This window comes from Thalia democratica, chromosome 2, assembly GCF_965202585.1.
Source record: "Thalia democratica chromosome 2, ktThaDemo2.hap1.1, whole genome shotgun sequence".
Taxonomy (NCBI): Eukaryota; Metazoa; Chordata; class Thaliacea; order Salpida; family Salpidae; genus Thalia; species Thalia democratica.
In genome coordinates, this window is record NC_139166.1 from 52,278,419 (window position 1) to 52,350,507 (window position 72,089).

Sequence of the window (72,089 nt, forward strand, 5' to 3'; positions counted from 1 at the left end):
ACTCTATATTTATATTTTATTTTTTTCTAAATAAATTTAAGCACATACTAAGAAAGTTTAAAGATATTTCTTAAGTATAGTATGATTTACAGTTATTGTTTTATACTCGTGTTTATTCTTACTTTTATATTTAAAGACGAGATATATGTTTTTTATTCACTGTATTTCTACGACTTCTCCCTTTTTATGTTATTATGAAACATTATATTGCATTTTTCGTTCTTGTAAAAAGAGCAACAAGAAAAATGTGAACGTACATGATCGTAAAAATTGAGGTCTAAGGGGAGGAGACGGTGTGATGTCCATGGTAGACTATGGTTTCCATAGTCAATATTGGCAGAGATCGGTACAAAAAAGAGTGCACAACAATTTTTCTTTTAAAAATAATTATGTTTTGAGTTAATTTAAATAATGATACTTTGAAAAAAAAACAACTAATGTTGATTTTTTGTTGAATTTAAGTTTTTTTTTTTTTGTTGTTTTAATTAAAACTGCTCGAAAAAGTTATAAAGTGTATGGTGTGACGCTCGATAACTGAAAGGTCTTTCTCCACACCAATCCATTGGCCATAGTTGTGAGCGATCACATTTTTCTTTCGTTCACACATTAAATGATGGAATTAATTATAATGAACTAAAAAAGTATTTAAAAATAGTTAAAACTTAATCTTGAAAGAAAGAAAAACTAACAATAAGTTTTTAAAAAAACTTTATAAAATATATACAAGACACTTAATTACGCAGCATAAATTTACATGAGTAAAATAGTACTAACTAGAAAACTTATTGAAAAAACAAAAGATGAGTCATGTTATTTTTTGATAGTTTTTAAAAAATTTGAAAAGATAGATTACAACAGTTTAAAAATTACACATTTAATAAAAATAGATATCAAGTTTAAATAAAATAAAATTAAACAACTTTTAACTGCAAATTTAACAATTGTTAACAAGTATCTAGAAACCAACAATTAATTATCAAAAAAAGCACTAATTGTAGACATAACATATTAAAAGTATTAACAAAATACTATGTTATTAAAAATAATAATAAAATAGATTAGAATATTTTTAACAACAATTTAAATCATCAATAACTTAATTTTTTTTCTATTATAAATCTAGCTGCCATGTATTTAAATGTTTTGTTAACAAAAATATTTAACATAACTTCAGAAAGCTACTAAGTTTCACTACTGCGTGGCGGAAATAATTTTCTACACTAAACAAATTGACTATTATATAGTATTTAAAGATTATACAACTATTTCTTATATTTATCGATATAACTACGTTTTTATAAGTTTTCGCATAGTTTATTTGTTAAATAGCTTAATAACTACAAAATCGCAACTTGATATAACGTTCAGCGGTGAAACTTACTAACTGTCTAAAATTGTAATAACTATTTTTCAATATAAAAAGTAAAAACTCTTCACTTGAATTTATGTCTTTGTTAAATCTGTTTTAACAAGATCTTTTATTTTTATATAATTATTAAGAGTCTACAAAGTTAAAGTCTTTAACAATATGCAACATTAGACATTTTAAAACCTTTACTTTTTTTTTTACTTAAGTTTTTATTTATAAAAAAAATATTTAAAGCATTGTGTATTTTAGTTAGTATACTTCTTCCAAAATGTAAACTAGTTATTACAGGTAATATTAAAGTAATGAAATTATTGGCTTAATAATTGACTTTATTAGTTTAAAGTCGTGTTGCTAACTATTAAAAAAAAAAAAATTTTTTGTTAGAATAGGGGTGTGTCTAAACTTTTTTAAATGAAATGCAAAATTTTTTGGTGAATAATAGAGTATTTCGTGTAAAAGCTTTTAATAATACGCATTAGAATATAATATAGACAACTGTCTAAAACTTCTCAGGTATATAAAAAAGTTTAAAATTTAATTTATTAAAAAATATCACTAAAACTGAATGCAAATCTTTATGTAATCCAGTTCTTCAACTTTTATTAAACAAAAACTTAAATATAAACCTAATTCCTGTTTTTGAAAATGTGAAAAATTTGCCTTACATTTAGAAGCTAACTCGAATAAGAAAATATTTTATACATGAAAAAACTTAAAACAAAGTACAGATAAAAATTAATAATTAACTTGTCAAAATAATAGAAAAACATGTTCAATGGTATGTAAAAAAATACTTAATTAAACAGTTCCAGTTAAAATAATTTAGCTACTAACTAAATTTAAATCAAAAACAAATTATACTTTTGAAAACAAATTAACAACAGACGTGAACCATTATTTTACAACTTGATGAAAAAGAAAACAAATTTAAAAACTACGGTTTTTTCATGATCTAAAAATGAAAACAACATGTTGATTTCTTCAAAAGTTTCTAAAGTTGAAAATAAAAGTCTTTGAGTTGTATAATCATAAATAAATAATTTTTTAAACACTTTTGATTGGCCTATTTTAAATAAAAAGTTTCATTTTTTAAATTGTGCAACTTTTGTAGTTATAAAATTTTTGTTAAAAAATATGAATAAATTTTTACTTATTATCAAAAATCAACTATAATGATATGAACTTTTAGTAAACTATTTTAAAAGAAAACCATATTTAATCACTTTCTTATAACACTTTTTTTCAAATACTATAGGGGTTCCACAGGAAACAAGTCAAAACACGCTCCTGGTTCAGAACAAAACATTTATCAAAAAAATAATTTTTATTTTATATAGAATGCGTCCCAGTGAGTTAATTCTTAAAATTTATTTATAAAAGTTTTTAAATTGTATCAAAAATTTTACTTCTGTAGTTTAAAATTTTTTAATCATTTGAATTTTTTTAACCAACAAAATAAATTCATTGGAAAGTATATTCAAAGGTTAAACTGAGCTGACCGAGTCAGCAATTATTTTAAAGACTTTAATTAAATTTATTTTCTTTATACCCTTATTTTATCCCTAACCAACCTTACCCATTTATATTAAAATCTAATTAAAAAGTAAAGTTTTGAATATTTGAATAAAAGAAGTTATGATTTTTTTGCTGACTCATCATTTTTTCAGCTCAGACTGACCTCTAAGTATAGTAGCCAAATTCATTTAACATATTTCGAATGAAATTAATTTTATCTTCATAGTTTTTTTTTAAACTTTTCTATCGGAATACTCAACTTTAAAGTATCAAGTTTATTATATTTAAAAAAGATTAAATGCACCATAACACAGAGCTTAAGTTAATATTTACATAGGATTTAAAAAAAAGTGTTTCTTACAAAAAAATTTTTATTGGAATCTTTTGAAACAGTGCTGTGCAAACTGAAGTTATTAAAAAAACTTTTATTAATAACGTACTTTATGAAGGTTTTCCAGTTAAAAAAAGCACCTTATTATCAAATCAATTTCTAGCTGTATATGAAAAATTTAAGATTGTCGCGTATTGTTATGTTAATATAAATTTTTGGGTCGTTTTAATTAATGTATTTCAACACTAGTGCAGTTAAAAATTATTTAAACAACTTACAGATATTTTCAAATCTAATAAAAGGAATCAGTAAACCAGAGTTTAAAATAGTTTAAAGTTGGATCCAACCCTTTTTTTTTGTAGAAAAGTATTTTTCATACACACAACTTTTATTACTAGGTATAAACGTGTTCAGTATTATGTGGCAGTCTAAGTAGCAAAAATACGTTTAGTACTAAAATTTATAAAAAATATACTACAGAAACTTTGTGTGGCTTTAAATTTAATTTGTGGTATAACGATTACAACAGTAAAAATTTTCCTTTAAGTGTTTCAAGTTTTAGTAGGCTAACATTTTTTATAATAAAACTTATCTTCTAGAAAAAAAACTGTTTCAAATGGATTGTTTACACATAGTTATTCAAACATTTATTTGTTGATTAAAACATATTTTTCAAAAATAAAACGAAAACTAAAGCAGGCAACTATTTTAATCCAGTAAACAAAGTATAAGAAAATTACAATTTTAAAATGCTAAATTTATATCTTTTGTATCTTTCTTAATTACCTGTAAAATTTTCTATAACAATTGAAATGATAAAATAAATTGTACATCTGATAGGTAAAAGTTTATTTAATAAACTATTTTTTAAATTAGCTGTAAAGTAATGTGAAGTTATTAGTATTTCTTTATAAGCATTTAAATTCATTTTTACATTACCTAGATAGTCTCTAGTTAACATGTTCTTTCGTTTCTATCAGTAAATCGTAAAATTAAGAAATAAACACAACAAACTATTTTTGCACATGTTTTGGTGACTTTAGGATGAATCTATTTCAATAATGAGGAAGTAAATCTACTTTTAACTAATTCATAAAGTTAACAATATTTCTAAAAATTATACTTAATTTTAAAATCCATGTAAAAACTTTCATTATTTAAGTAAATCTAAAAATAATAATATACTATAAACTTGAAATTTTACAGTAATTTGTATAAAATACTCTTTTAAAAAAATAAAATCTTAGTTTTCATAAAAAAAAAAGTGAAACTTTTCGTGAGTTAATTAAATACTAGTTTATTTTCTTTGCTAGAAGTTTGTGGACTTAATAATTAGATTTAAAGAGCAGGTTTACCAGTTATAAAGTAATATTAACGGGTAGGTGTCAAATGTTAGTAAATTTTACATAAGTTATTGTAAACAGGAAAGAGCTCAACTAAAAAGAGCAAATAAATATCAATAAGATAATTTTAAATTCCAAGTTTAATATTTAATTCAATAATAAACTCGGAATTTGAAATAGACACATCTGTTTAGGTGTCAAATAAGCACGTGTTTTATTTTACCATCACTCTTACCCCTAACCCGTGGTCGACATTTTTGTTTTGTATTTAATTTTTTTTACTATCACTGTCACCTCTAACTCTTACCCTTAGTCGGTTTTTATTTAAATCAATTTTTAATATAATAGTAATAATTATTAATTATAACATTTGCTTCAACCTCGAGCAAATTGACTCTTTGTGCAAAAGTCCTCTGATAAAAGTGTGTTCGTACAAAAGTTTCCCTTCGTGCAAAAGTTTTTTTATGCATACTTGACCTGTCCCCATTATTAAAACCTTAATTTATCTTTCAGCTCTAGCTTAATTTTTATTACCCCCTATAAATAGTTAATTGTGTTTATTAATATCTAATTGAAGAACAATGGTTTAAAATTTTTTCAAAAAGTAAGAAAATACTTAAAATAAAATTCTATTTATACTAGTTAATTTAGTACATATATTTCAACTACTTAAAATTAGTTTGTCGCATAATAAAAATCATAACATCGGCAAAAATCATTAGAATCAAAACTTAGATTTCATGTGTCGTGAGACAAGCTCCATATTTATTAAAAAATTGTTTCGATCGTTACACTTTGATCACATAGTATCAGTACTTTTGATAGACGTATAATTAGGTTTTTATAATAAAAAAGACAAACCAAACGTCACTTAAAAAATAGTTTTTACTTTGCTAAACGTTCCGAGCACGGTAAAAAAATAATGCACACTATTGTACACAGGTACGCACAGTGTCGACCACTGTATCACACTACAACAGTTTCAGTTTAAAAAAACGGTTGTAGTGTTAATCTAGCGTCACTATAAACCTGCTGTGATTAGAATGCATATATATCAAATTAAGTCATAAAATTTTGTTCTTGATTAATGTTAACGGTTACATGAAAATTCGAATTCCGACAACTCAAATTCTTAAAAAGTATTTTTATTGGTCACAACTTGAAAAATAATATATAATTGATAAAAACAAAAGCTTGGACAATTAAATTCTAACAATTCCAGTTTTGACAACTCAAACCCCGAAAATTTAATTTTGGGCAACTCAAATTCCGACAATCCAAGTTTTGAAAACTCAAATTTTTTACGACAAATCAAACTACGGCAGTTCAAATTTGGACAATTCAAACTCGACAACTCTAATGCGTCAATTCAAATTTATGAAACCCGATTATTCAATTTTAGAAAATATAAACTTTGCCATTTCGAATTCCGACAATTAATATTTTAAAAATTACAGTTTTAGTCATAAAATATTTTTTAAATTTGTGATATTAAAGTTTTGACCGAACTTTTTTTAATTATCTTGAAGAAACAAATTTTGCTTTAAAAATGTTTGTTAGAAGTAAAATCATGTTTTTAAATTAAGCTATTATTTAGATATTAACAATAAATTTTCTTTGTAATTTTAAAATAAAAAAATGAAGTTGTCACATCAGTTTATACTTCAAGAAAAAAAAAACCTTTGAGGATTTCCAGTATAATTTTTGTATAACTCATCTTGATTTGACTTGAACATGTACGTACACAACATATTAAGCGCAGGTACTTATTTGATAGTTTTTGTGGCATACTTACAAATATAGAATAAAAATGTATCTTGTTTTTTAATTTACATTTTTTTTACCAATTTTTTTTATTTTATTGACTTAATTTGTAAAGTGTACTTTTGAAAGTTAACTTATTTAGATTAACTGTGACAAACAAAGCAATTAATAAAAACTGTATATAATAACCTTTTAGGAATTATTTTACTTAGTTAATTTTTATTTAATATTTTTCTCTTACTTTTATCGTATGTTTTATTTTTTGAGGTTTAAAACGTTTAATTAGAAAAATCAACTATTTTTAGCTCGTAATAGATTGTAAAAGCATGTGGTGTACGGCTCAAAAAACGTTATCAAAACCGTACACCAGGTCCTGAGAACAAAATTTTTAAGCGCTTTTTATTTTATCGTTCAATAAACGATATATACTAATTTTGATTCTAAATATCTTTCATTTATTTAAACACTTTATTAGATTTATTTAACAACTTAAAATCTTTAATAGTGTACTATTGGAGTGCAACATTTTATTGTTTTTAATAAAATGCAAAGTAAAATATAAAACGTTAGAATTAAATGACTAATAAATACTTTACAATACTGCGACTACACATTAATTTGTGCTTTGAGGTTTAAACAATAGTAAAAAAAAATTTTTATTATCTTTAAAGGGTTTTTATCAAACTCTGTAAAGCGTTCATTCTAACGCTAAAGTATTTAAAAGCACAACAAAATTAATTGAACAAATATGCAGTAATCAAATAAGCATGTTGTATTTTAAAACTTTAATAAGTTTAAACGCATATAAGCTTAAAAACAACAATTATAAAGATGCCTTACAAAAAAAAATATCAATTATCTATCATTTTGCTCCTAACAATTTTTGTATTTATTTTTGATTTCAAATTTATTTTTTGGAATTATAAAAAAATAAATAAAGCTGTCAAAACTTTATTAGAAAGAACCGAAAAGGCGATGTTTTGATATAAAAAAAATCTTAAATTTTTTTTCAAATTCCTCGATTTTAATTATCGGAATTTAAATTGTTAAAGTTTGGGTTGTCTAAATTTGAATTGTCCGAAATTGAATCGTCAGAATTTAGGTTATCGGAACTTGAATTGTTGTAGTTTGGAGTGTCAGAGTTTGAATTGTAAGAAATTCTAGTTCTATGAATTTGAGTTTTTGGAGTTTAAGTTGTCGGAAATTAAGTTTTTGGAATTTATTGTCGTAATTTGAATTGTCGTAATTTTAATTGACTTTTTCCCTAACTCATATTCATAATCTCTCCCTTGGAAAAGAACAAATCCTCATTAAGAGAATCTCAGAATATCTAGTATAAGTTTTGCGGTTCCCAATTAAAAGTAGAGAAAAAAAGGACTGAGGGGTAAATGATGAGATATTTCAAACTTATACTAGATATTCTGAGATTCTCTTAATGAGGATTTGCTTTTTTCCAAGGGAGAGATTATGAATATGAGTTAGGGAAACCTAAAAGGCCTAAAAAATTGTGAAAAACCGATAATCTTTAAATTTGTGTTATAATTTTCAAAACTAATGCAACTTATTCAGTCCAACTCTGGATTGAAAACAGTAAAACCAGCTAACACATTTGTTAGGATTTTAAGGTTTATTGCCAAAGGTGTTTTGAGCTTTTTTTTTCAGGTTTTCTAATTTTTTTTTCAAGTTTTTAACAAACAAGTTTTTTGGTCTTGTAAAATTAAATTTTAGATAAAAAATACTTTAAATATGTTTTTTAATTTTGATAATTCTACAGATTTTTTTTCTATATGAGAGATTTTTTGTATATCTGATTGAGATTTCATTACTTTAAATCTAAAGATTCCAGGTTTTAGCAATTTTCGTTGAAAACTTCAGATTCAAAAAAAATTCTCAAATTTCAGGTTTTTTGGTAGCCCTGTTTAAACTATTTATTCCGGAATCTTTTTGTTATTGCACTCCGCAAGGTTTAGTAATATAGAGTCTGTAAGTTAAGTTAGAGGTTTTTATGTTGTACACTAAAACTATTTTTTACATTGCTTATTATATTCTTAATTTGTGAAATGGTAATGTGGTCTGTCTCTTTAATTTGATAAATTTTTATGTTAAAATGAACAGATTCAAGGTTTCATCAGGAGTTCTTTGTATAAAGTTTCTAAATTTTTATCAAGAGTATCTTTAATTAGCTTAATGTATATAGGATATCAGTCCTTTAGTTGCTTTATTTCGTTAATTACATTAACTTTTATCTTTTTAAGCTTTCTGACATACAAAATTTTAACTCAATATATTCTAGATAAAGGATATTTGACTTCAGTAGATGCGTTTTAGTAGTATCATCTTTAGATTGCGTTAACTATAAGGGTTAAAAGATTTTAATTGCGTTTTATCAAGTTACTTCAATCAAGCTAAGTTTAAATTCAAGAAATAAATGTAAAGTTTATATAGTTTTTAAGAATAAGGTACGATTTTACTAATAAAATATTTTATGAAGTAGGATAAAATCTTTTAAAGTAACATTACAAGGTTAACTAGACTTTTCTTAAAATCATTACAAGGTTAACTAGACTTTTCTTAAAATCATAACAAGTAATTCCCTGGACAAGACATTAAACTTTATCCGTGGCGAACGACTCGATAACCGAAAGCTTTTTTGTACACCAGGTCTTTGAACCAAAATGTTTGAACGCTTGTTTTTTTTTTGTCGTTAAATAAACAATTCAATTAGTTTATTTATGTATTTACAAGTTTAATTGTTACATACTTATTTTAATACTGTGTAATTGTGTTCAATGTAACAGTTAAAACATTAAAGCAACGTCAATGAACTAATTCAAACATAAATCAGATTTGTGCCACAGGTAACTCAGTAATAGCTCTGTGATATTTATTTTCGTCGGAAGATTAAATACGTGCATTAATAAGTCATGGAACTTAAAAACTATTTAAAATGTCAAGAGTCTAGCTATTTCATTAAATAAATACAATCATAAACTAACAATTCTACAAATATACATACTAGGTTGAAAAACATTTATTTTATGGCTAGTAGTTTTCAAAGAGCTTTATTATGAATATATACAAAAGCCCCTAATATAACTATTAAAATTAAGCTATCTGATCAGGGACAAAAGCTTCAAATGTAGATATTTAATAAGATTTGCGATACTTTGTCAAATTATCGTCAAACAATGAAAAAGTAGTACTAAAAAATTAATTTGCAACAAATCAACAATAACTATTAAAAAAAATGAAGCAAATATTTTTTTCAAATAGTTAGCAAAAAAAAAAAATTAAAAGACGAAATTGATTGTTTATTATATAAACTTAAGAAAATCTTGTATTATATACAATTTCTTTTCATTTTAGTAATCATTCCAATTTGAATTTTAGTCTATAATAAGATAATTTAAACTTACTAGTTATATTAGGAGCTTTTTTTATATTTATAACAGAATCCGTTTTCAAAGTGTCATTTGAAAAAGATTTGCTTTTTAGCATGTTGTTTTAAATTTCAGCTTATATTTATTTTTTGCTACTTATGTTCCATCATGATCAATTTATATACTTAGTAAGAAAACTTTCAAACAAAATTAAAAACTTCGTCACCTTAAATAAATTACGGCGATTCATTATAGAAATTTTTTAATTTAAAAATTTTTAGATAAAGAAGTCATCAACTAGAAAGTATAAGTATTAAAAATTATTATCTAAAACAAATAAATAAAACAAATAGTTTTTTTATAAAAATAAAACTTTATTTTTGTTAAGTAATTTCCCATTAACAACCAAGTGTGACTACAACTTGATCTCATTTAACATTAAAACTGAAAATCAAAAAATACCTAATTCTAAAGTAATTTCATATTATTTTAAAAAGGCTGATTTAAAAAATGTTAACAAATACTTGTCAAACATTGATTGGACTTCATTATATAATAAATCAAAAAATCTCCAAGACTTTTATGACCAATTTATCGACTTAATTCAAATTTCAGTTAAACTCTTTATTCCACCTTATCCTAAAAATAACAAATTCAAAAAATATCCATCTAACATTAAAAAACTATCAAAAAAAAAAATTATTCTTTACAAAAAAAGTAAGAAAAATAAATAATTTTCCAAAGATTATAAAACTAAATCAAAAGAATATAAATTAGCTGTTAAAAAATACAATTTAGAGTATGAAAAATACTTCTGCACTAATCCAAATTTAAAAAAGTTTTATAGCTACGTTAAATCTAAAGTTATATTAAATACTTCTTCATTGCCTCTTTTATTTGATCACCATAAAGACAAAACAGTAAGTTCAGAATTTAAAACAGCCGTACTTTTTAATAAAAAATTTCAAAATGTATTTAAACAAGATCACAATCATCAAAGTTTTAAACAACTCCAAAAAAATGCAGTAAAATGAAAAGTTTTTTCATAAGTTATAAAGACATAAACACATCGACTAAGCACCTTAAAGATAAAATCATCAGAACGCCAGAAAGATTCCACCTTATTTTATTAAGCATGCTATTTCATCACTAGTTTTTCCTTATTATTATTTTTTAATTGCTCCCTAGCATTATTAGAAGTACCAAAACAATGGAAAACATCTTATGTAATTCAAGTACGTCAAAAAGTTCAAAAAGGTAACAAACATGATCTTTTAAATTATAAGCCAATATCCCTAACCAGTACGTTTTCCCTTAATTTTTAACACATTATTTCTCAAGAAAAAAAACCATCTTTCAGACTTTAATTTATTAAACCAAAAAAATTTAGCTTTGTTCCTCACCGATCATCAGGAATTCAACGGTTTTAGCCAGTATTTATTTCGGCAATCATCAACAAAGTTGAGATGTTTTATGCCATCGATAATAAACAATGAACTTCACCGTACGACCAACAACAACAGCATCTCAACATGTCTCGGATGCTGTTGTTGTTGGTCGTACGGTGAAGTTCATTGTGAATTCAACTATTGAAATGTTTACATACTTGGTTAATAATTTACTTGAACAATGAATCAGTCACAGTGGTCTATACTGACATCAAAAAAGCTTTTGACTCTGTGCAATAGGTTATTAAAATTTTCGACTCAATATGGTTTTGATGAATTGGTTAAACGAATTGTTAAATAATAGGTCACAAACAGTAGTCATTAACAACACATTATCAGATCCTCTGAAAAATCACAGTGGAGTATTGCAAGGTGGAGTCATTGGTCCTCTTCTTTTTTAAATTGACATCAACAAAATTACTTTAAATACTCACATTCAAAGCGAAATAAGTCTATTTGCAGATGACACAAAAGTATTTCGCAAATCAGAAACTTTTTTACAATTAACATTAGATAATGTTCACGAATGGCTAAAAACAAGAAAACTTGATTTAAATCCAAAAAAATGCCAAGTTCTAACCATCAATAAAAATAAACCCTTCCCTAACAATCTTTTAATTAATAAAACTAAAATACCAGCAGTAATTTTTTTTAAAGACTTAGGAATATATCTGAAAATCTAAAATGAAACGAACATGTAAATTATTTATATAAAATTTCTCAAAATTCATCTTATCAAGTACTTAAAAGTTTTAAGACCAGTTCTGCTAGTATTCTTACTAAATTATTTAAAATCTACGTTCGCCCTAAACTCGAATACAATATCCCAAAATGGTTCCCCTATTTAAAAAAAGACATGATTAAAATTGAGTCTGTGCAGAGAAATTTTACCCTTTTTGTTTGTAATAGATGCAACATTTCAAATACTTCATACAAAGATAGATTGGTAAAGCTCGGATTGGAGTCTCTAGAATAGGGGTGGGCAACGTAAATAATTGACAATCCAAAAAAAATAAGTTCTTAGCGGGCCGAAGGATTTCGAGTAAGTGATCTACCGGATTCAGTTGGATCCTTTTTTAGATCCCGATCTTTATACAAAAATGATATCCGGATCCGGCTAAATACTAATTTTAGACAAGGTTTCGTGTCTGGTTAGAACTAATTTCAAAAGACTTGGATCCAGCTGGATGCTAATTGATTTGGTTTTTAAAATTTTGAATAAATTTATTAATTACCAAGGTTCTCAAGTATAAAATTTTAAGTTAATTTTTATTAAGTACTCTTAATTCTGTATTTATTACAACTCTGGACCGAATTAGTAACAGTTAGTTTTATAAAAACAATAATTTACTTACTAAAAGTTACTCGAGCCTAAGATTTCAAACTAAAACATTAAAATTTTTTAACTATTCGAAATTATCTAATTTTGGTAATCGTTGGCTCGAGGCTTCATAAATAATATTATTCAGAAATTAACTAATATTACAATATTAAACTCCTATCGTTTTATCTAAAAAAAACTTATAAAGATTCATTCAAAATTTTGTTAGATTGTAAACTGTTATTACAAACATACACAAATAAATTTCCTAAAAAAATCCTAAAGTTTATGAGATATTGTTTTGAAATATTGTCATCAGTTGGTCATCATTAAACTAAACCATTTAATTAATCAAAAATTCCTTAATTAAAATATCAATACCAGAAAAGAGTGCAAACAGTAGTCTCAACTTGGAATATTCTACTAAAATGTAAATTTGAGCAGTTTTACTTAAAGTAGGTGTCAATTTTATCAAAAAATAGTTTTCTTTTCATAAGAACAACTCACTACACATCTGGAAAGAAATCAATTTTTTACATGTCATTTTTTATGAAAATCATTATGATAGGTAAGATCATCAAAGTTAGTTCAGCAAACAATCTTTTTGGATAATTTGAGAAAGAATTAATTCAACTGACTTGAAACAGAACAAGGTACTATAACAAAAGAGTGTTTTTATTACTACAAAAATTAAAAGCCTTTCTTAAAAACGTTTTCAGGTTAAAGTCTTACAGTTTATTTTGTGAAAATAATTTAAAAAAGGTTTTGTACAAATTTTGTAATATTTACATTGGCTTGTAGGATTTCATATAATTTTGAAAATGCCTAGCGGGCCGGATTCCATTTAAATTTATAAAAGGTTTTGGGGCCGGTCATTTTGTCTCCGGACCCCTACTCGAGAATATAGCAGTTTGATTTGATAACACTTTTAAAAACTTTTAATGGCAAATACAAAAAATTTTTAATCAGTTTTTTCTCAGACCTATTATAACTTGAGAGGAAATGAGAAAAAAATAAAATGTAAATATATTTTTAATAACAGTCAGTGTCAAAATTATTTTATCTGCAGAACAATAAATATGTGGAATAAGTTACTGCAGGATGTGGTTTCGTGTGGGAGGGTGGAACATTTTCGACTAAAAGTAAAAAAAAAAAGATTTAAATAATATAAACACCAGTTAAAAACAGTGATTATCGATTAAAAATTTATGATAATGATGGTTAGAAGTAATTTTTAATTACTTATTTCAAAGTATTAGTATCACTGAGAATAATTCCCTACGCCTTCCCCCTACAGATTATAAACTGTTATATATAATTTTTGTAAATGTGTAATCTTTTATAGTCAATACATATGTTTATATATGGAAACTTATTTTTTTTGTGCATACTAAGTTATATTTGATCTCACAGGACCATTTGTTTGTGTTTTTTTTTTGTGTATTGTTCAAGCGGCTCAGGTTTTAATGCCCGAGTCCATCTTCGCACAATAAACTCCAATAATAATAATAATTTATACGAAAACATCCCTGATGCTTTGATCTAAACAAGTACTTACAATGCTCAATGTAGTAAACTTCCATAAAACTCATGGCATAAATGTTCTTTATAGTTATATACTTTGATTTTACTGCAAAAACTTCAACCAAACTAAAAAATATTTTCTATAAAAAATGTAACAAATAAACGAAAGCAATAAGTGAATTGAATTTATTCAAATGCATAAGATTTTCAACTATATTGACGACTAGGCATGCTCTAAAAGTCATATAAACATACTTTTCAAGAAAAAATTCAACAAAAAGTCATGACAGGTTTATTTACATAAAAAAATATGAGTAAATAAAAATGAAGAGCGTTGCTATTATTATTATTTTTGAATAATACAAAAACTTTGACAGTAACCAAACTTAAAATTGTTTTATACTAACTTTATTTTAAATTTATCTGATCAAAACAAAATTTTGCCTTTTAAAGTGAAGAACAATCTTTTATAACAAAGCAGCATAAAAAGAAACAAAATTTATTTTTGTTGCTTCTTGGGCTCAAAAAAAAGAGGAAAAAAGAAACCAACAAACACTAAAAACTATTAGTTGCTAAACTAAAAAACAACAATTTTCAGTGAATGATTTGCTGTATGGCTTAAAAGTCTTACTTTTGCCAAATAGAACTGTTCAACTTATTATAGAAGATTAATTTGTCAAAGATATTTAAATAAATTTATACATAAAAGTTTGAAACATATTTCAAGTTCATAACAAAGTATATACATTTAAAACTAACAAAAACTTTTTAAGTGTTTAACTGCATAAAGTGCGAAAACAAAAAACTAGAGATCAGCACAGTTAAAGTTGTCAGAGGACTAGGAAAAAATATTTGGTAACAAATTTTATTAAAAACTTACTTGAATTTGAATAGCTTGAACGTTTAAAATAAAAATAGAACTAATATCCAAAGGCTTCTCGTTAAAAATTTGCAAAATCATGCCGATCAGAAGCCCGCCAAATTTTCGCGCGCCTTTTTGGAGAAGATTGCACAGAACAAGAGTTGAATGAAAAATAAAAATTCTCTCTGATTGGTTGCCGGATGTCGAACGGAGAGCTCTCATTGGCTGCTTGATGTTACCACGTGATCGCTTATAAAGTCCATGAACCGTTTGGCGTACTGTGAAGGGCCGATGCTGGATATTTCTGCTCCGTGCTAAAGTTGTTTGTGTAAAAAAATAGTTAAAATAATGAATACTAAACTGATCTTAAATTTAATTTTGGGAAACTAAAATACGAAAATATTTAAAAACTTCATTCCTGTATGAACTTGGTGATCGAACAATAATGTTACAATTGTTAATGAGCTATAAAAAAAAAAGGCTTAATCTATATATTTTATACAAAATCATAATGTTACTACTTACTGATAATATAAAAAAACCTATGGTCCCTTCCAATTAGATTTCTCAAAAAACTAATCTTAAATAAGAGCTTTTTTGCTCTTCATAACTTCTAGAATATCTAAATAAGTTTTGAACTATGGTCTTATTACCCCTCTGCAGCTTATGGTCCCTTTTTTTTCTAAAACGGCCTATTTCGGGAAGCTTTTGTTTAATGTAAGTTTAAAAATTTCCCGTAATATCTAGTGTAAGTTTAAAATTATGGTTGTAACCCTGCTTTATAGCATCAAAAATAAAGCGTGAGTAATTAAAAAATAAGCTAAGTTTAATTTTTGTTATAATTGTATTTACGTTAATTATAATTTATCTTGCTTAATATTACTAAAATTTAATTAATTAACCAATCACCTAATCAACTAATTACTTATCTAAAACTATATAAAATGTTTGTCCGTTGTAACTTGTTAGTTTGTTTACTTTTTTACTTGTGATCATCGCACTAGCGTGAAACAATTGTTAAGTAATAAACTTTTTAACAATTTAACTTTTGTCATAATTGTAAGCTTAATTAAACAGTAAAAAAAACGCTTAGTATAAGCAAAGTATATGACCAAATACTTAGGTTAGCTTTGTAATAAACATTTAGGTGGTAACAGCTATAATTTATCATGAAAAAAAAGTCATAGCAAAAATTAGCTGGACATCTAAAAGAAATCAAACTAGCCTGAAACTTTTACAGCTTGTCTAATAGTCAGCATAAAAACTGAAAACTAACAAAAAACACACCTTGAGTATCGTCGAACTTAAAAGTAAACAAGAACTATTCTAACCACACTTGAAAAAAAAATCTGTAAGTTAAGCAAAGTGTCTCGTGCTCAACTTAAACAAATACTCCTCAAGAATACAAAACTCACGTTCACAGCGCGCTCTTCGACCTCTTGTTCTTCTTATCAGAGGAGAACTTCCTGTTCGCCTTCTGGTTTACCGGGGTTCCCACCACGCGATGGCGGTACAGCTCATCGTTGCTGTAGCAGTGCCTGAGCACCTTGAGGTCGGGACGGAATTTGGCCAGGTTGCCGCAAGACAAGGAGTGGCAGTCCCCCGTCGCCTGGTCGTCGTTAGAGGTGGCTTGTTCGAGTCGTTGGATCAACCGGTGCGCGTACACCCTGGGAGACTTGACTGAAAAATCCGCTCCCAGCTGAACGGTATGTTGGTAAAATAAAAATCTGACTTTCAACAAACTCAAACAAAATTACTTTATTTTATCTCTCAACTAACAGACGACTGAAACAAAACTATGTTTTAACTGAAAACTTTATGTTAAAACTAAAACTGTTACTCCATGCTTAGCGGTTTTCAAAAAATAAAATGTTACAAAAAATGACTATTTCAACTAACAAATTGATGTTTACATAAAACTATAAATTAACAAACAGCTGAATGAAACAAAACAATTATTTCAACTTAAAATTTGACGCTAGAAATATAAATGATGAAAAAAACATTTCAGCAAACTAAAAGCTCAAACAAAATTACTTTATTTTTATTTTATTTCTCAACTAACAACTGACTGAAACAAAACTACTTTTTCAACCACCAACTTGAGGCTATTAACCAAATTTTTTCAAAATAATATTATGTTACAAATTACCCCGTGCTTGGCGGTTTTCATGGCGTGTGCGGCCTTTTTTTTGGTGTCGTAGTGGGTCAGTATGTCTATGAGGCCCATGTAGTACACCTCCCGTTTCGTTGAATCTGTACGAAATATTCAAGCATTAAAAGTTTATACAGTACTGTTAGAAACTAAGTTATTAGTATCACATTAAACACTATCAAAAATAAGCATTAATTTCATATTTAGTTTTATTTAAAATTAAGTATTAATATTTTGTTCGATATTAATTTCCAGCTAATATGTGTCAAATATACTTGCAAACTGACTTGCAGCGGAGTTGATCGCGTAGAACTGCCCGTAATCAGCTTCGATTTCGTTTTCACAAATTTGCGGCGACATGGGTCCGCCCGCGAACTCCGTGGGACTTTCCGGCGGGGACGAGGAACCTTGGAAGTTGAAAAATTACAGTTGATTGGCATGGATATGTGTAAAACAAGAGCAAGAACTTTTTTTCCACGAAAAAAAAGTAATTGTCAAGTTCATTATTACATAGATTAAAAGTTGTTTGAAACAGAATTTGATAGCAATGAAGAATCTAAACCTTGTTTGATTTGAATTTTTTTTCTATTCAAGTTTCTACATATTAAACCAACTAAACTTAACTTTATAGATATATTTACGTCAGAAAAAATATAAAATTTCTTATAAAAAATAACAGTTTTATCATAAAGTTTAAACATTTTTTTTGGAATTTGCTTGTATTTTAACGTTTACATGTTTTTAAATACAACATGAATTGGAATTATTTTAAAAATTAAGCTATAATAATCTTGACTTTAAATTTTCTAAAATTAAATGTAATTAGTTTAAATGTTACCGTTAAAAAATTGAGTTGTTTAAAATTTGTAGGTTTAATTTATGTTTACCTATACGAGATTTTGCTTAACTATTTTAAGTGAGAAATGACGTTTTGAAACATTTGTATGTATACATCTATAATGTAAATAATTAAGTCTACATAGATAAACAACTGTTTTTTTTTTATAAACTTAAAGAGTTTTTCCAGTAAAAAAGAGAGTGAAAATAACTGCCTTTTACATAAAACTAATACACAAACTTATGATTTTAAGTTTAAAACCTACTTAATATTTTACAAAGTTTAAATAAAATTAAAATTTATACGCTTATCTATATGTATTTTTAAGCTTTTTACAAGTAAATCATTAAATAAAAGTTTAGCTTTTAATAACTTGTAGGTATAGACATACAATTGTATAATTTCTACAGAATATACTTAAAAGTGATCTAGAACCTGTCGGACAATAAGACAGTTGAGTTTACTAAAACAAGAGCTTACAAAAGCTTTCATACAGTCAAAAACATTCTAATCATTCAGTAATACCTGCACAGTTGTCATCGGTGGAGCTGTCAGTGTTTTCACTTGAAACGTCGCTGTTGTGTATTCCCACCAGCAAGCTGTAGTCCATCAGCTTCAGCTTGGCCAGAAACTGTTTCAATCAGGTTTAATGTAAAAAAAATATCCAAGATTTATTATGTTTTAGAAAGTTTTTTCTAGGTTTTATAGTGTCAAAAAGTAGTGGTTTTGATAGAAAAAACTAATTTACAGTTTTTTTTTAATAACAACTTTTTTGTTTATCTATTCTGTTTATTAATAATTAGAATTTAATAAGTTTTGTGTGATAGACATGTATAGTATCAACAAATTATTAACCAAAACTAACTACTACTACTTATACTAATATATCATACAATCGAAATTTCTGATAATTTATTAACAAAATGAACTAAATCGATAGTATTAAACGATTAGTGTTAAGCGAGCACTTAGTTTGGAGAAGAAAACTTATCACGGATCTAAATATTCTTTAAACGTTTTATAAATAAGCTTTTCTTACGCATACTGAATACTTAAGCAAGCATAATTAATTAAAATCTAGTTAGAAAAAAAGCTTAAAATATTAGATATATTTTACTTGCTTTTGAAGTAAAACAATCATACAACGATAAACTTGTATTATGAAAATATAAACCTACCTGTTTCAACGTTTTATTTATAAACCCTTTAAATACTCTGAAGCTTTTTAAATTAATCCGCAAAGTGAACTAAATAAGTTTGTAGACATTTCAACATCAATCATCTTTAAAGTTATGTAATGCTAATGGGAATTGATGAGACAAAGCATGAAAAGTACAGGGTAATTAAAAAAAAGAGAAACTTATAATTTTCCATAAGTATAATGGTGAAAATTAAAATTGCTAAAAATATAACTAATAAAAAAATGTAAGAAGACGCAAGTAAAAACATCGAGAAAACTTAGAAAAAAAAAACATCATAAAACATAATCTTTAACGGTGGTAGAAAAACGTTTAAATATTTTTAAAAATAACATAATTAAAAAAACGCAACCACATGTAAGTAACAACTTTTCTTACCTCGGCATCGTTTTTGAGCTTGGTGAGAAATTCCTCTCTGACGCTTTGATCCAGGTGCAGCTTGATATTCGCTTTGACGAAGTCGTTGTCCTTGAACGTGGGCAGGTCCTTCTTCTTTTCCTTGTCGCTCGCATCCCTCTGCACCGTCGAGCCCTGCAGACAATTTAATTTGCATAAAACATGAGTTCTTTTGAAAAACTAAAAAAACTTAATATTAATTTTGCTGTTTAATCTCTTACCATCAAATATTTTTTGTTCGTGTAAATAGTTTTTGGTGATTTTTAATTTTGTTCGAACATGTGACACCGATATAAATGATTAAGTTTGGTATAATTATAAATGGTAAAAGTACAAACGTTTTGCAATAACTAAATATCGCAATGTTATGGTCCAATAGACATTTTAAACTTTTTATTACACTTCTATAAAACAAACAGCAAATTATTAATTGTAATTTTCAAGTTTAGTACTTTATAAATAGTGCTACAAAAACATATAAACTTTGAATACTGAAGAAAAAAAAAAAAAAAGGAAATTTTTATCTATACATAATACCTTAAAAAAAAAACCTATTTAAAATTTACGATGTCAACTAAAATACGTCAAACAAGTTATTTTTACTAAAATTTGATTCAACACGGAATTTTAACAAGAACTTAAATTATTCTTAAAACAACGGAATAAACTTTATTCTAAAAATAATTTAAATATTCAAGTTTATTCTTTACAAATAAACAAGGTTAAATAAGTGATTCATTCAGCTTCTAGTATATTCTAAACTGTGTAAAAATGTAAAATTAAAAAAACGTATTAAATTTTTTTGATGTCAATCTAAAGACGTCAAACAGTTATTTTTATTAAAATTTGATTCAACACGGACTGTTTAAAAAAATTTTTTATTTTGAAATCGAACAAACAAACTTCATTTCAAAAAAAAAAGTTTGTTAAGTGATTCATTTCTGGTAAATTTTAAACAGCGTGAAAATCTTATCTTCACAATGACGTGCGCTTTTGTTGAAAACAAGTGTTTAAAGTCTAAAAATAACTCACCCATACTCGAATAAACTTCCCGTTATTTAAAAACACAATAAACAATGCAGCGAAAGATATTTTCCCAATAATTTAATTGTAATACAAGATTTTATGCTCAATTTGATTAAAATATCTAAGTATTGTGTTCAGGTTTCGTTTAAAGTTTTTTTAAGTCAACAGAGAGAAATATGAAATTAAACTGTAAAAAGAAAAATATTTTTACACTGGTAAAATTTTAGTCGAAAAAACTTTGAGTTTAGTAAGAAAAGTATTTAACTAATAGATAAAATTTTACTAAAGCTATAATACATATATTCTACTATTTTATCTTATATTGATTTTCATTGATACTCATAACTTAATTTATTTAATGAGTATTTTAGAGCGTAATAAAAAATCATTGATAGTTTCTAATGTAAACATATGATTTAGTCATAATTATGGGTTGCATTAAGAAAATATCATGTACTGTAGTCCTTTTAAAGCTGTTTAAAATACTTTTGTACAAACTATCTCGTTGCTTACTCATTGTAATACATGCAGCAGTTTTCGCACACAATTAATACTTTACAGCATCTAAAAACACGCAAAAACTTCAGTAAACAACACAAAATTTTCTGATAAAAATGTTGAAAAAACAGCCAAAAAAAGCAAATCAACAAAGGCTGGAAAAAAAAGAAACAAGGTGAACAGTTTGTTTGTGATGTAAAAGTTTTTCTACTTTTCAGATGCTGAACACCTGCACAGTGAAAAAAGCTCAGTTGATTAAATAGAAGATAGACGAAAACTTTCACTGCTGGCGAGCTGCGTTGCGACTTTATTAAATTTTAATGAAGCTTTCCGCAAAGCGAAGTTGAGCTCTTCCAACTTTTTCAGAATCAAGCGGTTTTGCATGAGAATGTTTTTGTGAAACTGAGCTGGAAGTTTCGGAACGATTCAAAGTTTTCAAACAACTACTGGCGCAACTGTGAGAAAATGTTTGCTTTTGTGAAGCAATTAATAAACAAATATTTAACCTCTTTAGAGAAAATGTAGCGCCTGCAAAACAAGTTCCCTATAAAGAATAAACAAAATGCTTACTTGCTGGTTTTTAAAGTTAAAAAAACTTGCGTCTAATCACAATGGCTAAAAAACAATAGTTTTTTGTGATAATTATTGAAAAAGTAAAATAATGTAAAACCCGTAAATTATAAATGAACTTGTATGTTAATTTATCAATTAACCTGCTGTTGTTATGAAAACTTAGCAAAACAAAACAGTATGTTACATATCATATAAAACATTCACTATATACAGTTTTCAATGAATTTAATTGTTAATAAATTGTTATATGATATACTTTGAGTTTAAAACATTATAAAAAGTTACTGATTTAAACAACCATAAAAAAAAACATGTTTGAGGATAAAACATGAACTTCAACAACTTTTACAAGAAAGTTTATATTGTGCAATAAATTATTGATTTTAAAAGTAGCAGAAGTGATTTGTTTTTTATAATTGAGCTGAAGGCGGAAGTAACGTTTAGAAAATTTACGTTGGTCAATTCTTAATCACACACTTTTCTTTTTACTATACAAAACAATAGTAGTCGTGCAAACAACTTAATGCGTCTTATTATAATTGAATGACTGAAAAAATTTCAAGTTTCTTTAAAATTTTCTTAAAAAATCCTGCTTTTTGAAATACTTTTTTTTAAATAAGTTAAAATTTTATTGCAAAGTTGTACAATTTATTTGTTGCACAGTGGTTAAAGCAGTTTTACCAGCTATACTTATACAACATACATGTTTATAAACACTTATGACTTACAAAAATACTAAACGTTGTTATACTTAAAATTAAGTGATAGGAAAAAAAGTTACTAAATAAAGAAAAACTAAAATTGAGTTGATAAGTATACTACTTTTCCTATAATTTAAGTTGAAAAAAAATGCTAATAACAAAAACTTACTTGAACATTACTTAATATACTGAAACTAGAAAAATAGCAGCTACTTAAGTTACATAACAATGTCAAAAAGTACTATTATTTTATCTTTTAAATATTTATATCATGTTTGCTTAATGCTATTTTGAATGTCTTATTTTACTGTGATAAAGGTGTAAAAAAGGTTTTACATAAAAAGTTTATCTAACAGATTCTAATTACATTACAAACTTTCTCCCAGTAGGGCTCTTCAGTTGTAAGTCAAATCTAAAAAGTAGAATAATTAACTAGTTGGAAGATATTACAACTACACATCAAAAACAAAACACAACAGACTATTGTTTTAGATTTAATTTACAACTAAAAAGCCTTACACGGCGTAACATTGTTTTTAATTAGAATCTGTCAAATAAAAACTCAAAAATTTGTTTACAAAACTTGTACTTATATGAGTTGAGAAATAAAGGTACAATGAAAAAAAATCACTGCATACTGATTTAATTCACACTGTTCAAGTATGCACAAATTCTGTTATAAAAAAAAAAAAAAAAATTAAAATATAATTTTATTAAAAAATGCTTAACTACAACAGTACTTGCAAAACTTAAAAAAATATTATAAAGAACATACTAATTAACAATATACTATTTTAAGTAGATTTTCAGTACTTTTGCTGTTTAATTGAGAATTTTTTTTATATATCTAAAAACCAAGTAGAAAAAATACTTTTTACCATTATATAATTTACTGGTTAGAATATTTTCCTAAACATTGTTAGAAAAAGTTTTAAAAGTTGATTTTGAAACAAAATTTATTAGTAAAAACATTTATTTATACTATGTTAAAATAAATTGACTAGTACTATAAAATAATTCAATACACCAAATATAAAATTTAAAAAAGCCAAAATAATTATTAATAATTATGGCTTTTAAAATACTAATTAAAAACCTTAACTCAACTTTTCTTCAACCACTTAATATTTTTTCATTCAACTTTTTTTTTACTAAACAATTTAACACAAAAACTACCTTGAGGTCGTATTTGGTCTGAACGCGGTGCTTGGGACTGAACACGTTCTTCATCACTATCATGTAGTGCTCGCTGTTATTGAGAGTCAGCCTGTACATTCCCATGTACTGCGGCAATAACGTCTTGCAACTGTGCTCCACTACGTACTGAAAGTTATCATATTGGGTGTTTGTATGCATTTAATAACTTTTTTCATAACTTTCACCATGTTCTGTATGTTTAATACTAATAAGCTGAATAAGCACATATAGCACGTAAGTTTTGGTTACTTTCTTAATATACATGCAGCTGTGCTCAACTACATACTGTATGTTTTGTTTGGAAATTACTATTTATTTTTTAAAGTTTTATAAATAGTGTACTTGCTAGTTTAGTATTTTACTTGTGATCGTTTCAGGTGAGAAAAAATTTGACCTTCACAAATAATTAACAAAATAGTGCACTGTTTGATAACTATGCTGATCTGCAAATAGTTTTAAATTTTTCATAATAAATACTTTCATTATTTTCTTAAAGAGCACTCTTAAGACAGGTCACTATTAGCACATCATATTTGCAATTCTAACCTATATATTACAGGAACTGTTAAAAAGAAAAAGGTTTTTTAAATGGAAATAATTTTAAGATGAAGAAAAGTTAAATTTTTGGACGTAGTCTGCATAGAAGTTGACCAAAAAAACATAAATACTATAAGAAAATAATAATTTTTTATAAATAAAAACTTATTTACAGCTGTTGCAACTAAAATAATTTATACCAAGTTAAGCAAACTTAGTAAAAAAAAAGACTTTATAAATTTAATAGTTGGCATGGTAGTTTAAAAGAAAACAAACTAAAAATTGAAACTAGTATATTTCACAGTTGATACTTTAAACATATAATTTTAAATCAACCTAATGATGTTTTAAAACTTTTAAGATTGTTTAAATAAAATAATATTCATGGTAGGTAAAAAAACATAAGATAAAACTTTATAGATCTTATCTTAGTAATTCAAGCAAGTAAACAACATATAATCTTTAACTTAATGCTTTGGTAGTTTGTAGTACAACTTGTGCAACATACTTATTTTATTTCAAACAAACAAACCTGATGATACTTTGGAAGAAGTTCGTGCATCTCGGCTATGTCCTCGCTCGACAGCGTCTTGATGACGAACCTCTCGTCGAATGACAAGAGGAACCTCGCTCCCGACCTGCCCGAATTGTCCGTTCTGATTGGCTGGCTGAAGCACAGCGAGTTCTGTGATTGGTTTAGAAATGAGCTTGATTAATTAATATGAAGTTATATGGGGTGCACGACAACCAAATTCTGGCAATTAAAATTTTAATAATTCTGAGTTATTGTTTTTATTAATAGTTTTTTTCAGATTTTTTATCATCATAATCTTATTATTTAGACGTTTAAGCGCATTTTTAAATATATACTACTTTTTGAGGTATGGCCACCTAAACATTTTTAAAATAATTTGAACTATTATGTAACAAGTTATATGCATGTTCACCGAAAAAAGTGCGCATTAAATATACTTTATTTAGCAACTAATATTTATTTATTTATGTGCATACATCGTATAATGAACAGTTTAACTTCAAGTCTGGTAATTTTAAAGCAAAAGTGCACAAAATAAATATAATAAAGACTATTAAATTATAATTAGTGTTAAACATAAATGTTAGTATATAGCTTTCTGGGCACATATTTTCATATCAGTAACAATTTCTGCATATTCTTTAAGTGTCATTTTTATCAGAAAAAAAAACTTGTTATTCTCATATAATTAAGTTTCAGTACAAAAAGCTGAAGTAAATTAAGTTCATTAAAAAATTCTTAGATTATTTATGTTATTTGTTTACGTACGTAAGAAGAACGAAGCACATGATGTATTTATTGAGAAAATTTAGTAAACATTTTAAGTGCCTATTATGATGATATAAATTATAAAGTTTAAAGACACTTATTAAAGTTCATAACTTAAAAAAAAGCAAAATGGTAATCAATTATTAAAGAAGACAGTCTTATAAATAATTAAATATACATGATAAAAAATTCCAACTTTTAAAATCTAAAAAATTGAATAAATTAAAAATTAAAACTTAATGTTATGTAAACAAAAAACATTAATCTAAACTAAAAGACAAAAATAAAAAATAAGAATGAAGGAACACATAGTAAGAATGAAAAGTATAAATTTATTAGTTTAAAAAAAACTTATAAACTGTTTATATATAAAAAAATAGTCTTCACTTAAAAATATTTTATACTTACTAAAATAGGCTTTAAACAAAAATCAAAAACTAATATTCGAAGATATCACAATAATCAACACCATATAGCCAATATCTCACCACATAATCTTTTTCAGTTATGCCAAAAATTTCACGCAGTCTGCGAAACACAACTGGACAATACTCTTTCACTTTGAAGTGGCTCGGAAGATTCTCCCTGATAATAAACAGTACTTGTTACATGTAGAACAACACTGAACTAATTAAGAAGGATACAAATATAATGTTAATATATTTAGAAAAAGGTACAGTAACTAAGAAAAGTTAATAAAAAGTATAAAAAACGTAGTTAAAAAGTATAGTTATTATTATAAGTTGCAGATTTAATTATTTTATACATTAAATTATAAAAAAAGTCTACAACATTATATATCAGTTATAATTAAATATTTAAGTTATTTAAATTTGTAATTTTGTTCTAAACGAAGAATCAGAAAATTTTAGGAGAACAAATCATGAACATTTTTGTGTGTTTAAACGTTGCATAAACCTTATATACGTTCTTACTGTATAGCTAGTCTTTTACTAAAAGAAGACTAGTAAGCATAAATAAGACTTAGTAGCCTTTGTGACTCTGACGTTATAGGTAATGCATACTGTTTGCAAAGGTAGTAATGATAATATATAATTGCTCACTATACCTGGTTTCTCAATAGCATTGAATGTTTAAATTACAAAACAGCAAAACTAAAACATAGTCTTTATTTGCAGCTGTAATGTGTGAGAGTAAGCATCTTTATTTGTTTATATTATACAACATCACTGTCTGTGGGCTGTAAAATAAAGGAGCTTCTGATTGGCTAAAAATACATTTCTGTTTATTTTAAGTTTTATTTAATAAAACATTTGTTTGTTATATGTCTGACTAAGGTAGGTTAGGGGTAATGTCTTAGGTTTAATATTTAGTGTGAAATTGGTTAGGAATAAGATTTAGATGTTATTAATGTACTGCTGTATTAATACCTTATCTCATTTGCACAATAGTATAAAAACCTTTCTAATGCAGCAGACCTCATCATATCTACAGATTCAACACAAACTTATGATAAGTTTCCTTTAAAGCTGTAACTAAGATATTTTTACTGACAAGTTTTACTAGCTGCACTGCCTTATTATATAATTGAAAACTTAATCATATTAGTTATTTTCTTTGTCAAATGGAAAGCGAAAAGTTTCAGTTTATATAAGAACAATCAATAATAAGAACAATCAATAATAAACTAAAACAAACTAAGCAGAAAGCTACAACACAAATAAAAAACATGGCGTATATAAAAGATATCCTCATTATTACTTAAATTAAGAAGATAGTTTACGCTAAACTGAGTTAATTTTAAATATTTTTACGTATTAAAAGGAGCTTTTTGAAAACAGCAAAGTTAGTCTGACCAACCAGAAAGATTGTTAATCATGTTGTTCAGTTTAAAAATAGTTATCAGGAAGACCTTAAATAGCCATAAATCTACTTTTGTATTTCAAAAGAATTAAATAAGTCAAGGCCATAGGGGGGTCCAAGACTTTTTTTACAAAAAATAACTTTAGCTTTTATTTGAAGGCTTTAAGTACAAACTACAAGCCAGTTTCTATAGAATTCAAAAATATCATATAACTTTTGAGATATTTTATATTTTGTAAAAATTTTCCGATACTAACGTACAGACCGCAAATTTTTCAAAGTCAATTTTCTTGGAAATTTTAAAATTCACTAAAAATATACCTCCTCCTTCATTTTCCAAGCAATTTTCTTCAAATTTTCAGGAAATGTTCCTAATTTTATAAAAAAAAAACTTTATTTATTAATTTGTTTGAATAAGTTTGAAGATTACTTGAAAATGTAGGAGGAGATAGGTTTTAAATAAAATAGTCTTTTATTGCTGTTTTAGTTTTCCCTTCCCATAAGGAACCTATTATGCGGCCCGACTTTGACCGGTCATATCTCAAAAAATAATTCGAATTTTTTTAAACGGTAAAAAGCAATTTGAAGCTTATTAAAAACTCTACAAATTAAGATCAACTTGCAAAAAACATGGCCTTAATAAATAAAAAATATACAACTGTTCAGTTTGGATCTAAGAAATATATAACAAATACAAAATTAACAAAAATATTTTAGAATACTCATGAAAAACTCTTTGATACGAATATAATAGTGTAAATGTATGAAATTATAATAATTATAAACTATATAGTTTACAGAAATCTTATTTCGATTTATATGGTTCTTTACAGTTTTTATTTTGTCATTATTTAAAATAATAATCAACTAAGCAGTTAAAGATGTAAAAATTAAGAATGTTCACTTATAAAATATAGTTAGAAAATTTCTATATTTAACTTTTAGAGTGTTTAACTCGTAAAAATTCAGTTACTTAGCAATACTATTGTAAATATTCTACCACAAAAAGAAAAACTAACTTGTTGAAAATGTGGTTGTCAATTTTAACTTTTGAGTAAGCTTTGAAATCGTCAGGCATCAACATCAACGGAATCCGAACACAAGCAAGTTCCTTTATCTTAAGGTTACAAAGTAGTAAATAGTATTTAAAAATATTAAATATAATTTTTTTTCACGAAGCAAAGAAAACTACATTAGTAATTAGTTTATTTGATAATATTAAATCAAAACTTACCGAATGGTTTACACCCCACATAAAAACGCTAATAAAAGGTTCATTTGCACGAAACACTTTTTGTTTCTGCTTTTGAAATCTTTTTACTCCTTTCTTGGGAATTTTAATTTTTTTCTTATCACCTACTGCAGATGACATGCTTTTTTACTTATCTGAAAGAAAAAAAAATAAACATTTAATTTTAATGTACAAGGGTTTCATAAAATTTACCTAACAAAAGAATTTGAAAACAAAACAAGCAGTATGTATGGCGAGTATAAAGTACTATCTAAGGGTTTTTATAGTATAAATTTATAATATTTGAAAATACGTGGAAAACAGAAAAAGTTTAGTACTAATAAATTTTTCCTTTATTTAAAAATATCAATTTCAAACAAATACTGTCCTATTTTACTTTAAACTAAAAAAACAGTTTTCAAATATAGCTTTTTAACTGTAATTTTTATTGTAAAATAAAAGAAAGCTTGTTATGTAATTGAATAACCATCAAACAGATTCTTATTACATGTTGTTATTACAAAATGGAGTTATCTAATTACACAAGCCAATTACTACATTTAAACTAATTAAACATTTACTAAAAAGTAATAAAACAATGTGTACTACAGTAATAACTACAAATGAAATTTATAAAAAAGTAAAACATGTTACTATTGTTTTGTAATTATGAAACTTGATATTAAGCATAACTATAAATTATTAATTAATTAAGAAAAAGCTGAAAAAATAATGAAAAAATAGTAATTCATTCTTTAGCCTTTTTGATAAAAAACTTTTCGATAGTAGCTGCTGATTTTCGTTTTTTTGGTGTAACATTATGTGATAAAGGAGATTTAACTGTTTTAGAAGATAGCCAACTCATCATACTGTTTGCTGAAGCTGATAGTTTTTTCTGTTGGTTCTTTTCAATTTGATCAAGACTGATTTGCTCTCGACACTGAGCACCTTGATTGCGGGAATTACTCACATACCTGTCAACAGGATACCAGGTCAAACAGGGCTTGGACTTGATCAGCTTCACTGCTTCATCAAGCGGAACATTTCTGTAGTCCAACCACGAGTCAATTTCTTTGTCACTTTCTAAAATTGCAGGCATGCGGTGGTGAATGCAAGAAAAGTTCTCGTGAGAATCAACAGTGATGACTGAAAACGAGTACAAGTCTTCATCATCCACCCTAGCCTTTTCAAAAATTCCTGCCATTGCAAGAAGCGGTGCTTCAGATTTTTCTTTTTCATCTTTGGGCAAGTGAATGAAGTAAGGCTGCTTTTTACCACTTTTAACTGCTTTCCATTCGTAAAAACCTTCTGCAAGAACAACACAACGCTGGCCTTTCTTGAGCGGGTTCTTGTAAGACTTTTTTTCAAGCATGGTGTCACTTCTGGCGTTGTTCATGCTGAACTGGCCATTGTGTGAATTTCCCATCCAATTTGGAACTAGCCCCCATCTCATGCAAGCCAGAGACCTTTCAGCGTGGTTTTCCTTTGATTCTAGGTGATTGCTGCTGATCAACACTGGGCAGTAGGAAGTTGGAGCAACGTTGTGCGCAGCTTTGTACCTGTCAGTGTTGAGCTTCCACTCTGGCTTTTCTTCTTTTCCCTGCTTGTTTTCGTACTTGCACTTCTGTTGTATTTCGGCAGGCTCAAGCGCACAAGCTGTCCTTCCACACATTTTACAAACAATTTAACTTTATTTTTGTATCAAGTAATATTCTGAAAATTATGTTCGATTTTAGTCAGTATTTTTCCTTTGAAGCTAAAGCTTGCTTTAAATGGTTATTACATACAGGAAATTTAAAATAAATAAGTTTAAATAATAAAGTTTCTGATAAACTTGAACGATACTATTTTTAAACTTAAGTAATTTTAAGAGGGTTTTGTGTAAATATTGACCAAGATTATATATAAAGTATAAAGTTATGTTTAGTTTAAGTACATTTTAACTATTCTAAAGTTAAAGTATAACTGAAACCGAAATTGCTTAGATTTGTTTAAGGCTTTAAATATATTAGTCTTAAAACAATTGCACTACTTCTGATTAATGCTAAAACTATATAAATAACTTTGTTTTAATTTTGTAAATAATCAAATTCAATTGAAAAACTTTAGAAATTTAAAAAAAAATAAAAGTCTAAAATTTAACTTATATTTTTAACTATTTATTTTTATTATATCTTCAATATCAATAAAATAAGGCTTATTATAATTGAAAGCAAATTAAAAAAAAAGTTTATGCTTTAATCATATTTTAAAATCATAAAATTGATAACATGCATATATACAAGCAGAAGAAATATAAAAAAAAAGTTAAAATGAACTAATATTCAATTAATTTAGCTGATATTTACACAAGTACCATCACAAAGAGTATAATAAGATTTATCTTTAAAAAAACTATCTTATATATAACAATAAAAAATTCAAACAGTACTCTTTCTTTATTACACTAACACATGTTTCTGAGTATTAACAAGTTAACACACTTTAACAGAGCTCTGTAAAAAATAAATACTTAAGGAAAGAATAGAAGCTAAATAAGGTATATATATATGTGTTTATTAAAAATAAGAATAAATACTATAGGTTATCGTAAATTAACAGTTAATAATAGATACAACATATAATTTAAACTGTTATAAACTATATAATACTAGTAATTGTTAAGTCTAAATTATGATAAAGTAAAGTTAAATACAAAATAAAATAATAAATCATAATATAAAGCACTCACATGAAAGTTCAAGAAATACTGATTCATAAGATTAAATGGTTGTCAAATATTCAAAACTTTATTTAATAACTACATCACAATATTACACTCTAATACATTAACATTAAAAAAAAAATCATTTTGTTGCAAACTAGATAATTTATTCTTTATGTTTGGAAGAAAGCAGCAAAGCACTTTAATTTATTTTTTTTTAAATACAGAATAAGTAATCTATTGTAAACAAAAAGAAGAAAAACAACAAATATCAACTTATTAATAAATCAATTAATAGTTTAAGGTAATTAAAGGCATAGCAACTTGGGGTAATAAATATTTATAAATTGTTTATGCTGGTTAAATCTGAATTACAACAAAGTAAAGTTATATAAAACTTAAAATAACAAACACATTTTTTTTTCTATTAACATTTACTTGCAGACCCAAAAAACACCTAAGCAAAAAACTACCTACCCCTTTAAGAATTACATTGTACAAACAAAAAAATAAAAACTACTGATGTTAACCAAAAAAACCTCTTGGTTACATGCTATTTATACTTAGGTTAAAACCTCAACACTAAAAACCATAAAGTGTGGGAAAATCATGAAGCTTAAATCTCAAAGAAAGTATTTGCAATGATGTTAACTGCACAAATAAAATACATCAATGACCCAATCATGTGATCACTGCCACCAAAGTTAACTCACAATCAGCTGTTGCAAATTAAAGTAAACCAATAACTAACTAAAAGTATAAAGTTCTTTAAATATATTTTGAAAAAACAAACAAAGTACTAGGAAAAAAAGGTAGTTAAAAAATTTAAGTAACAACTTGTATAAAACCTAAAATGAAAATTTTTATTAAACTTTTACTTTTCCGGTAAATTGTAATTCAAAAAATAAATATATATATAATAAATTCAATCTCTTATAAGGCCATAAGGGGGGGGGTATCCCACATTTTTTACAAGTTGATCTTATTTTATAGAGTTTTTAATAAGCTTCAAATTGCTTTTTATGGTTTAAAAAAATTCAAATAATTTTTTGAGATATGACCAGTCAAAGTCGGGCTGAATAATAAGTTCCCTAAGAGAAGGGAAAAATAAGATAGCAAAAAAAAAGAATATTATATTTAAAATCTATCTCCTACTACATTTTTCAAGCAATATTCTTCAAACTTAAAGTCTAATCTTTATACAATAACAAAAAAAACGTTACTTTGGAATAAAAAAAAACTTTAATTTTTGGGATAAAACTTTTATTTTTTTAAATTATTCAAAATTATAAGTAACGTTTTTCTTTTTAATATAAGGAACATTTCTTGAAAATTTAAAGAAGATTGCTTGAAAAATGAAGGAGGAGATGGACTTTTAGTTAATTTAAAAATTTGCAGTTCATACGTTTGTAGTATCGGAAACTTTTTACAAAATATAAAATATCTCAAAAGTTAAATGGTATTTTTTTATTCTATAAAAACTGGCTTGTAGCTTGTACTTAAAACTTTAATATAAAAGCTCAAGTTATTTTTTGTAAAAAAAAGTGTTTTACCCCCTTATGGTCTACAAAATAAGAGAGACCCAACTCAATCTGGTGTACATAACATCTTATAAATTTTTGATACATATGAACCATTCATTCAAAAGCATTCTAAGTTTACTTCTTGTATTGTTTGAACAAAAAACTCTTATAAACATATTTGAAATTATCTTTTTGTAATTTTTAAAAAACTTCTGGAAACATAGACAAAACCTTTGGACACATTTACCTAAAATGGTTTAGGTCAAGTCTTGACCTAAGTCTTTCAGTTATTAATTTTTATTTATTTGAAAACCTTGAATTGTGTGAATGAACAGGTAAATGAGAACTAGCAAGTGCAAATATAAGCACTAGTTTTAAATTAACTTTTAATACTGTGGTCCACACCAGCAGCTGTCAATTATTTGCTTAGAAACTTCAATTTTTACATACCATTTAGTAAAATATTAAACATTTCACTTTTGAAGGCTAAAAAATGTTTTAGCTTAATTTAAATTAAGTTAAAAATGTCATGTTTTACAAAAACAAGACATTGAAATGTAAATATATTTATATATCTAAAGAATTAATACTTAATAAATCAAAATCGCATAGTAATGTTTGCTTTGTGAATTTAGGAAAAGTAAACATACAGGTAAGTATTTAGTGTTCAAATAAATTATTTTTTGCTCATAATATATAGGAAATAACTTTTAAGGCTTCAACCAAAATAGTTAACTAACTTTAGTTAAAATTTTTAAGTACCATTCTTGATGAAATTCTTATTATATGTAGAAGAAGTATTACAGTAGAGTTATTCCACTTTTTTTTTTTAGTATAGAAGTATTTTGACGAGCATAAAGTTATTGTTATAGGAAAATTTATTAATTTTTCAAAAAACATAAAACTTTAATGTCAATTATTTTCCTTATCTTAAAAGCTATCTAAAATTTTTTATTTTATTTTAGAGAACGCACCTTTGCCTTTAATTTAAAAAAAAAATTATTTAATTTGGGGTTGGAATTATTTCATGGGGTCCCTCCAAAAATAAAGGTTTTTTTTTCGTTTTTTTTCATCAAATGGTATTAGAACCAAAAATAAATATTTTTTTTTAATTTTTTTTTTTGATTTCCCTTAGTTTGCATGTTATAAAAACTCTTAAATAGTTATTTTATAAATAATGTTAATATCTTTTACGATTTGGCCCAAAATCAAAATGTAGTATATTACACTATCATTTGCCTTGGCCATTTCCTAGATAAAAAATTGATAAAAGGAAAAAAAAGTTAATAAGAATGTGAATATACAACAAATTTAATTAAATTATTTTATTTTAATTTAGTTTGATGTAATTCACATTCTTATTAACTTTTTTTTTCCTTTTATCAATTTTTTATCTAGGAAATGGCCAAGGCAAATGATAGTGTAATATACTACATTTTGATTTTGGGCCGAATCGTAAAAGATATTAACATTATTTATAAAATAACTATTTAAGAGTTTTTATAACATGCAAACTAAGGGAAATCAAAAAAAAATTAAAAAAAAATATTTATTTTTGGTTCTAATACCATTTGATGAAAAAAAACGAAAAAAAACCTTTATTTTTGGAGGGACCCCATGAAATAATTCCAACCCCAAATTAAATAATTTTTTTTTAAATTAAAGGCAAAGGTGCGTTCTCTAAAATAAAAAAAAAAATTTTAGATAGCTTTTAAGATAAGGAAAATAATTGACATTAAAGTTTTATGTTTTTTGAAAAATTAATAAATTTTCCTATAACAATAACTTTATGCTCGTAGTATTTTGATGATGATAAACCAAATACTACTATTGCTTGCATTTTAACAAAAAGGTTTCTTTAAGCTTCGCCTGATAAAAACTGACACTGGTAAAACATCGGCATTACTCAAGTTTCTGTATAAATGATATTAATGTAAACATAATATTTAAAACATTCATTAAAACTTTGAAAAGTTCTTACTTTGGTAATTCTACATGTTTGATAAAATTTTCTACAAAACATCTAAAACCTATTTAAAATTAGAGTAATGTAGAAACAGAAGTTTAATTAAGATTATTGTAATGATTCTGTCACAGTAATTAAATTAACAAAATAATATTAAAAAAGCGGATCAAATACACTAATTGTCTGTAGAATATTTTAGTTTAATCTTTATAAAATTTAGAATTATATAAATTCTACTTAATCCGAAATAAATATTTCTCTTAATTACTAATAATTTCTATAGTGTAACGTTAGAAAAAATATTTATAAATTTACACAAAACTTGGTTTTAATAATCTATAAAACGTAAAACTTTTATATGAAAATGCACCCGTAACCAGTTTTATCAATCAAAACAGCATACGGTACCTTTTTTTAAAACTTAATCATTATCCGTATTCCGTACATATTTTGATGTGAAATGGTTCTTGAGCAGTCAATTAAGAAAAATATGTTTAAAAACATAGTTTAAAAATGGCGATGAGTATACCGTACCGCTACACAATTATTAATAATCAAGGCAGAGCCGTTATAAACAATATTTTATTAACTCTAACCGCTGTAAAAGTTTAATTTTTTTGCACGTTATTTGTTAAAAGTAAATACACGACGGTACAAAAATAAAGTATCTACAACTTCAAGATAAACAAAAACTTTAACCTTGGAAAGTCACAACAATATGCTAATATAATAGTTCTTTAACTATTTGCTTTTGTTTTTAGTAAAATAGAGTAAGACAAAATTTAAAAGTTGAGATTGTATGACCATAACATGTTGTTCAGAAAAATAGGACTAAAAAAAGTAAGCTTGCTTTATGAGCCTTTTAAAATTAATAAGTTAAAATTATAAACCACTTCAGAGTCTAGTCCAGACTCCAGACTCCATATCATGTTTGTCAAATATAAATTGCAACTATTCTATCAAGCGTGTTTTTTTTTCTAATTCAGAAACTTAGCAATTTTCTTTTTAAAGTTACGACAAAAATTCTTATAAATCAAAATTAGTATAGACTAGGACAGAGTTGCCAATAACAGCTATTTTTAACTTGTTTTTTCATTTTTATGAGAAAACTGAGATTCAAGTTTTTTAATAATAACAAACCAAACAAAAATACTTGATTGGCAGCTACAATTCATCCATCTTTATTTTTCTATTTAAAGTATAGTTCACATACTTTAGCTGTACAATTAAAAAGCGGATATGATTAGCTTAAGCAGTTTATCAGACTTTATATTCTACTATGAAAAATGAGAGTTCATATTTAAGTAAAACGTTGTGCGAGTGGAAATCAAATAAATACTTTGGATCTTTAGAAGATTTTAAATACGAAATAACTAAAAAAGTCATTATTGAATATATGAAATCTTAATATACTAACTTGAATTGTTTTGTAATTTAGAATGGTCCTTAGTCCGTACACTAGGTCCTTAGACAAAATTTTTTGAGCGTTTTGTTTAAAAAACAATATAATAACTAAAATTGTAACACCATAAAAACAAAAACCTCAATCAGCATTGTACTTTACTTGTATATTGATTAATGATCAAAAAACAAGTTTTAATATTTAACTTGCTTCTATCAGCTATTATATTATTAGAGTGCTAGTTTGAAAAAGTTATTAAGTTAGCATAAAGGTCTGATTATACCACTTCAATCACCAGACCACAAGCTTTTGTTAACTTTTAATGTTAACTTGAGTTTTTCTCACGGCACATGTTCAGGCTTAGGCTTTATTAGACGTTCACCGATATTATCTTTGACTGAAATACTTAAGGCAGAACTTTAAAGTCTAAGTATAATTGTATGTAGAATATCTCTAAAAAATAGTCATAAAATTCAACGAATTAATATGTTATAAAGAACTTTTTATGGCTGTGCAAAGCAGATCAAAAAAAAAAAGATATTCCTTGCACGCTAGGTAGATAAGTTAAAATTTTAATCAGCAAAAATACTACATTAAAGTTGTTTTGTGTTTTTTAATAGAAAAATTATTAAACCCTACAAACAACTATCAAAAAGCAGTTTTAAAAAATACTAGAATAAAAAACACTAGTCTATTGAAAACAAAATAATATACGAAAGTTTCTGTCCCTAGGTTAACACTTAGAATTATAATGATTTAAAGGTCAGAAGAGAAATTTAAAGTAAACTTTTTACATTGAAAAAGTCCAAACAAGCCTTACTTTTAACCTAATCAATATTTTAGGTTTTTAATATTTTGTGTAGAGTTTTCCTTGATTCAAAGTTTAATGAATTTAGTTAAATGAGGTAATACTTAGTATCAATAAAGACCAAAATATATTCTAAGGCATATAAAATTTTGCCAAATTTGGTGATCAAGTATAAATTTGTTTTCAAAGCAGATCTGTTATAAATGATCTAACGAATATAAAACTTTTGCTACTTTGTACTTAGTTCGTCTAGACTAGACATATGTCGTTTAAAGCGTAAAAATGCATAGCGTCTAGAACATCTAGGTTTACAAAACTTAAGTTAAGGCAACTATGATGTTAGTCTCTAAGTTCCGAAAAGTGTTTGTTAAAATCAATGTGTATGACAACAACTTAAACTTACAATGCTATAACTGTTAAAAAGAGCCAACTAGGCTTACGTAAGACTTAACTCGTAGAAAAAAACTTTTTAAAGTCTATTTTAGAACAGATTTTTGTGCTAAATTTTTAGTTCCATATGAACATTCAACATACATACAAAAAAATTTAAACTGTCTAAAATTTTAAATATTTATGTCACATTACTTAATGAATATTCTTAGCTATTAAAATTAAATAAACTTAAGCTTAAAAAAATTGTAAACGTAAGATGAAATAATATTTAAGCTTAATGTGTTTTGTATTTACTACTATATAAAATATTCTATACATAATGTACAAATGTAAAAACATTTCACCTACTTTTGAAAACAAAATCTAACACTTTACATTAGAGGAAGGTAAATTTACTAGTCGATTAGCTTGAGTTTTCAAAAATTTTATTTGTGAATCAAAATTTTTCTCAATTTAGATAAGTATGTTAAAAACGAAGAATTTTTTTTGAATCAAGATTCTCGTTAAATGGTCATTTAATAAATTATAATTTTTACGGAGAGTAAAGTTTATACCACATTTCAAAAAATAAGTCTGAAGGCTGTACGTTAACCACTCCTACATTATATGATGTATTTGTTAATTATATCAGTTTTATACAGAAATGTGTTAAAAGGCATAATAGATTAGAATAACTTCTTAGATTAGTATTTGTAAATTTATTTTTTAAGAAAATATTTACTACAGACTTTTAAGTAGAATCGGTTATATAGTAAAAACTAATTGCTACTAACCTAATTTTACTTAAGAAAAAAGTATTTAAATTTTACCAGCTATTTATAACCATATATATGTTTTTCATAAAAATGGAGAAAGTAAATTTTATACCAGTTTTTATAACACTTTTTTCTACTTTTTTTTCTTATACTACGTTACATAGTTCAGCTGAGTATTTTACAAACTAAAATATCTTTTTATACTTAATTTTATCCACAACTTAAACAAAAGAGACACACAATTAAAAATTTTTTTATTCAATCCTAACATTGACGAACTAAAAAAGAAACTAGCACACGTCAGTTACTAGCTCGCAAAGAGCGTAGTTACTGTCGGTGCAACGTTGGTCGATGAGCTTTTTACCATTATAAGTAGCAACACAATCTAGGATGCCGTCTAAATTGTACGTGGGCTAGGCTGCCCTGCACTATCGTAGTCTCGCCCGACGACCAGTATTTAAACTGTCCGTCCAAGTACAAATCGGTCAGACCGACCCAGATGTCACCCAGTCCACTGTAGTAGGCTGTCATATCAGTTTGCTGCATTTGACTGTGAAAATATTTGTATCTGTAACTTATTTTGTTAGCTAATTACAATTTAAGTTATTTTTAACGTTTAGTTTTAAAACCACGAAAAGCTTATGTAATTTTAAACATTAAAATATATCCCTTTCTTACTAATTTTGAATTACGCTCGTCTTAAAACATTTTTGTTAAATACATTAAACTTAATTGAGATGCTTAGCTAAAACTATTTTGTAGACATATATAAACTTAAAGCTTTTTGAAAAAGTTCTGAACTTATCTGAAGTTAACTACAGAGTGTTGATTAAAGGTCTAGTACTACAGTAGTATAGTTTATTATAAATGTTTTATTGAACTAGCTAGAGAGTCAAGTTATGATGTATGTAATAATAATTTTTTAGATACAAAATCATAGAAAATACCCATTTTTATAATCAAGACCAAACTCTAAACAATTTAATTTAAACACTGCATACCAAAAGCTTTGATAAATTTTATAAAAAAATCAAACAGAATATTGTAACAATAAGAAATTTGTACAGAAAACTTAAAGTTTGTTATTGAAACAACTGAAAATTGGTACTAAATTTTATTATATTACATACCGGGTTTTATTTTTAGACAAACAAATAAAGCTTGTTTTATGCTTTAAAATATTACTTTTAAAATATGTTCAAAAACAAATGCTGTTCTTTGTAATATTTGGTCAATCATTCAAAACATATATTTATTTCACTTTAGTTTTAACTACAGCAAGTTCAAATTTCAAACTTTAGAGCTGTGTACTAAAAGTATCAATAATACAAATTTACCTGTGAAATTTCACCCCATTTTTCCCGATCACCTCTTGCACGACATCGCCCCCTAGTGCCAAACACATTCCGCGCGCTTTTTCGAATGGGCCTTCGCCGGCGTCAGGATGAACATTTTTCCGAAGCAGTTTTCTTTAATTAAAAAAATCTACCTTCTTAAGTATTTAAAATTAAAATATTTTTTGAAGCTTGTAAACATTAAATTTCGTTTTGTTTTATTCATAACAATATAAAAATATAACAAAACAACAATTACTTTGTACCAGGGACGTAGCTAGCTCAAAAAAGTTACAAATCTGCAAAAATCAAAACATCTGAAATGACGCGTGATAACGTCCTAGCGGGATCACAGCAATTTAAACTACCTCTAATGTTATTGAATTTATTAAGAAAAAATGCAGTTATGTTAATACTTCAAAAATGGAATGTTGAAGTATGGGTGATAACTGCATGCAAGGCAATTTATTTTGCTCCACACCCCCTATGACTCTAACAACATTAAACATAAAATTGTATGATTTTGAAATAAAAGCTATAGCTTCCATTAGAATCAATTTTGCAATGCAGCTTTATGACAATTTATTAAATGTTTAACGCGTTATATGTATACAATTTAGATGTATTTAATTCGTTTTACGACACTAAAAATGCTAAAGAGTACATACATGTCAAAATTATTTTTCAGCAGTGCATAACTAAGCTGAGAAAGCAGAGTCAAGTTTTTTCGCACATAGTATACGTTTCAGCATATTTGCAGAAACCTACGTGCCTGCATTGTACACAGGAGTTGGTGCAAACATTTAAACCAGGTAAAATTGAAATAAATGCAGTTAGTGAAAGTTGACATTATATAGCTCAAGTATTAATATCTGCAACATAATTTTTTATAGCTGACAAACATCTACAACTATTAAGTACAAACTAAATTAAATTTAAAACTTTGAATTTGTCTCCATGAGAGTTTTTCAAGTTTGGCTTCAGTTGAAACTTGCTTGCAAAATAAAAAAAAATATATCATTACATATTTAAATTTTTAAACTATGTGAAGTTAATTGAAAGTTACATATGTTGTTTTCAATTGAAATAAATGAAATTTTTAGCTACAATTATTGCGAAAAGATGAAGTTTTGAAATAAAATTTATGTTGAGTTAATTTTAGATAAAACAAAAGCATATCATTAGCGAATTATTTTTCAAAGCCCAATGTTTTGTTTGTTTTACGCGCGATACATTTTTTATTATTCTCAATTAGAATAAGCTTACTAGCTTTAAGTTAAAACCACTAAGAAACTTTAACCCAGGATTTCCAAAACTTTTTTCATAAGGCCCTCTTTAAAGAAATAAAAAAAGCTATGACCCCCTCCGACAAGATTCTAAAAATTCTTCCCCAAAATACACATAAGAGCTTTATTTTTTGCTCTTTACCATCAGTTCTAGAATATCTAGTGTAAGTTTCAAATTATGGCCTAATAGTTCTCCCTTTTATAGCTTATGGTCCCCTACACTTCCTCATAATATCTGGTATAAGCTCCAAAATTACCTTTAAATACTTTTGAGACCTTTTTTACTTTTCTATATTAACTCCAGAATATCTAGTGTAAGTTCCAAATTATGGCTCTCCTGTGGCACCTTTACTACCCATGGCCCACCTTTGTTGCTTATGACCCCCTAAATTTCTGTAATGGCGGCCATATGGCTCATTTTGAGAAACCCTGGTTTAAAGCAAAATATAAAGTCATATTATTTTTAAACCTTACTAGTGTTAAATGTAGTTATTTCACGACAAAAAGAAACAAATATTTCAATTAAAATAGTAAGTTAATTGACCATCGTCTCACCATAATAGTATTTTGAAATAAAGTTGTTATTTAAAATATTAAGTAAGCAGCACTTGATAAATTTTTGTTCGAAGAAATGTTTTACTAAGTTAGTGCTGAGAAAATTTTTTGTCGGTGGACTAGACTTATCAGAAAAATCTTAGCGGGTCGAATTTGTCAAAAAAAAGTGAAATTGAATGAAGTAATTATTTCCTTTTGCTAAAAATTTAATTATCAGTACATTTCGATTCATTTGTTATCAAAACTCCAAGTTTTATTTGCTTGAGATGTTTCCAATTTAAAAAAGTACGTCGCGGGCTGCTGCCCATTCCTATACCAAGTGGTTCTACTATTTTTTTAGATTAGTTCAAAAAAAAAACTATTTAAGACTAATAAACTGTTCAAACAGAAATTTTATTCAAAAGTTTTTTAATTAAATGTGTTTTAAGTATCTTTCTATAATTTTGTTTAGCTGTTTTTCTATTGCTAATTTGTTATACAGCACAAAATGTGATAATGTTTAATAATTACTATTATAAATTTTTTGTGAGAAGTATAATATTAAAGCACCTTATCGAAGTAGACCAAGTATGGAGTATGAAAGGAATATACACAGTATGTTAAAAACTTAAGGTTGTTTTCACAACTGAAATAGTCAACAACTACTTTTATAAGAGATATATAATGTATTAAAAAAAAATTAATTAACTTAATATTTTGTTAGGTTTTTTTTAATCAAATTTTTTTTTTAAATTTATTTATCATTAAACTGTCTATAAATGTGCGAAGCAAATAAAGTAATTAATTTGATGTTCAAAGTTTAGCTTTTAAGTACAGATGTATATCTCTGAGAAATTAACTTGAAACAAGTTTGTTTAAAAAAGTTTGTACCGTTTTCAATGTTTTTTATTTACAAATGTTAGCTATTATGAATATATATATACTGACTAAAAGTAAAAAAAAAAATTTAAAACTTTCATAAGCAAAAATTTTCAAACTTATTTTTTAATGTTTAACAAAAAACAAAGATATATTACTAAAAACAAAAGGTGATAGTTGACATTTAGAAATTAAAATGTACAGAAAACACAAAATACTCACCAATAAAATTTATTTTAATCAAATAAACTCAAACAATTTTTTTCAATGCAATACTTTTGGATCATAAATGTTTATTTTTGAGTAATCTATGGGCACAGCTTTTTCTAGTTTAACATCGACTAAATAGTCAATGAAATACAGATACCTAATAAATTATATCTATAAAAAGCTATAAAAACTTTAATTCTGAAGGCAGTTTGAAACCTTTATATAAATATACTCAAAAATATATAAATTAAATTAATATTTACATGTTTAAAAATGAAGTCTAAATAACTGAAACAGTTTAAAACGCTAAAAATTACTGTCTCTTAATAAATAACTTATTTCAAAAACTGGATGAGTTAATAAAAACTGCACGAAATACACAATTATAAAAACCTAGAAAACAATTTCCTTAAAATTAAACTTTAAGACAACAGAATATAATATTCCAAAAAAAATATTTTAGTAGAGTTTTATTTCGATAAAATCTTAAAACAGGCAATTTCAGCCGGGCTAATTTCTTAACTCACTTAAAAAATAGACTTATGACTGTTGGGTATTTTTTGCAACAAATATTTATATTTAAAAAACACAAAAAATTGAACTTGTAAAATCTGACGCTCGCTTGCCAAACCACCTCTTTTCGATTCAAAACGTCACACGCAACAGTGACGTAACAATCACCCGATGACGTCACGATCACTTTTTGAAGGCTCCGTGCTGCGCCGAGTTGGTGATGAACTCGAGCATGACCTGCTTCTCCAGCAACTTGAAGTTTTCCGTCTGCACCACCTGCGTCATGTGGTTCTGGCAGAACTGGAAGCAGAACCTCTGCAGCTCCTGCGAAGTTTAGTTTGTTGATTTTTTTACAAAATAAAATTTTTTAAAACTACTGATTAGAAACAACAGTTTTCGTTTTTTCTTTGGAAATTACTTTCAGTTAAATAAAAAAATGTCTACCACTTTTACACTTGTTGTAAAAATTTCAAAACAACTGTACTAGCAATTAGTTTAAATCGTTAAGAATCCAGAATAACAGGTTTAAACCAATATATTAAAAAAAATCAATAATTTAAAATAACAAAACAAGTTAAAATCATGAAAAACAATTTTAACAAGTAGCTAATAAAACTGACTGCAGCATTGTACATGATGGATGCGCTGTACAACAATGCCGCGTTTTCAATATTGATGCTTTCTTTTATCAGCCGCTGACAGTGCCACTTCAAACCGTCCTCACAGTAACTCGTTGCAAGATCCAGCAGCCCTGTCCGTTAAATCGGTGTTACCACTATTTTGCTTTACAGTTATTTTTAATTTAGTGTGGTTGAAATCGCTATCACTGTAAAAAATAAATTCAAAAGGACTGACTACGAGTCCTAAATTACTCGAAAGAATTTTTATTTCTATAATTAGCTCAGCTAAATATTTTCAATAATCAAGTTTTGATGTTTATTAAGACTAACAACTTTTAACCAAGACAAATTAAAACGATATCGTGTATTTTCATAACAAATCATGTTTTCAAATTTAAAAAGAACTTGACTATTTCAAAGTATTAATGTAAAAATAACATATAATTATCATTACTTACTAAAACTATTTCATAAAACAATTAACCAATCGCGTCTTGGGGTTCCAGTTCAACGTGATCGGTGTAAAGGTATCTGAGAAAGGAAAACACCACGTTGTAGGAATACTCGTTTATTTGTATCACTTTCTGTTCGTTCTCGTCCCAGTGAGATTGGAACATTCGGCTGAAATAATCACACCTGTTTGAATGTAGAAAATAAGGTTATCACTAAAAAAGTATGAAAACTAACAGATATAAAAGCAAAGCTTATTTTATTACAGACCTATATATAATAGCAGTGAAACGTCAAACGACAAGTGAACGTATCATGATTGAAACGTAGACTTATTAGAAACAATTCTAGCAAAAGTTTCATTCACAAGCGCGCGAAAATTAAAAAAAAAAACTTAGATAAAATGTAGTCTAAAAACTAAAAAGAAACATTTATTTTAAAAATACAAGTTTGTTAGTCTATTTTTAGTACAAAATTAAATTTAAGGCAAAATTTCAAAACTTGAGTTTTTCCAGGTTTTTGGAAACCCCGTAACAAACCTTATCTTCAGCACGGCCTTGTGCACGTAGATCATCTTTCCCTCCACCAGAATCTTCAAATCCGAACTGCTCTCGTCGTTGAACGCCGCCGACAAGCTCTGCTTCACCGTCGGCTTCGAATCGCCGCCCATCTGCATCGGCTGCCACGAGACTGGCGGGGAGGAGAAGGAGGCGAACACCGCGTTCAAGTTGCTGAAGTGGGTAAGCACCGGGGTCAATACCGCTTGAGACCTCAGGTGGCCCCACATGAACACCTGCGATCAAAATTTGTGTTGAGGTGTTAGGTTGGTACAATCTACTGATGAGTTCACAGGATACTTAATGTAAGTTAAAAATCAATAACATGTAGGCTAAAATACTTTGCGACTATAGAATCATAAATGTTTACTCTACGACTCCAAGCGAACAGTAAACACCTGGTAAAAACTTGAGTCAATGTTTTGGACTGAACTAAAGAGTTCACAGGATGCTTAGTGTGAAAAAAAAACATTAATACGGTAGGCTAAAATCCTTTTTTGACTTTTTAAGTAGTTCAGTTGCTTGTTTATTTAAACTCTGTAAAAAGTGCGAAAGTATTAATTCTTTATGTTAGAACTGTTACTGTATAGTACAAAAGCATGAGCTTTTAAGTTTAACATATAACATGTAGTAAATTTTATAAATTGTTAGTTTGTTTTTTGAATTAGGAGCACAAAATAGATATAAAGGTAATATTAAAAAATGGATGTAATTATTGAACAATCTTAAATTATGAAAATTTCTTGTTTAAAATTTTGTAAAACTATGAAGTTTTTAAAATAGTTAATGGTTTTTAATTAAGTTTATAAAACCTAATTGATTTTAAGATAACTATTACTAAATAAGAAAAAAAATCTTTTGAGTTTTATATATAAAAAAGATACTGCTTTTATTTTAAGATAGATGTTTACTAACAAATAAGTTATACGTTCTTTTTAACTTTCTACAGTATTAAAACTAAAAAAACTTTAAAAAAATATTTCGACGAATTATTAGTTTTAGTAAAACTGCATGTGTATAATTTCACTAAATAGTTTCGAACTTATAAGTTCACAAACTTTGTATTTTCAAGTTAATCTCCCCAAAGTTAAGACAACTGTAATAAATTTAAACCAGTCAGTAAATATACAGATTGACTTATGTGCACCATTGTGTTATTTGTTATATAACTTAAAACATACTTGTCCCTGAAGGTTTTGCGCGGCTGAAGAATTGCTGTAGTGAGTTGCAGCTACACTAACTATGTGGCCGACTTCAACTGCCACCTGAAAACAATAAAACTAATCAAAAACTTGTGGAAGTAGACTATTATTAGGTCAAGTATGTAAATTGAAAAAATAGCTTGAATACCATGTTGTTTAAAATTTTAAAGTGAATTGCTTATCGAAGGCTGTTGATTTTTCAAAAAGCATCATAATTACAATAAAACGACTTCAAGATTTTTTTTTAATATACAAGAAAGTTGATAATGTTAGTTAGATTTTAAAAACAAATAAAGCTAAGTATATAAAAACTTTTTCATTAACAAACTATCATTACCCGGACGGGGGTGTTTTGGGAAGTTTTGTTACCTATGCCCAGTTGACCATAACTGTTGCTGCCCCAACCAAACAATTGACCTTCGTCTGACAGCGCAAAAACATGTGAAAACCCGCAAGCCACCTTTAGACAACATCAAAAAATTAATATTGCACAAGTTTCAAAAAACTAAACCCTGAAAAAGTTTAATATTCAACACAAAAACTTAAAAAAACTTTAAACAAAGATTTCGGTATAAACTTAACTGATCATCAGTTTATCATAACACTCATAACAATGATTTTTACACGATATTAAAGCTTAAAATCCATAAAATTTACTTGAAAACCAAACCTTTTTGATCATGTGGTTTTCAAGTTGTGTCACTTTCACGGGGTTGGCTTGGTTGACGCAGTTACCAATTCCCAACTGACCGTTTCCGTTGTATCCCCAGCAGTAAACTTCCCCGTTGCAAGAGAGAGCGAAAGAGGTGTTCTAGAAAATATTTTCACATGTTACTTCTGGAAACAAGCTAAAACTTTTTTCTTTATGTTTTATAGGAAATTTCCATAAAAGCTTTAGTTAGTAGTTCAATTTTAAATGCATCTGCAGAAATACTTTAAATAACTTAGTTTTTGTTTTATTTTATTACCAAAACAATGCTTCACTAAAACAAACAATATTTTAATTTAGAATTTATTCTATTCGAATAAGATTTTATTAATTAACTGACTAAATGTTTTTGGCAAATTTTCTCCAGGTTTTAGAAATTACACATTTTTAAGTCTATTTTTAGTTTTAAGTTAAGTTTAAGGAAAGAAACTGTGTTAAATAGTATAACAATATCAAAAAGATAATGTTAAGCTACTTTAAATATATTTTTAATAAAAAAAAATTTGATCATGACATAAAATTTTTATCTATATGATAGATTTTTTGTGTCAAATCAAAATTTTACTACTTAACATGAGGTTTTCCAGTTTTTTGTTTTCAAAATTTCTCAACTTCCAAGTTTTTTAGCCTAAATTGTCGAATTCTAGGTTTTTCCACAACTCTGAACTAAAGATACCGTTCAAACGAGTGAAACATTGTTTTGGTAATAAAATATAAAAATTTAAAGTGATGTTATTCTCCTTAGTTATAAGTTGAGAGATTTTGTTGCAATCTTAAAAGTCGAAAGAACACGAAACACTCTAAAAGCAAACCTGGCAACAGCCGATGTCGGTCATTCTCATCTGGCCGATGGTCGACAGAACTTTGCGAGGAGTGCTCTGGGTGGAGGTGCTGCCTGATCCAATCTGGAAAATAATAAATTAATATCAGTGTAAAGTTTACTAGTAATTTTCTTCTGAAAAAATCTTCATTCATTGAATTCAAAAATTGAAACTTCTTAATTCTATTGACTGTTTAAAATAAACTAATTCAAGTAATTAGTTTTTAATAAGAGCCTTAAAGAACATTGTACGAGTTTTTGTGTTAATTAGAATGATGAGAAATTGGTTTTAAAAAACGACTTTAATAATAAACTTAGTATTGAACTTTTAAAAAAATATTGTAAAATTAACAGTCTACATCAGATTTAATTTTAGTTATTGTTGTTTAAGGTGCTTAATGTCAATGTTGAAATACAAAATTTTTATTTTTAGAGATTACATAATAATTCAACTTACTTCTAAAACAATTCCTTTATTTTTGTTGACAATTAAAACTAACATTTTAAAGATTTTGATTTTTAATGAACAAACATTGAAAAATTTTCACTTTTGTAGCTTAGCGAAAATAATTGAAAATCTCATAAGACACAAACGAAAATACATCTTAAACTACCAGAAACAAAGCTACCAACAAAACACCTGTCCGGAGCTGTTGTAGCCCCACGCGTACACTTCGCCGTTTTCAGTCAGTGTCAGCGTGTGGTAGCTGCCGCAAGCCACCCTGGTCACCCTCGTGTTGATGAACTTGGACACTAGGAAAGGGGAATACCCTACAGTGGAAACTCCGCTGCCGATCTGCGTGTACACGTTGTGCCCCCAGCTGTACACTTCTCCTTCTGTGATAGTTGATATGAAAAGTTTAGAACAATTTGTATTTATGTTAATAATTACAGTCTGAAGTCTTAACGGTTGGAGTTTGACTAGACAAACTTAATAGAAGAAAAACAACTTTTTTTAGTTAAAATGTACTCATTCAACATACTATGTGCTTTAATTTTGTTTCAAGTTAATAGACTTTATCAGACAACATTACTCGCTGGTTTTTAGGTCTAAGTATCTGGGTTCTAGTTTTTTATGCAGTAACTAAAATTTCATAACCATTCAAATTAAAAATATGTCGCAACGTGTCAAAAACTAAAGAGTTTTATAAAGTAAATCAGTCCAACTCGATATATGATTATGAAAGAATATTTAAAGTTGTTTTCACACAGCAAATTCAAGTAAAATTGTTAAAAACATTATCGGATAAAACCATTAAATAAATTGTCAAAATTATAATGTTATATTATTGTTAACTTTTGTGGTTTAATATCAACATATAAACTGGTTTTGAATTAAAAGATTACGATCTAAAAACTAAAAAATTATACAATTTATCCAACTATCATATAAAGTTATAAAAATTGAGTATTATGCAAATGATAAATCAAGTAAATCTGATTGCAAAAAAGAAGTTGAACAAATTTCGAACAACATCTGCATAAAAAATGAAAAAAAAGTCAAGCAAATCCAATGGTAAAATTTTTAAGTTCTTAAGTTAACTTTTATTTAAAAATGTTTGTTTTTGTTTACAATAAATCTATATGTATTATGAGTATCTTGTTAATAGAGAACAATTTTTTTAAATTAAAAATTTTTACTATATACATTTGAGTACCATTTAGTTTTTAATTTGTAGCTGACTATGCATTGAACAGAATGAGTAATTAAAAATATTTAGACACAAGGAAAAATTGTCTGCAACAGGGTTCCTTACAAATTAAGAACATCTTGTGTTGAAAGGTAAATTTTGTGTTACTTTTTGTGGGTAAGCTAAAAAAATCTTTGAGTCTTGCTTAAAACTTGATGTTACTAAAACATCTTACCCCATCTTTCAATAGCTTACTTGTGTTGGGAATTTTTTCTGAAAGGAATTCAAGTATTTGAATTTCAAAAACATTAAAATTGAGTAAAAATGTTTACATAAAATATTAGAACAATAAAACAAGTCTAATAAATTCAATTAAAGTTAATTTGAGTTACAACAACTATTTTTATCAGTTTAAAAATTAAACTCAATGTTAGAGGGTTATAAACCTAAGTCAAGAAACATAATTAGTTATTGTAATAAATTATATTTTATTATAAAGTTTTTTTTTCAAAATTTTGGTCAAATAAATACAATAGTACTTAAAACCTTTAAATCTTAAGTAAAAACAAAAGTGAATTATAGGCTTCCAATCAAACTTGGAACTTAACATATTAAGGTGTGAAGAATATAGTCAGAGGGTAAAGTGAATATATGAAATTTCAGAGAATAGAAAGTGATTTGTGTGAAATAGATATAAATATTAAATGAATAAAACTATATGTTACTTAGGATATATAATTATATTAATATATGTTTTGTGAATGTGTGTTGATTCGTTGACACACAGAAACATATGTTGGTAGAATAAAGGAAGATTACTGTATAATTTGTTTTTATTTATATTCCAGTGAAGTTACTTCACTAGGATCTTTTGTTAGCAAACAATTAAACCTATATTTTGAACAGTAATATTTAACTAGTAATTTAAGGCCATAGAGGGGGGTATCCCATATGTTTTACAAGTAAATTTTATTCTATAGATTTTTTTCTAAGTTTCAAGATGATTTTTAACGTTTCAAAAAATTAAAATTATTTTTTTGAGATATGACCGCATAATAGGTTTCCCTGTGGGAAGGGAAAACTAAAACAGCGAAAAAAGACTATTTTATTTAAAACCTATCTCCTCCTACATTTTTCAAGCAATTTTCTTCTAACTTTTACAGTCTAATCTTAATAAAATAACAAAAATATGATACTTTAAACTTTTAAATTTTAAATAAAAACAACAAAAATTTTAATTATTTAATTTTTTTTTTCATAATTTTTGTCATAAAATTTTTATTTTTTTTAATTATTCAAATTCATAGGTAGCTTTTTTTTTTCTTTTAATATAAAGAACATTTCCAGAAAATTTGAAGAAGATTGCTTGAAAAATGAAGGAGTAGATAGTTTTTTAGTGAATTTTAAAATTTACGAGAAAATTGACCCCAAAAAATTTTTAGTCCATACGTTTGGATTGGAAACTTTTTACAAAAAATCAAATATCTCAAAAGGTAAATGATATTTTTGAATTCTATAAAAACTGGCTTGTAGCTTGTACTTAAAGCTTTCATATAAAAGCCAAAGTTAAATTAAAAAAAAAAGTGTTGCACCCCCCTGTGGCCTTTATGGAAAACTATTTCAGTCGTACTAGAAAAAGTAACATTTTTTAAAATTTTTATGAAAAACTCAGAAGGCTATTGTTTCAATAGTTTCAATGATAATTCTTATCTTATCCAAGCATATTAATTTGTTGAATGATTTTTTGAGACAAAAACAAAAATGAATTTATTTTTGAGAGAAAAAACGCATAAAATTATTAACTTGTAACTATTTAACCCTAATTAACTTAATAACCTTAAATCTAAAAAATTTTAAAAATTTGTTTACAAAAAGCATTTAGTAAAGTTAAAGGCATTAAAATCTATTTTGAAAAGATAAACAAATACTAATATTAAATAAAAAATTATCTTTTATTAGAATGTTCAATACATCAAGTTCTCCCATTAAAGGGAACATTGCTGTGAAACATTTCTCAGCTTTGATTTTACAACACAAAACATTTAATCATTTATTTACTTTATATGGAGTAATATAAAAGTTTGCTAAAGTTTTTTTTGTAATGTGACCACAAAACTTCAAAAAACATGTTTCTGCACACTGTTAAAACTACAAACTGTTGTTAGTAAGTTAAAAACTTCTTAACTTGTACTTTATTGTGGTATAGAACTTAATATATAAAATATAATTAAATAATGAGAAGAAATTACCATCAGTCAAGACTACTACGTGTGGACCACTACCAGCTGAGACATCAACTATCTTTTTGTTATCAAGCTCATTTATTTTTCTTGGCCTCAAAGAGCTTTCTGTGTCTCCGCACCCAAAGCATCCGTTGTTGTTACAACCAAGAGCATATACCTAATAGAAAATTAATGCATATGAATATTATTAATATTTTAAGTTAATGCAATTTAAAGAACATATATATAACAATATTTTTGTACTTGCTTATATAAGGGCATAGGGGGTGGGTTGATTTTTACAAGTTGATCTTATTTTATAGAGTTTTATCTAAGCTATCAGAATTTTTAACCGCTTTAAAAAATTCAAAGTATTTTTTGAGATATGAGAGATCAAAGTCAGTGACCTTAAAAGGTTCCTAATGGAAGAGGAAAACTAAAAAGGAAAAAAACCATTTCAGTAAAAATCTATCTCCTCCTTCATTTTTTAAACAATCTTCTTCAAATTTTCACAGAAAGTATACTAATAAATCTTAAAAAGATTGAATGCAGGAATTTTTTTAATTTTAAATAATAAAATTTTTATTGAAAAAAAATCTTTTTTTTTTTGTGTTTTTATCTAAATTTTTTCTTTTTAAATATTTTTAAAATTCCAACATTCAAAGTCTTACAAACTATAAAAGGAACGTTTCCTGAAAGTTTAAGGTCTCTATCTTAAAAAATGAAGGAGAAGATAGACTTTTAGTAATTTTTAAAATTTTGGAGAAAAATGATACCAAAAATTTGCGGTCCATGCGTTTGCATCAGAAACTTTTCATAAAAATTGCAATATCTTTAAAGTTAAATAAGATTTTTTAGTTCTATAAAAACTGACTTGTAGTTTGTATTTTATGTTTTCATATAAAATCCAATGTTATTTTTAGTAAAAAAAAATGTTGGACCCCCCCCCCCCCCCCTTTGCCCTTAAACATAAAAATAACCTTATGAAAGGACTTAAAACAGTAAAAATACTTAAAAAAATTAAAGTAGACCAATTATTCAAACTTAAAAAAAGTTACTTTTTTGTCCATAGTTGTAAAGATAACTTCAGTAGCATTTACACCAAATGCAAAGACTAAATGAACTTGGCTCCTTATACTTTGGTCTAAAATATTCATGAGCGGCCACATCTGCATGTTGGAAACATGCTGTTCTAACATCATCACTGGTTTCATTTTACGTAAAAGCAGCTAATAAATAGTTTAGAATTTAATTTTTTAAATTCTTTTTAGTTTACTTGGTAAAAAATTTTGTAATAATTTTGTTAAACTAAACTTAAAATAAAAATAAAGTAGCAGAAAGACAATATTTAGTGAATAAATATTTCAAAGAAAATAAATAGAAGTAACAAACATGATTTTTTAACTTTTAGTACTTCTTAATTTAAATCTGTGAACTTTATTCTTTTGGTAAAAAAAAATCAGTCTCATACACAATACTTTGCAACAGTATCATTTATCTATTCGATTTTATCATTTCATTTGGGTTCAGAAGTGCAAAGTTTTGTAACAGTTGTTTCACATCATCTTCCCTTAACCTGAACTTATCTGCAATGAATTCTGAATTAAATTCTTCTTCATTTTTATTGTGATTGTACAAGATGTCCACGGTGTTGCGCAAGCTTACTCGACCTCTTGGAATTTCTGTCTGAAGCTTGGACATTCCGTGAACATGCTTCTGTGGAAACTTGGATTTGTCAACTTTGTCATTGAGTTCATTAGAATCGTTGTCTAAAGACACAACTTTAACATGCTGCATATGTTCCAGAACTTCTTTGTTTTTACTCAATTTTTTAGCAACTACTTCATCTATTGCCTTCATTTGTTCTTTAGTAAATTTGACTTTAGGAACATTCATAGGAGCACGAATTGGCTCAGTTATGTGATCATCTACTACTTTATGAGCTCGCTCAAGTGCTTTGTACTGATTCATTGGTTTCATTGCTTTTCTTTTTAAATTTGTTGACAAATCTTTACCTATTTTTGTTACTATATCTTTGATGTTACCCATTTTATAAACTAACAAATTCACCTGCTTAATTAAAATAGTAAGTTTAAAAAGAAAAATAATAGTTTTTACTTATTTATAAAAGTTTTAAAAAATATATTAATTTATCAGTAGCTTACCGATATACAATTTTCAGGGTTTGTATGCAATTTTTTTTTAAATTTTGGACTGACCTTTATTAGTCAGCGGCCAGTTTAGCTTAAAACCAAATGAAACAAAATAACCTACTAGATTAGTTGTGTACTCATAGCCTAATAGAAATAAAACTTGTTTTACAATTTCAAATTATTTGATTAAATATGGGCCTTAGAAAAAAAATGAGTGTTCACAATTTGAATTGTAGTGTAACTGCTAATTTTTACCTTTTAACAAAACAGTAATTTCCGAGATATAAACAATCAAAATTGTAGAGCTCATTAGGTTCCTGAATAAATGCATAAACAAAAACCACAGAAAAAGACTAATTCACTAATAATATACTATTTCCTTTGTTTTTTAACCAATTCTCTTCAATTTTTATAGCCTCAAAGTCCTTAATTAACATATTATAAATCTTTTCAATGCATTTTTTTTAAATAAAATAATAATTTTATTAAAAAAAAAAGCTATTGCTTTGTTTTTATTATCCAAAATTTTTAGTTTTTAATGTTGAAAACTACCAACAAGTCTTTTAAACTATGTAAGAAATTTTTCCTGAAAATTTGGGGTTTCTAGCTCAAAAAATAAAAGAGAGGACTGATATTTAGCAAATTTTTAAAATTCCAAGAAAATTGAAAATATAAAATATGTAGTCTATAATTTTGTATCACAACTTTTTTTAAAAAACTAAAATATCTCTAAATTAAAATTTTTTTTAATTACATAAAAACTGACTTTAATATAAGAGCCAATGTTATTTTTTTGTAAAAAAGTACGTTATACCCCCATATGCCCTTAATTAGATATGACTCTGGAATGAAAAAATTCCAGTTTTGGAACTTAAATTTATATATACCTACTAAAGACATATTTAACTTTTTATTTTAAGAGTGCAAGAGTTTTATTACTGTTTTGTTAAAAGGTAAAAATTAGCAGTTACACTACAATTCAAATTGTAAACACTCATTTTTTTTCTAAGGGCCATATTTAATTAAATAATTTGAAATTGTAAAACAAGTTTTATTTCTTTTAGGCTATGAGTACACAACTAATCTAGTAGGTTATTTTGTTTCATTTGGTTTTAAGCTAAACTGGGCGCTGACTAATAAAGCTCGATTGTAATTATTTTTTTAATTAATTTTAAATACATCAACACTGATACATTCTCTTTATAATATTACCCTCTCAATAAAAAATGTATCCACCTCTTTGCAAACAATCTTTAAATGCATTAATAAAAAATTATATTACTGGTAAGGAAGATAATAATATCTACAGAAAGCAAAAAAAAAATCTCAATATTTTTAGAAAAATGAAAATTTCAAGCATTTTAACTGAAAAACAAGTATTTTGTAAAATTATAGCTATAAACACCAAATAATTATTTGAAACAAACTCATAAGTTATTAACATATCAAAAAAAAATTTTGGTAATTACCTAGCATGATGTTGCGTCAATATCAAGCTAAATTCAATTACATTTATTTACATGAACTCTTACTGTTTTTTCCCTAGTATACTATTTTTATTTACTACCAGGTCTAAATTTCAGACTGAAATTTTTGAACAATTTTTTTCCAGTGCATAACTTACTCAGAAAATTAAAAAAAACACATTTCTTTATTTGAGTACTTTAAAGTAAGTCTTGTCAAAAAGTGTATCTTACTTAATTAAATTGAACTGAAATACAACTATAATGTAGTTATAACGTTAAAGTTAATTTATAGATAATTAAATGCTAATACTAAAGACAAGGTTGCAACTGGTTTTTGATAAATTTCTTCCCAGATTTTCTTAATTTCTTTTATGATTTTTAAATTACACATTTTTGGTCTATTTTTAGTTTAAAGTGAAGGTTAGGTTAAAACTGTGTTAGGTAGTATAACAACATTGAAAAGATATTGTAAAGCTAGTATAAATGTGTTTTTTAATATAAAATAATTTTGATGATGACAAAATAATATTTACTGTGTCAAATCAAAATTTTATTGTAATTACCTAGGATGATGTTGCACCAATACCAAAGTGAAAAATTGTTTCTTTGATATTGAAAAGCTCTATATCTAAATTAAACCCTAATTTTAGAATGTGCTTATAACAAAACAAACACATTGATAAGACATTTATAAAGTACAAATCAGCTTAACGTACGGACCCAAGTAAGGTATGTAAAACGTTTAAAATAATAAACGCACACTTTTTATTTATATTAAGCATTGTTTTTATGACATAGTACAAAATAACTGTAATTAATTACAGATAGAGATGAAGACAAGCTGTTTAAAGCAAAGGTGGAATACAGCAACTTCTACTGACCTTTCAACTACTTTCAATATTTTAACTACATGCAAAACTTTATCAAGATATAAATAAAAAATTCTCACTATGAAAGTTTGTGTTTATTTTAAACTAAAGTTACAATAATAAAACAAAGTTTGTAACTTAGATTAATTAATCAGAATATATCTTACTACTTACATAAAAGTTATTTATCTAACACTTAAGTAAATAAACTTAAACAACTAAAATAAACAAACTTTCTATATAAACCGTTTTATTAATGAAAGAAAAAAGATACCTAACAAATATCATGAACTTTTCAAATTAAGATAAAACTATATAGTTAATAAAAAAATGTGTTGCTTTTCAAAGTTCTATCGTTTTAATTGTAAAAAGAAATAAAGTTTAAAAAAGTCGTCAAAAAGAAAAATAGGAAGTTATAGTATAATACACTTATTTTAAGACATTAGCAGGGATAACAAAAACAAAATTACTACATTAACTTACCTATAACTAATTATTTACTATGCCTTTAAGAAATCTACTTGATAAATAAATTATGGTTTTAATGATCATAAGAAATACTATCAGTGTACGACTCATTAACCAAAAGGTTTTTTTGTACATCAGATCCTTAGACCTAACTTTTTGAGCGCTTTTTTTTTTTATTGTTCAATAAACAATATATATATATATATATCAAAAAAATAAATTAAGTACAACATAACAAAAAATGTGAAGAAAATAATCGAATTACCTTAAAATTAAATCATTTTTTGGTTATTTATGCTTAGTAATGCAAAAAATTATTAAATTGTTTTTAAACTCGGTAACTAAAAGGTTTTTTTGTACACCAGGTTCTTAGACCAAACCTTTTGAACTCTTTTCTATCGTTCAACAAACAATAATGATCTTTTAATGGCTATAAGTTTTTGCACGCACAATATCTGTGCTTTATTTAGCATTAAAATACTTTCATTTTGCTGCTAAGTTAGTAAATAATTTTTAATGAGATTATTTTATATTTTAATTACTTTTTTTTCACTAAAGTATGTGAAGACCACTTGTTGATCAGGAAAAGGTTGGCGGTCCTGGAAAAATTGATATGACAAGACCCATGTGTCATCCAGACCGAAAAACAACAGTGATAGAGAGTTAGTGAAAAAAGAACATTTTTGGGTTTTTAATGGAGTTGAAAGGTTAGGATTAAATTTAAGATTTTTAGTCATGCTAAATGGCCATCACCTTTAACAATATACTGTACCAACCTATTTGTGGTAAGTTATATTACTTTACATTTTTGTAACAAATCCGTTAGCAGATCTTTTTAAATGATAACTTGTTAAACGTTTTCAGGGGCAGTATGGCTAGGTTTGCTGAGCCGTTAGTAATGGGAGCAAGAAGGGATATGGAACTGCTAATAATAGCCCACATCAAGCTGGGTACAAAGATAATGACAAATGGCTGATCATCGTATAACTTAATTGTGTCTTTAACTGGCTCAAACGACCAACTATTGAATTACAAACATGAAGTTATCAATCAAAACAAACATTTTGTTGACTCAAAAAACAAAGAGGTCCACACCCAGAAAGTTGAAAGGTTCTGGGGTGACCTCAAAGACAAGGTGATAAAAAGAGGGGTCAAAACTTTGAACTACATGTACATAAGTACCTTTTTTGTTTAAAAATTTCCAACAGCCAATTTAATGGTGAAATCAGGCAAAGCCTTTCCTTTTTCTAGATTTATTGTTGAGCCACAGTTTTTCAAATAGATATTTTTTTGATTTTTAATTATTGAGTAAACTTTAACTTTTCTAGTTAATTAGTAAACAAAGTAGTGTTTCGATACTAATTCTTTAATTTTTGTTGTACCTATAGTATTTTGTTACTAAGCAGATTACTTATTAGTTTTTTTGTTTTTATTAATAAGTCTGATAAGTGAAGGAAGTAAAAATTTTTTTTTATAAATTAATTTGTCACTTGTTTATCATTATAAGTTTTAATTTATTTATAAAGCAGAATTTTTTTTAATGCATAACAAATAAATATTCATAAGTAAGTTAATCATGTGGTGATTTTGTTTTGTGTTATCCTCCCAGATTATGTTGTAATACAAGTGTGTTTTTTATAAATTCTTTATTAATTTTTTTGACCACTTATTTACACGTTATTTCTTTAAACATTTAAAACGATAGAACTTTGAAAATCATGTGTTTGTTAATTAAATAATTACATCTTAATTTAAAAGTTCATAATATTAGTAAGGTATCTTTTTTCATTCATTAATAAAACAGTTTATATAGAAAGTTTGTTTATTATAAACTGTGTAGTAAATAATATTTTATTTACATAAATAAAATAAAAACTTAAAATTTAAAAAAATAATTAAAAGTTTAACGTGTACTTAAGCTGATGTGTACTTCATTAATGTCTTAATGATGTATTTATATTGTTATAAGCACATTCTAAAATTAGGGTTTACTTTGATATTGGTGCAACATCATCCTAGGTAATTACCAGAATCTTTTAAGATTATACATAAATTATTTTATTTATTAAAATTATATTTGAATAGACATTGAATTTAGTATAACTTCAACTTGATATTAGTGCAACATCACCCTAGATAAGGATTGGAAAAAGTGGAAATTTGAAAATTTCTGAAAATATATGGTCATAAAATTAAGTGAAGCTGTGTTTAATTCTTATAGTGCTTACCTTATTAATTTTTTGACTCCTTTAAAGTCGAATTCTGAATATCTAAATAAAAATAGAATATCAATTGATTTTCAGCTCAATATTGTTGCAACTTTTTTTTTTCTTAAATGTAGAAAATAAACAATAATAAATAACTTCATTATAAGCAACTACCAAACTTTTATTACAAATTTAGAAATTTTCAAGTATTTGAACTGATAAAAATAGACATTTTACTAATTCAAAAAAATATTTAGCCTGATTTGGTGTGATTGGGTATAGACCCTGAATATTTTTAAAATGTTTTTAAGTGATCAAGATTAAACATAACTAAATTTAAACAAATGAAACCAAATACCAACTATTGTCCTGAACAAGACATTAAAAGGTGTCCAAAAGGTACTCTATAACCGAAAGGTTTTTTTGTGCACCAGGTCTTAGGACCAAATATTTTAAGTGTTTTTTTCTTGTTGTACAATAAAAAGTTTTAAAGACTGAAGGTTAATGTGTGTATGAGCAAGTAGAAAGTAAGTTTTAAAGCATCTTGGGAGTGTTTCAAAAAAGGGGATTTACAAGCAAAACATCAAGTACTAAAGTTTAGTAACTAAACCTTGCTCCAATACAACAATGTAGCGGAAGGCTTTGTTTTAACATTAACAGTTTTACTAAACAAGAAATATTGAGTGTTTTAATTATTTTTTCTTACTTATTATAAACAATCAAGTAAAGCTGCTGGTTGTCCTGGAAAAGACGTTAAACGGTATCCGTGTTGTGCAAATAGATAACCGATTTTTCGTGCACCAGGTCTTAGAGCCAAAATTTCTAAGCGCTTTTTTTGTCGTTCAATAAACAGAAAAATTTGAATTTTTTATGGGGAACTACTGATAGAATTTTCATATATTTCTTGATAAGTAATAATTAGTCAATTTTTTAAGTGTGAATGCTTATGCAACTTTAGTGTCATATAAACTTTTATATAATTTTAAGTTTTTAAGTTAACTTAAAAGACAAACATAGTTATTTTTTTCGATTAATTTTAGTAGTTTTAACAAAACTTAAACATAAATTTTAATAAATAAAACGTACCTACTAGCTAAATACAAAATAACTATAAGGCTTTGAAAAACTTTTGTAAGTCTACTTCAACACTCGCTAGTTAAAATTTAAATTTTATGTGTTTATCATCTACAAAAAGTTTTGCTTTAAAACTTTTCTAAAGCACACATTAAATAAAATCAAAAACCTTTTTTCAAACCTTATGACCATAGATGCCAAATGTAGCTTAAACGCGGAAAACTTGTCTTAAAATAAGCTATTTTTCACAATAGCTGTTAGCTTAGCATAAACCTCTTTTAACCCAAGTTTTGAATTTTATAGCATAACAGCCCAAAAGGGAGTAACGTAAAGGGGAATCCCGTTGTACAAAAAATTTTGAAAATAATTTATCAAAGTTTATAAACTGTTGTAAAAATGCTTGTAACTACAAGTTGTAAGGCTTAAAATAATAAATTTTAACTGTGGCAGTTTAAAACATTACGAAAGGTTCTAAAGGAACACTGCTCTTTAAATAAATTTAATTTGGAAATAATAAAAAAATGCTCATGCTTATAACTAGTATTAAAAAAAAATCATCAGTATTAAAATAATTCCATTTTTTAGTATGTTTTAAAATTTCTTTTAGATATATATTTTTTCTATTTTTTAAAGTAGAAAATCAAATAATGTATTTAAAAAGCTGTTATGTTAAATTTTTTTTTTTTATTGTTTAACGAAAATAAGACGAAATAAGACTTTCAGCAAAATATTAAGCTTAGTAAGTTGTTTATAAAACCTTTCCAAATCCTTAATTACACTGAAAATACAAATTTTTAAATTTACAAAGTGTTCGATTTAATGTTAAGAAGCAAAATAGAGGGTGGAGTAAATCTGATGATTGTCTACCATAAAAATTAAATTATCTTAGAAATAAAACAATAAATTGTGATTAAAGTCTTAAAATACTTAAAGATTTTAATCAAAAAAGATTTCTTTTTAGTTTAGTTTTTGTATTCTATTTTATATATTTGTATGTTTTAATGAATTTTAAAATGACTTGAACAAATTTCAAATTTTATGATTTCATTCAAGTAATATAGATTATAACCAAGACATTACTATATTCAAATTACTATTTATTCAAACATAAGTTTATCATTTTTTCAAAAATAAAAATAAAGTTTAAATTTTTTTTAGTGTTTAGAAATGTCTTCTTTGACTTAGTTTTTGCACATTTTAGCTGGTCACTCTTTACTCAAAAAAAAAACAACAACAGATTGAATATTAATGAAATGGGTAAATAAGATTTCTTGAAATAACCTACCTGCAAAATTTAATTTAATAGTGTCTTGCATTATTAAAGTCTAGCACTGTTTGTATAGTAGCCATATACAAAGTAGCCTACAAATGTGCATAATTGTGTTAATCATTAAAATGATAAAATTGGTTGACCTGTGTTATTAAATTAGTCCCATTTTATAAGCTAACTCTTAATTAAACTATCTTTAAAGACTTTCCTTTTGTAACAATCAAATATTTTAATTGTATACTTATTTATTTATTCAAGAATTAGCTAAACAGACTTTAGACTATAAAAAATACTTTTACCTAATATTTTAGAACTTTACAGTTATATAATGTTTTCTTTTTAGTATTTAACACTTTATTTACTTAAGCTTTTCTTTCATTTCTTAAAAAAGTTCTTCTGTTATTTGATAAATATTTTTGTTTCAATTTTGATTTTGATAAATAGTTCTAGAAGTTTTCAGCTTAAGTTTAGAAGTGTACAAGTTTTACTACAAGACAATGTTTAATTACTACTTAAACTTTAAGGTACATGTTTAAATGATAAGACAATGTGTAGATAACTTTTTTTACTTAAATTGAATATAAGTAACAAATAACAATACTGCATGCCTTAAACATGTACCTTAAAGTTTATTATGAATTGTTTGAAGGTTTTTTACCTTTTTTACAGTAGAAATTGGACAGCTTTTAATAATGTGAATTAATATAATAAAGTTGGTTTATGTGGTTTTTTTAAACCAATTTTATTACATTATTAATCGGTTTAACGCTTAAAGAGTATTTTCAGAGAAATTTATTTATTGGCAAAATTAAAAAAAAATACTAAAAAAATACATACATTAACGTATTAAATAAGTTTGATTAACTTTGGATTAGCCTGTTTTGAAAACACTTTTTGTACAAGTAAACCTATGTTTTGTTTTGTGTTAAAAGTTCTTATTATTAGTTTTATTTTGCTTATACTTTAGTTATGTCTTTTAATTTTTTTTTTTTTTTTTAAAGTACATTTTTGGTTATGGAGGCAGGGTAATTGTCTTTCTTTCCTTTTTGTTTTTTTCCAAAACAAACATGTTTCCTATAAATTAGAACCTTTCATAATTTAAATTACTTTTAAGTAAGAGTAGTTTAAAAAAAATTGGAATTTCCAAAAAACGTTCATTTTTATTTAACATAGAGGCTTAACCAAATCTATAAACAGCTTAATATGTTAATTTGAGCTTATTTCACTGCATATGATCGTCCAGTGATCGTATTTTTAAATAAAAAATAAATCTAAAAGTACTTTTTTTTGCTATGGTTGCACAAGTTGTCTACTTAGTTTCTAAATTTCTTCTACAAACACTATTAAAAGTTTTGCTCACACAAAAAAAATACTACTAGAAATAACTCAAGTGAAAATTAAATAAATATAGTTATTTATACCCATAGTAAGCAATCCATTTATTTAATATTTGTAAGATTTTATTATTTCTCTACAGCTTTTTATTATAATTATTACTAAAGTTTTTATAATTGAAAAAAAAACTTTATTTTTTGTAGATTAGAAAAGTTATACTATTTTGAAATGACGATGTTTTACCAAAATAAATAATTAATAAAACATAAGCTTAATAAAAACTGTTTTTTTTGCTTTATTGCTTTGAAGTTGTTTTAAATCCAAATAGTTTTAAATACTATCAAAATACTTTTGTGATAATTTTATGTTGGCTTTTAAAAAATATTTGTTTTTTTTTTCTATAAACTGTTAAAAAAAATGTTTTAGTCTAAATTAAAAAAATAAAGATTTTAATTGTATAAAACAGCAAAACAAAAATAGGATGCAAAACAGAAGTTAAATAATTACATCATTAGAATACAAAAAGTCCTAATCATTTTAGATGATAACGATTTAATAATAACGAGTTCATCAAACTGTTTTAACTTATTTAAAAGTTACTTTTAATCAATCATCAATTTTCAAAATATGTTATAGTTAACGAGATCTTTAAACTGTTTTAAACTATAAATTACCTTTTGTTTAAGTCGTTTGTTTTCAAAAATAACTTTTATTTTGTTATTTTTTAGTTATAACCGTTGCTTAAGAATAAACTAGGAGGTTTATAATTTTTAAATATGTTTTAATCATAACACTGTTTTTTTTTCTTTTTTATGGCGTAACAAAAAGTACTTCAAAACGTCTATAATATAATCTTTCAATAAATAGTAAGTAATTCATCAGTTTCAATTTTTTTTACAAAAAAAAAGTATTCGAAGATTAAAGACTTAAACAAACTAGCTTATTTTGAAATTTTAGTTTGTTCAAGTTTACAGTGTTTGCTTTTGACAGTACAGTTTGAACTGCGTAGGAGTAGTTTTTGAGTTTACTAAAAAAAATAACATCGAAATGAATACTTACACTTGCTATTTTAGTTTCTTAGCTAATTTATTGTATTAACTATTTTGTTGTAGAGTATGTTTTATCACTTATACACTAAACTTAGGTAGTTTTAGATCTGAGAAAACTTAAACATTTTAATGTTTTATATGAAAAAGTTTTAAAAGAATAATTTTAGTACTCATTGTACTCAGAATATTCTATTGTAGTATTAGAAAAAATTTTAAAAACTTTGTACAGAACATTTGTCTGTCGACAAATCTTTATAAAGCAAAAATAATTTTACAAAGTAAACTAACTACGTTAATAAAACTGTTTTACAAACTTTCAAAATAAATATAAGTATTAAAATTGTCATGTCAACAACTTTAAAATTGTAAGGATATATACTAAGTGAGATGTCCGAAAGGTTTTTATATTTTTATATTATATGCGCTTAAAAAAAATCGGCCACACTAGATTCGATATATGATTCATGATAAATTAACCGCTTTTATAAACTTCCTGAACACGATAATTGGAAGATTTTTTTTGTTAATGTTTAAAGCATATCTTTAAGTTTATGTTCATGAAAAAAGTCTTTATTGTTTTAAAAACAAAGTATAAACTTTAGCGAAGTTAACTATTATAGTAAGAAAAAAAAAAACTGTATTGTGAACATAAGATTTAGCTTTCTATAAAAAAAACAAGTTTAAGTAAAAACTTAAAAAATATAAATATAGAACTTTTTTCTTCTAGAACTAAAGTGCAGTCATAATAATTTTACAAAAAGTTGTTTTTGATTTAAAAAATAATTTTATTTTATTTAATAACTTAATATTTTTATGTAAGATAGCTTAAAGTTGAAATCAAAACGTAAAAATTCAAAAACAATTCAAGCTGAAAAATATAAAGAATACTTCTTGTTTACAGTTCTTTAATTATAAAAAACACGTAGCTTAAATGTTACTTTGCAAGTATTTGAACTTTTATTTTAAAATTGTTTTTGCAGTGCAAGTCTTAAACTATTTTTAGTCATAGAAGTACTAAAATATTATTAAATATTATCTAACAAAAAATGTAGTCTATTTATGTAAGAATTATTTGAATATTTTATAGTTTGCCTTATTATTAAAATTAACTGTTAAATTTGAAAAGTATTAATCTATATTTATTGTTTATAATTTTTTAATTTTAGTGTTTATTAAGGTGATTTTTGAAGTTCGTTGTAAATTACAATTAGTTTTCTTTTTCTAAAATTTACACCCTTCAATAATAACTATTTAAAAAAAAGTTATATATAGTTATAATGACATGAATATTCTTATTTTATAACTTGTTATTGTTTTTAAAAACGTTGGTTGTAAAATTGATACAAACATTTATTATGTTTTTATTAGGTGACAAATCTTTATTTGAAAAAGTCGTACCTACTTTTTGAAACGCTTTAAAAAATAATCAAATTACCAATAAATTAGCGCTTGTTAAATTACTTAAAAAACACTATAATTTTAAGGATTTTTTTATTATTATATTCTTTATTGCGCAACATTTGACTCAGGCATCAAAACCTGAGCCACTTTAGCAGGATATACAAAAAGAAAAGAGAAAAATACAAACAAAATAAATTCATAATCAGTAATTTTAAATAGCTTAAACTAAATTCAATTCTCAAAAGATTTAACAGAAAAGGTACTTTACTAAAAGAGCTTTTTTAGAAAATGGTGAACCAGTATGAAATTCGCACTCACATTAGGAGATGGGTGGTCCTTCTTATTGTCTCTCTTTCAATCGTCTTACGGGGATTCAATCAGTCGTGCTTCGGTCCGAGCAACTTGGCATTGAGCAAATATTTCGGCGTTCCTGCGTGGCGAATCGACTGGCTAGTGCTCGTGCAAAGTGTCATATTTCTACTTGCTTCCGTTCCGCTCTGCTTCGTTACAGTGAGAATTGAATACAGGTATGTATTTTTTAATAAACATTTTTATCTAAATATGTGTCAAATTTAAAAAAAAATCAACTAAAGTTGTTTTTTTAAATATCCGTTTTAAAGAGCTGCAAAATTGTTAAAATCTTGAGTTTAATATTTTGATATTACTAAATAAGTTCTATTTATTGAGAACTACTTTACATACAGACATTGCATTTTTAAAATTTATCCCACTAATAATATTTTTAACAAAACCTAACGTATCAAGGGTCATCGTTCTTTTCACATTGGTATCTCAAACAGTCGGACTGGCAGTTACTGCCGTTGGAATGACCTTCCCGTCCGGCTACTATGTGGTATTTTTCGGACAGGCAATCATGGGCGTGAGTAACATTTTATCGTGGACACTACCGTCACCAACTTCGGCCATATGGTTCGCCAAGGAAGAAGTACCAATAGCCGTGGCTCTGCAAGTAGTGGCCAGAGGAATAGGAGAGTCTTTTGGCGCCCTGATACCTACTATTTTAACTGAAGAAAAAATGACGACACACAAAGTCAGTTTGCTTATCATACTACCTCGTTGTAACACTTATCTGAACTTTATTTGATTTTCTATTAAAGTAAATAGCATATTTATATATATTTAAAAACTCAGAAAATAAAACTAATACTTACTTCTTTGTTAAAACTAAGATTAAAATATTACCAGTGTTTTAACTATTTCTATAGTTATTTTTTTATAATTTAGTCTAACAGCATATATTTAAAACACGTTTTTATCTAGCCGTTATAAAACAAGTTTAAACTTTTTTTCTTGAAACAATACACCTAAATGGAAAATTTATGAAGAAAATGTAACAAAAAAGCAAAACAACAATATAGAACTAAATCTAAAAAATATTGTTATAAAGTTTAAGATAATATTTTGTAAATTTAAGTTTAAAAGGTCTTTTTAAAAATAAAAAAGTACTAATCAATAAAAAAAAAACATTACACAACTATTATCTAAATAGAAACTTAATACTACTAGTTATTCTAGGTAAGCTCATTATGGACTAAGATGTTTTACTGTCTCGCCGGATGTGGCCTCACACTCACACTGTTTGCTGCTGGCATCATTTCCAACAAGCCTCCTAGCGCGCCAAGTCTTGCCCAGCACAAAGTAGAATTGCAGAAACAGGGTTCCATTGAAAACGAAACACTTGTTGTTGAATTGAAAAAATCAGCAGAAGAGTTCATCAAGCTGGTGAAAACCCTTTTCAGAGACCCGACCTTTGTTGCGGTCTGGTTCTTGTTCGGTGCCAGCAACCCGGTTTTGCGAAACAACAACATTCTCATCTCTTCAGCTTTCCGCAAAGAGTTTCAAAGCACCAAAGACATTGGGTTTATAATGGGACTGGTTCTCATGTTGGCTTGGGCCATGTACACGGTAGGAGGCTTGATTTGCGGTCCGGTCATCAGGTTTACGGAGAAATATAAGGAAACAGTTGTGTTCGGTGAACTCGGTCTGTTTGCGTCTTGTTTGTGCGTCTTTCTTGGGATGTATTGCAAAGTGGTGCCGGTGATTTACACTGGAGTTGTTGTTCAAGGTAACCTAGTGTTTGTATTAAAAAAAAACTGTACTTGATTATTAAGAGTTGGTCGTTTTTATTCAAGTTTTTACGTGATCGGTTAGTTTTTAAACTAATACTTTGTTATGTTAAATTAAATTAACAAAAAAATTACTCTAAAGTCAGTTTTGTATGCTCATATTGTTTTAAATTTAAAAATATATCATATGATATCATATGTAAAATAATTTGTATATCACAACAATCAATATTATATGATATATTAATAATATATGATTAAAATTAAATTATTTAAACAAATGAACGTTATTAAATTTTTATTAATATCTAAAACTGTTTCAAAATATTTTCTTTCTAACATTATTCTCATAGACAAGCTAATGGATTCTTCAAATAATTTTATGAAAAATAAGTTTTAAAGCGGTCTAACTTTTTCAAAAGCAATATAAGTTCAACAAGATTGAAGTTTTTCGTTTAAAGTTTTTGTAGAATCTACCGATGCTTAAACATAAGTAGGTTTAGAAATTAAACCACATAAAATATTAAAATCAGTTATTATGTTAACATACATAAAATTGTTTAAAAGACAAGAAATTATTTTTTTAAACTAACGAAAAGTTTAAGATACATTTCACTTAAATAAAAGTTATACTATTATACTATTTTAAACTTAAATATTCTTTATATCTGAACAGGATTTATGGTTGGCTGGTGCAACACGTCAATATTCGAGCTGATCGCCGAAGTGTCATACCCAAACTCGTCCATTTTCGTCAACATGTTATCCGTGTTTGGCATGGGAGTCTTCAGGTTCGTCTATCCGCTGTTCGGCAGGTTTCTGATCGACAACTACGGTGGGATGGAGTCCGAGCTTTTCCCCTGCGTCGTGCTTGCGATTTGCTTTTTGACATCGAGCGCGATTTCCCGTAGGTACGGACGAACATTAGCCAATCGGGATGAAGAAAAACTTTTACTGGTGGATAAGAACAGTGCAGAGCAGTGAGCATTTAAGAAAACGTTGTTCGTTTTAGGACTTATAATAAACTTAATAATTAAGCAAATAACATCTTTTATCATTTAGGATTTTTTTATTGCCTCTTTATTTACACGTTCTAACACTTTTGTTTTTTACAAAGTTTTAAACAGAACTATTCGTTTTTATGTAATCTTTTTAGTGTATGTAAAACTATTTTTACCTTATAAAAAACTTATAACTAAAGCATTTTGATGGCTATAAACAAGAAATCAAAGCGTTAAATTGAAAGTTAAACAACACAAAACTTTATTGTTTCAATATTATAAATAAATGTAATTAATCCTTAAACTTTATTAACTTATATATTTAAAGTATTATTTATGAAAACTGTTATCTTTTTATATGCTACAGTAAGTATACGTTATTTGTTGCTAGTTTTTTAATATTTTGTTACTTAGTTTGCAGTATAATAACCTGTAAGTGCACTAAAAAAAATTAAGCCTATTATTTTTAGTTTTTCTATTTTAATATATTTTATGTTAAACAAGTGCTGTAATTATACTAACAATTTATTACAGATTTCTGTAATAGTAGCCTCGGTTTATATATAAACAATTAGTATAGTTTTGCCGAACTAAATACTTTGTAAGTACATAATCAAAATAGTTTTATAATTTAATATTTACTAGTTAAAACTCAAAGATAAATTTTATGTAATTATACATGGTTGCATTTGTTTAATAAAGTGGTTAAATATGTTCTAGTTTTATTATTTAAGATTTTGTAACTTGTATACTAAACTGTCAATTTGTGTTAAAATAAAGAAAATATTAATTTTTTTTTGCTAAAGCTGAAGTATAGTAAAGCATAATTAGTTTTCTTAATTTTGGATTTACTTAAACCGAAAATTTTCTCGGAGCACACTTATTCACATTCCAAGAGTGTCATTTATAAAAATAAATTCATTTAAAATTGCAAAAGACTTAACAAAATTATGAATAATATAAACGTTATAGATAGATAAATTTTCTTTTTAAATTAAAGTAGACTTTTTATAAGGTCTTTTCCAATGTTAAATTTACATCAATTTTTCATTTAAACATTTAAAATCGGTAATCACCAAAAAGTGTTTTATATCTTATAAATTATTTTTTTTTTCAAACTTGCTTTTCTTTAAATATGATAATAATACATTTACATAGAAACATATTTTAATATATAAACTAGTCAATAAAAGTAACGAATGTATCATAGTTTGTTTGTATCATTGTTATGTATTTATAAATGCAAAATTGTAGTAGTTTTAACAATGTTTAATAATTTACTTAACGAAAGCCAAAACACAAGTCTTTAATATGTACGCTGTCATTTAATTTCCATTTGTTTATCTACTACTTTATAAATTATCAAGCAGAGTTGCCGCTTTGTTTATCTAAAAATAATTATAAAAAATATAACTATAACTAAACTATAGATATTAACTAGTATTTAAACTTGATTTTAATACTGTCTACAAATTTTACAAAGCTACAAAACTTTTTTAACGACTTTTAAAATGTAACTTTATACAATTTAAAGTTTGTTTTCCTTAAGTAATTTCAATGTATTCTTGGTAATTTTTAAGCATTTACTTCTATATAGATTTTTAAAACCTTGAAGGTTGTTAAAATGCTATTAAGTTTATTGATGTTACTAACAAGATTTAGTTGACACTAAACAAAGTTAAAAAAATATTAAAAAAATTAAGACAAGAAAATCGTCAATTTAAATCAAATACAAATAAATAGACAAATTTAATTATAATTGATTTAATATTAAGATTTAACTATTCAAAGGTTCAACAGGATTCGAGCTTAATAGCTTAAGTTCTGAATATCGTTTTAAAAAACTGAAATTTAATCAATTTTTGAACAGTAAATGTTTTAGTACAAAACAATATAACGTAATCATATTGATGCAAGCTGTCGTACAAAAAATAGTTAATGTATGGAATAAAATAGTAAATTTTATTTATCTACTAATCAGAACTAAAAAATATTATACAACATTGATGTGTACAAAGCATTTACCACTTGTTATAAAACATCATTCGGTAAAAAAGAAAGAAACAGCTATTTATTATAACAATTTTCTAAATTAAACATTTCCCTAGTCAAATCGTAGTTTACAAAACCTTAAGAATTTTGTGAGGCTAGTCTTAAAACCTACAAATAACAGCAAAAATAATAATTTAATTTTTTAAATCTAATTACTCTAACAACTCTCTAATTTTTTTAATAATATACGATAAAAACTCATTAAAAAAAGTTGTAAATGTACCTTTTTCAGCTAACAAATTTAATTAGTTGAAACATCATGTTTTTAATCATACTTAAAACGCTGTATGGTAGTTTATTGTTATAGTTTGTAGTTTATCTAACGCCAAAAAAAAAGACGCTCAAAAAGTCCTAGGACCTGGTGCACGAAGAACCATTCGGGTATCGAGTCGCACACCACAGATACTTTTTAACGTCTTGTACAGGACATGTGAGATAAGTTTGATTATAAACATAAACAAATTTTATTAAAATCTAATCAAAATGAGTTTTAGACAGTTTTGCAAGAATTGTAAAAAATAATTTTTTAAGAATCTTTTTCTAGTACTAAATTTTTTTATTAAATGTCTACATTAAAATATTTATGTTAAACATTAAAAAAATATTAAACGTATATTTATTTTTTATACTAATAAAGTATTGATCACTTTAAAACCAATCTAAGCAAGACAACCAAAAGTAGTAAATTCAAGATTGTGTAAAATTGAAGCTGAAAATTTATTGAAAAAAAACAACTAGTCATACTTAGATTTTCTTTAAAGGTACTTTTATTACTCCATTTCAAATAATTTAGTTTAAAAAGTAAAGAATATATAACTAATGATTATTTCATTTATATTAAAGTATTTATTGCTTAAAGGAATATAGTACTAGAACTTGTGATTTTACTTAATTAATTATATATGACGACAACTTGTAATTTACTGATTGATTATTACCAAACTAATAAGACGCATTACACAATTTAGAAAAAAATTATATTTACTAAGTAAAAGAAATACTTTGTTGACAAAGTCATTTAGTCCAAATAGCTTTTGAAAAATACATATATCCGTACTTCATGTGTTGGAAAAATAACAATGCTTAGTAAGTTTTTAAACATAAAAAACAATATTTTAAATTTACTTTTGGCAGTTTTTCATGATTAACTAAAGTTTAGAAATATTTTAGAAAGATTAAAACTAAAATAAATAAAATCTTAACACTTTTATCTAGGTTTATAGTAAATTATAAAAATTCTTAACCTTTTTTGATATCATTTATTCACTAAAATACCCAAAGCTATCATTTGCAGTGGTAATTTGAAACTAGTTATGAAGTATATATCATACTTACTTCTTTGCATTATCCTTATATACTGCGTTGTAGGAAAGCAAAAAGTAAGTTTTTTTCAAACATGTTAAGAAATGTATAAAAACAGTGCATACAACTAATTGTAAAAATTAAAAACTTTTTATTAAAAAGCTTAGTAATGTTTTGGTAGATTATTTGTATTTAAATATTTGAAGGCATATTTCAAAATTATAATATTTTTTTATTAAACTCAAGCATAAAAAAATAGTTTTTCAATCACCTAAATTGAGTAAGTTACTTTTTATTTTAGGACAAAGATCATTCTAAGTGTGAAGAAAGTAATGATAGTGGTACACTTACAACTCCTATGATTCAAACGAATTGGTATCAAGATTATTGGTGTAACAGGAAAATAACTATGGCCAATGCCTTTAACAAAAACCATTCTAAATGTGAAGAAAGTAATGATAGTGGTACACTTACAACTCCTATGATTCAAACGAATTGGTGTCAAGATTATTGGTGTAACAGGAAAATGACTATGGCAGATGCCTTTAACAAATACCATTCTAAGTGTGAAGAAAGTAATGATAGTGGTACACTTACAACTCCTATGATTCAAACGAATTGGTGACAAGATTATTGGTGTAACAAGAAAATAACTATGTCAGATGCCTTTGACAAATACCATTCTAAATGTGAAGAAAGTAATGATAGTGGTACACTTACAACTCCTATGATTCAAACGAATTGGTGTCAAGATTATTGGTGTAATAGGAAAATAACTATGACAAGTGCCTTTAACAAATACCATTCTTTGTGTGAAGAAAGTAATGATAGTGGTACACTTACAATTCCTATGATTCAAACGAATTGGTGTCAAAGTTATTGGTTAAACAGGAAAATAACTATGGCAGATGCCGTTAACAAATACCATTCTAAGTGTGAAGAAAGTAATGACAGTGGTACACTTACAACTTCTATGATTTAAACGAATTGGTGTCAAGATTATTGGTGTAACAGGAAAATAACTATGGCAGATGCCTTTAACAAACACCATTCTAAATGTTTAGAGAATAGCGGCAATAGAAAAAAAAACAGACTCTAGGTTTCTTTAAAATGTTTCCCATTGTCAGATTGGTATTTAGTTATTTTTTCTTCTCAATTTTGTTATGAAGTTGCTGTATTTTGTTATGCTTTTTGTTGAATTTTTCATCGTGATGTTTTGTTTAGTTTAATCTTCGTAAAAATAAAACTAGTCACCAAACCAAAAAGCTTGTGAGATTGTTAATATTGTATTGGGAGTACAAGTTTAACAAAGCCGAAACCATTAAATAATAAAGTTTTATGTTCAAAAATTTTTTAAATTTGTTTAACTAATTCATAAAGTCTGAGATACTACAAGAAGTATAGCATATTAGTAAAACTGTGTTAGTAATTTTTTTTCTGGGCGTTAAAAACAGCTTTAAATATTTATATAAATCTCAACTGCTCACCTAGTAGATTAACAT

General features: G+C 26.0%; 4 protein-coding genes across 5 annotated transcripts; 1 reads left to right on the forward strand and 3 right to left on the reverse strand.

Moving 5' to 3' along the window:
* Positions 1–15,551: 15,551 nt before the first annotated feature.
* Positions 15,552–30,044, reverse strand: LOC145850015 (phosphatidylinositol 5-phosphate 4-kinase type-2 alpha-like). The gene is made up of 11 exons (XM_082955151.1): positions 29,177–30,044; positions 28,339–28,431; positions 28,124–28,221; positions 25,769–25,865; positions 24,510–24,662; positions 23,420–23,566; positions 19,428–19,580; positions 18,376–18,481; positions 17,300–17,419; positions 17,010–17,113; positions 15,552–16,556 (listed from the first exon to the last, which is right to left on the reverse strand). Exons 1-11 carry the CDS (start codon positions 30,005–30,007, stop codon positions 16,275–16,277), a joined length of 2,184 nt encoding a protein of 727 aa, XP_082811277.1. The 5' UTR covers positions 30,008–30,044; the 3' UTR covers positions 15,552–16,274.
* An 11,894-nt stretch (positions 30,045–41,938) lies between these two features.
* LOC145830226 (RCC1 and BTB domain-containing protein 1-like) lies at positions 41,939–52,077 on the reverse strand. 2 transcript variants are annotated; one of them, XM_082938161.1, is made up of 11 exons: positions 51,912–52,077; positions 50,881–51,031; positions 47,641–47,837; positions 46,993–47,085; positions 46,142–46,282; positions 45,809–45,931; positions 45,451–45,534; positions 44,252–44,505; positions 43,747–43,898; positions 43,263–43,393; positions 41,939–42,966 (listed from the first exon to the last, which is right to left on the reverse strand). In XM_082938161.1, the coding sequence occupies exons 1-11, from the start codon at positions 52,065–52,067 to the stop codon at positions 42,826–42,828; spliced, it is 1,623 nt and encodes a 540-aa protein (XP_082794287.1). In that variant the 5' UTR covers positions 52,068–52,077; the 3' UTR covers positions 41,939–42,825. The 2 variants fall into 2 exon arrangements, with proteins under 2 accessions (XP_082794287.1, XP_082794288.1); XM_082938162.1 differs by lacking the exon at positions 41,939–42,966 and having other exon boundaries at positions 43,289–43,393; positions 43,721–43,898.
* On the reverse strand, positions 52,076–58,058 carry LOC145830227 (uncharacterized). The gene is made up of 2 exons (XM_082938163.1): positions 58,038–58,058; positions 52,076–52,923 (listed from the first exon to the last, which is right to left on the reverse strand). Exon 2 carries the CDS (start codon positions 52,900–52,902, stop codon positions 52,348–52,350), a length of 555 nt encoding a protein of 184 aa, XP_082794289.1. The 5' UTR covers positions 52,903–52,923; positions 58,038–58,058; the 3' UTR covers positions 52,076–52,347.
* A 6,375-nt stretch (positions 58,059–64,433) lies between these two features.
* On the forward strand, positions 64,434–67,216 carry LOC145828686 (choline/ethanolamine transporter flvcr2a-like). Its single transcript, XM_082936441.1, has 4 exons — positions 64,434–64,672; positions 64,911–65,196; positions 65,682–66,231; positions 66,909–67,216. Exons 1-4 carry the CDS (start codon positions 64,434–64,436, stop codon positions 67,214–67,216), a joined length of 1,383 nt encoding a protein of 460 aa, XP_082792567.1.
* The last annotated feature ends 4,873 nt before the right edge of the window (positions 67,217–72,089 follow it).

What these genes read in the sequence shown, in the direction of transcription:
- LOC145830226 (XM_082938161.1), bottom strand. Translation starts at nt 52,067, where the DNA reads ATGAAACCAGTGATGATGTTAGAACAGCATGTTTCCAACATGCAGATG. An exon ending in TTACAACTATGGACAAAAAA is followed by an intron (nt 51,032 to 51,911) that starts GTAACTTTTTTT and finishes ATTTTCTATTAG; the next exon opens with GTATATGCTCTTGGTTGTAA. An exon ending in AAGGCCGTGCTGAAGATAAG is followed by an intron (nt 43,899 to 44,251) that starts GTTTGTTACGGG and finishes ACATTCAAACAG; the next exon opens with GTGTGATTATTTCAGCCGAA.
- LOC145850015 (XM_082955151.1), bottom strand. Translation starts at nt 30,007, where the DNA reads ATGTGTGGAAGGACAGCTTGTGCGCTTGAGCCTGCCGAAATACAACAG. An exon ending in AGCTCAAAAACGATGCCGAG is followed by an intron (nt 18,482 to 19,427) that starts GTAAGAAAAGTT and finishes TGATTGAAACAG; the next exon opens with TTTCTGGCCAAGCTGAAGCT. An exon ending in TGAAAACCGCCAAGCACGGG is followed by an intron (nt 16,557 to 17,009) that starts GTAATTTGTAAC and finishes CATACCGTTCAG; the next exon opens with CTGGGAGCGGATTTTTCAGT.
- LOC145828686 (XM_082936441.1), top strand. Translation starts at nt 64,434, where the DNA reads ATGGTGAACCAGTATGAAATTCGCACTCACATTAGGAGATGGGTGGTC. An exon ending in ACAGTGAGAATTGAATACAG is followed by an intron (nt 64,673 to 64,910) that starts GTATGTATTTTT and finishes TAACGTATCAAG; the next exon opens with GGTCATCGTTCTTTTCACAT. An exon ending in AAAAAATGACGACACACAAA is followed by an intron (nt 65,197 to 65,681) that starts GTCAGTTTGCTT and finishes TAGTTATTCTAG; the next exon opens with GTAAGCTCATTATGGACTAA.
- LOC145830227 (XM_082938163.1), bottom strand. Translation starts at nt 52,902, where the DNA reads ATGGGTAACATCAAAGATATAGTAACAAAAATAGGTAAAGATTTGTCA.